We start from the raw sequence: 72089 nt of genomic DNA on the forward strand, positions 1-72089 counted from the left end.
CAAGAGACAACCATGCTTGGACAACTGAGGAATGATCCCATGCTGGACAAAGGGACTGTTTAGATGAGTAGCATCACTGTGGGACTCTGGGTATACCAGATCCCTCACTCCTGGGTGCTGCTTGTCCACAGGTACCAGGAGCCTGGTGACCAGTAGTCGGGTGGCTGTGGCACCAGTAGAAGCTCCTCTGGATGTGGGAGCTGACTGGACTGAGGATGAGGAAGGAGACCCTCAGAGCTCCAGTGAAGATGCTGAGAGCACCAGTGAGGATGTGGAGGGAGCAGAGGACTTTGGAGATGTTGGCCAGTGGACAGGTAGGGTCTGGCAGGAGGAGCTCCTGTAGGGGTGGGTGTCCTGCAGTGTAGCTGGATTGTTCTCCTTCTTCCTCCCCAGGTGCCTGAATGAAGGCTCCAGCCTGGCCCTTGTAACTCTCCTGCCTCCACTTGCCTTGTAATGGCAACATCTCAATAAAGCTGTGAAAGACCCTTCTGCTTGCCCTTGTTTCTTTATGGTTTATAGGCTTGAATGGGGTGGAGGAATTCAAGGGAAGTGAGACCCATTAATCAATGGACGTATTTGTGGAGGTTCCCCTTTCAAGAATGCTTCCCGTATTGCTGCCAATGAGGACTGAAAATGGCTGGAGTAATAAAGCATTGTTCTGGGGGAAGATGGCCGCACTATTCCTTGGGCAGGGCATTGTAACTTTTTTTTTTTTTTTTTTACTGGGGGAGAGACAGTGATGTTCAATATACTGGAAATCCTCCTGTTTCCGAGAGGGGTAGTACTTATGGAGTGTGAGTTGCTACTGTAGTGACCAGTAAGGGTGAGATCTGGTGTCCTATTCTAGGCTGCACAAACTGACTAAAAGAAACACAAGGAAGGAATTGTCAACAGGGGCTTGGTGTAAAGTAGGCCTTCCCTTCCTTAGCAGAGGAACAATACTGGTGCACAATCATCAGTGAATAATGATGCAGTTAGAATCTCGGAGGTCTTGTCTTATGGGCGTTGGTTTCACAGTAGGGGTTTTGGACAGTCATGGGGAAGTATTAGGATTGAGACTGGAGATCCCAGCATGACTGGGAAGACAGGTGTTCACAACCACCTCTACCAGCAGCACAGACTGTGTAGATTGAGACTGAACGCTTACTACACAAAGCCTCTCCCCTGTTTCAGTGTCCCATGTCATGAATTTCAAGTGAATCCTAGTCTTCCTTTGTAACTACCTATAATTTGCACAAATCCTGCTGGCCCACTAACACTGTCAATTTTTAGCCCTACTGCACTGCCCTATTAAAGCTTCAAGGATTTAGGCTAAACTATTTTATATAATGGTTCCAAAGGTGGCTTCTCAAAGCACTTGCCATAATTACAATTAGAATACACAGGATAAAACAGTTCCAATAGACAGAGGAGACCATGGATGGTGGTACTAAGAAAAGTAGAAGCAGAGTGGTAAAGAATGGAACCAGTTCAGTAAAGGCTCTTCTCCAGAACAAGGTGTTGAGTCTGAATTTGAAGGAGTTTAGGGAAGGAGACTCTGCTATCCTTGGGCAGAGAGTTCCAGAGCTTGGGGGCATAACAGGAGAAGGCCCTGTCACCCATACAGTGTAGACGGGCTTCGGGGACAGTTAGGAGACCAGAATTAGAAGAGTGAAGGTTATGAAGTGGGGAGTAGGGTGATAATAGATCAAACTGCTACTGAAATGTGAAGGCACGTTCTACAGTTTATGCAAGAAAGGGTAATGTTAGGCTTTTATGGGACGGGGGTAATGGCAGCACTTTTGAGGACCAATGGTACAACAGCAGTGCTCAAGGATTCATTTCTAATATTGAGGTCAATGGGTTATATACCCATCGTTCTTACCAAAGGCTCAGAGACCTTTTGCTATATAAAAAGACTCCTTTCCACCACTAATTTATTCAGGTTTGGTTCATTTGGGTTTTATCAGTTAAAAATTTAATATTGTATGTCAGTTTGTTGATGCCTGTATATCACAGTGATCTGCACACACACCTTTGACTGAATATGGGCTACCAAACCTCTCCACCAAACTTATGTATCACGGTAGGTACACAAGAAGTTTATTTGTAATAACAGGGTTGTTGGTGCCAGTAGTCAGATTGGGTCAATTGCAAGGTAAGAACAGCATCACATTAACTGGAGATGATCCAGAGATTAGCATGCAGCTCTGTACGCCAGATTAATACCGATTTGCAACGCGCTCATCTGCTGACTTCAGTTCCCTGCTCAGTAATCACAATGTTCCCAATTGCAATGAGCCCAAGGAAACAGCTGCTGCTCTATAGAGGACACTACAGGACAGGACTAAGTACAATTCCTGTAATAGACTAAACAGTTTAGTGCCAAACTAATGGAACACTGAATCCTATGGGACAGTTCCAAATGTAGTAACAGCTTAATACTGAAATAATATCGTAAACACCTCGTGATCTTAAGAATCTGTCGCTGTTAAAACGTATTATAATAATAACCTAAAATTGTACTGCAGCCACAACACAGTTGACTTGCAGCTCCTGTCCTGATCATACAGAAAGATGTCATCACTATAACACCTGTTAACAAACATAGCGCCTGCAGTCTGTGAAAGAGAGCTCTGAGGTAAATATTCCTTGCAGGGAAGTGAACTGAAAAACAGGCAAATACATCACTCAGATGAAGAGCAACGACTGTCGCTAAAGAAAGTGAGCGAGGGTACACCTATAGTAGTTCATCCACAGAAATTCAAACATAAATTTGTGACGCACCAGAGTACCACAAAGCTAGAAGCGTGCCTTCAACTGGAGTATTGTAGCACGACTGTTTATAAGTAATATTAACTTATTCCAGTCGTTCATCTGGTTTAAGAATACGAATCGATGCCTTCGAATAGACCTTTAACAGTCCTTTGATGTAGAATTAAGAAAATGGGGAATTATTTGATCCCATTCTCAATCCAGTAGTTTATGGACAGGCGCTCTCAGCGGACTGTGTGCAGGAGTGATGGGTGATGTGGAATTCTATGGGCTCAGTGGGACTCTGGGAGTCAACTCAGGGCTCTGCTGTAGATTCCTGTAGAACCGGTGTGAAATGATAATGTATCGTTGGCTGGTATTGTTAATGTAAAGTTTACTGGTACGTTTCGGCCAAAACATATTTTCTTTCTTCTTTTTTTCAGCATGGAATAAACCTATTACTTGTTCCTTTGCAGCCTACGCATGCTGACGCAGCTACCCACCTGAACTACAAATTGTATGTTGGCCGTTCCGTTACACTATATTAATGAATCGTACAAGATCATAGGATCTATAAGCCTGAAGACTTGTCTTGTACAGTGCCCTGATAAAAATCAAATTAATTACACTAATTTTTATGGAATCCCATTTCCGGTAGTGAGGCTTCCATAGTACACAGATGGAATAGTGGACGGTGGGCTTTTAATTTTTTTTTTTATTTAAACACCAGAAATACAAAAACGAAGACAGAATATGAAATAAAATACAGAAATAGACACTTCACATCCAGAAGAATTCACAATTATAAAAGCTGAAACTTATACTTTTTAAATATTTCCATTGTATGTCCTTTTTTACTTAAAAAAGAAACTCTTCTTTAGCTCAGCTGGCAAGGCCTGGGTTCGAGCCAATGCAGTGAGGCACAAACTAGGGTGGGAGCGGTGAGGGCACAAGCCCTGGAACCCGAATCCATTACAATAACAAAAGGACAGACAATGAAAAATAAGTCCCAAATGTAAGATATAAAGTCGGAATTCTGAGTTTTTAAGTCGCAATTCTCAGTTACTAAGTCGGAATTCTAAGATACCATAGCGCGTTTTTATTTTTACTCCCTGGCGGAAACGGGCTTCCATAGAAATGATCAGATTCAGAGCCATTGCAGTTCGTGCTAATTAGAACAACGCCAGTACTGAACCCTCAGCACCGTACTGACTACTGAGCACAACTTCAGCTACTCGCCAGCTTTGTTACGCACAGTTTTGCATTGCTATTGAGCTCAGAGCAGGAGCTGATCTTCAGACAGTACCGTTTTAAAAAAGCAACATGAGCCAGGCAGGAGTCAAACATACAATCTTCTGATCCGAAGTCAGATGCGTTATACATTACATCACTGGCCCTAATCTTACGGTGCTCAACTGTACCATAGTGACCTCAGCGCCACTACTAGTAATACATCGCCCCCGGCCAAAATTGCTTAGTAAAAAAAATGTTTTCTATATTTGTCTGTTTAAAAATATTATATCTTTAAAAAAGGCAAAGGGTTTGTGTGTCGCGCTAAAGTTTTGATTCATTTCGAATGCAAAGAAAAAACATTTTCTTCCAAGAAATCATAAATTTGTCTCATCCTCCATACTATTATTCTCTTTTGTAGTAGTAAAGCATTTTGAGTCAAACCGAACAATATATTAAAGGAACAAGTAATAGGTTTATTCCATGCTGAAAAGAGAAGAGAGAAAAAACAACGTTTCAGCTGTGAAACCTTCTTCAGGTTTGTTTTCTCTCTTCTCTTTTCAGCATGGAATAAACCTACAGTATTACTTGTTCTTTGCAGATACGCATGCTGATGTAGCTACCCACCTGAATATATTAAACGTTTCATCTATACGATTAACATAATATTCTCCTGAATAACTACAGTAAATGACAAAGCCTTAGAGCCACAGAGAAAAACAAATTGCATTTAAAGTAATTTTAAAGGCTCGAGATAACATTGCACTATAAACGCAAATGTTTGTCTTCTTTGTGGCGCTTACTTTTTGTTGCTTTAGCAAATTTCATGCAGTTTATTTCTGACACAAGACATAACAAGCTTGTGTATTTATAACAAAAAAGCAGGGCAACAATTTATATCGGCTCACAATTTATAAAGTGAGTTAAATGCACATATAGTAAATATATTTTCTCATATAATGGTGTGTTTTTTTGTCTAAAAATCCTTCATGAATGGTTTAACAGACACTTTGCATAATAAAAAAATATATGTATGAATTTTAACTTTTTATACAGTAAAGTTTTGTTGTGAACATGAGCCCTGTTTATCGATATCACCAACACAGTTTTGGATTTTATTCTGCCTTCCTATGGACATATGAATTTTCTTTCACACAACAGCTCGCATGTGTGGTAGCTTATTAGCGCCAGGGAGAAAAAGAATATTGTTGGCTTTTAAATGAGAATCCATTTGCGTTTATACAAAATCACAATGCGTTGTCCCAGACATTGGAACATCCTCTGTTTAAACACCTGTCGTTCTCTCTAATATTGGCTCCTGTGTTTCGGTCCATTTGAGAGAGAAGACACTGAAAAAGTTGTGTGAAAGTGGATTTATCACCTGCGCCAGTGCTGTAGTGGTATCATACAGACACCCATACAAATCCATCACACGTTGGAAGGCAACATAAAATATTGCTCTGTCCGTTGGTGGATTAGGTATGCTTGCTACATTTCAATGTAAAATGCAATGTAAAAAGACCAAATTTGATTCAAAATCGATTAATGTAAAAACCGATAAAGCTCATGTTTTTTATCTAGTTTTATCTATATCTATATCTAGTTTTTCAAAGGTCTTAAAAGAATGTTTATCGCGATTGTGAAAGTTAGACAAGGTGTACCAGCGCATGCCTTTATATCGCCAGCTTCAGTCTCGCCTGTAGCTGCGAGAAGGTTAAAAGCGCACAAGTGATCTGTCTTTCGTCAAAATAATTGCTGGAGCAGCAGGACGTAGAGTACCATCCAGCAGCTGTAGATGGTGCTCGGGTAAAAGCTAATTCTGTTTTCAGCACAGGGAGCAAGAATGAGCTCTGTCCGGCTCCCAGCAGAATCCATTCTGGTTTGGTTGCTGTCAGACTGTGCATCTGAGGCTTTTTGGATCGCAACGTGAAAAAAAAAGAACAAAAAACAATTGCTCACATCGTGTTACTTCCACCAGAGGAAGGGAAGATATAACTTAAAAAAAATCAGAACTGAATATTTGGATCCGGGGCCTCATACTTATCAAATTATTAAAATAATAATTATTTAACTATCAGATTGTGTTTCTGCAACATTTCGTGCACAGTATGCCATATTCAACAATAAAACAACAGTCACAACGAGGCCTTTACATGCAGTCTGGGGTATTTTCCCCTTTTATATTTTTGCCACTTTATATCGAACCTGTTATACTCCCAGAAGTGCGCAGTAGCTTCTACTTAATAAAAATATACAATTCACCGCTGGTATAAACAGATGTGTGCCATGTCTGCCTTTGTAAGCATTTGTTTCAAAAATTAGTTCACAATATGTTAAAAACACAAAAAGCACAAACTTAATAATACAACGATACAAAATCAAAACAAATCATAAAGCCAATTGAGTACCTATCCTTTGAAAACAGAGAACACCTTTATATCTACAATAAAAATGTGACATTTGTATCTACTTTTGAATTACTGTACAAAGCAGACAGAGTAGTCCCTGAATTCAAAGATCAGATCTTGGCCAAAACAAGACAATCAGACGTGAGCTGAATTCGGAACAAGAGCCTCTGCTTCATCGTTTATTGAGCTTTTGATCAAAGTCTGAGTGAAAAAAAGATCGGCTATTTTAACTGTTTGAATGAAATACACAAAGGGCACCTTCCTTCGAGCCGGAGTCAAGCCAGCAACCTAAGGATTCCCTCTTGTTTCCACTACAATCCTCCACTCTACCAACTGAGCTATCAACAGTTGTGAGGAGCTGCTCCCTGGCACATACTGCCCAATGTAGTGAAATGTTCCGGATGATTTAAATCCCAGATCGACATTGTTTCCAACTCGTTTCCTTAGTCTTGTTTACCTTGAATTTAAGCCACAAACCAGGATTCTACTGTATAAACTTCTGGAGATATTACAAAATGTTTGATGGAGCATCAATCATTCCAGGTGGAAATTGACACCTTATTATTATTGAGGTGCAAACACTGGTTCAAAATCAACACCCTCTGCTATTGCCGTTGTTTCTTTGATAGTTTCTTCAAATTCCTCATCTGACCTTCAATATCGAGGGATATTGAGCATAATACCATACAAATTGTAACTTTCTTTTGATTGCCAGTTTTATTAAAATGCCATCCCCTTTTACAGTTATTTTAGATGTTTGGCAAGGTGTAATATCCCCCCTCTCACCCTCAGCTAAAATATTTTAAAAGTACAACAACATTACATTATATTGAACAGCGTTTATGTTAACATTTATATTCAAATTAAGGTAAATATACGAAAATAGTAAAATAGAACTCTGGCGATCTGTTGTTTTTGCTTGTCAAGTTCTCGAACAATTTTGCATTGTTTTTTAAATTACTTTAGCTGAAGATGCAATGGGAGTAGAAGAGAATTCTCCCGCCACCCATTGGAACATAAATGAACATGGGTGAATAATATCTGCTTGGTAGTTGCCGATGTCGGTAATTATTGGAAATTCCCGGTAATGTTGACTCAATTTCTCAATTGTTTACTACTGCAAATATCACAATAGTTAAGGTTTTGCGGAAAAATAAAATTTTTGCGGTGATGCTGTTTACTACAGGAAGGAGTGCGTCCCTGGGTGGGTTCAAAACACCCACCTTTGGGTTAATAGCCGAACACGCGAACCGATTGCACCACAGAAATGCTTGCACTTTGCTTTTTTTTTTCATTTACATGCTTTTGGTGAATAAAAAATTCGCTCACATTTCATCTTTTGTAAGCTATATGGTTAAAAAAAGCAAGATGGGTTCCAAAAAGGAAATGAATACACGCATTAAACCAAACCAAGACCTCTGTGAGTGTCCCAAATTACATGTTCTGTAAAACAAGACAGGAAGAAAGGTACCACTGGAATTCGGATCCAGTATCTCCTCTTTATTAAACAGGTGTTTTAATCAACTTTGTCATGGCGCCAGCAGAGCGCTCTTCTTTTATAGCAGCTTGGACACACCGCCATGAGACATCTGCATTCGGTGTGCGTTGAGCCTACTCACCGAGCAAGTTGCCTCCTTTAATGCACTAGCAGCCCCCATACTAAGAGACAGGATGAGAAATGGCTTTTATCTGGCACTTTTCATGTCCAAGGAGATCAATGTGCTTTCCGTGTACAATAGGGTGTCCTCTACACCCGCCACCGAAGCATAGCACAGGCTTGGTGGCTTGACATCTCCCAAGGAAAATAGTAAAATTACTGGAAGAGGAAAATGACCCTCAAGAATGCAGAAAGATGGTTATCTTAAGGACGCCAAATCATGTCTGAAGGGAGTGGGTTTCTAGGTGAGGTGGCCAAGTGGTTAAGGTGATTGACTGCTAATATATTGTGCTCTGCACACGTGGGTTTGAATCCCATTCTTATCAGTGACAATATTTTTTTCTTTAACGTAACCTTACATTTGCTCGTAAAGTTCATATATTTTTCTGTAGCCGCAAATCCCCAATATTTCTGCTGTCTCCTGAGAAACACAAGCGTGGAGTCAAATCATATTAAATAACACAACACATCTAATAATTTAACACCCAGATGTGACAGAACACATGTAAGACCTACACACAGCCTTTATTTTATGCGATAGTGAATTTGCAGGTATCCTGGGGACGGAAGAGAACTGATATTAAGGAAATACATATTTAAAGCGGGTGTAAGTCTTACATGTGTTCTGTCACATCTGGGTGTTAGCTGAATAGATTTATAGTATTATTTATTGTGTTTTGACTCTACACTTGTGTTTCTCAGGAGACAGCAGAAATATTGATATTTACTTGAACTTGAACTTTATTGCCATATGTAACCGGTACATGTACTGGTACAATGGAATTCTTACAGAAAGTAAGAATTCCGATTGTAAAACAAGTGTAAAAACACAGTGCAAACAGTGCTTAAAGATAATATACAGACAAACAGTAGATAATTTACAAGTAAACACGTAGACATGTAGACATTTATATCTACATTCCTGGTGATCTTGGCTTAGATACTCAACTATTTACTTGTAGTTTGACTTGTGTCAAAAGTTTAAAATCTCTGCAAACATCAGGATGGCTAAGGATGTGTAAAGAAACTCAATCACATTTAGAGAAGGTCATGTTTAGATCGGTTTAATTCAAAGTGTGTTTCTGGGTGCATTTGATCTACCAACGTTGTCAGGGAACCAATGCGTGGAATAGGAGGATCCTTAAGCGTGACCGGAATCCCACAGGACACAGAGTAGCAAAGGGACAATCCAAAAGACAAAATCCAAAAGCTGGGTCGATAAGGGAGGCAGAGGGTCCGGTAACGAGAGATATACAAAACAATCCAAAGGCAAAATCCAGAAGGCGAGGTCAAGAGGCGGAAGCAGAAGATTCGTAACGGGAGATCAGTCAAAAGGTTAGGAAACACGCACTGGAGAATACTAAGATAGGCTTCTCAATAGTGAGCGTGGGAAGGTGTGCGAAGGGGGTTTAAATACTGAAAGGAAAGGGGTGTGATTGGATGATTGGTTAGGGGGTGAGAATTTGAGGAATCTGATGCATGTGAGAATGTGCTGGGTTCAATCAGGGATGAGATTGGGAAGCAGAGGTTCCGGGAATGTATCGTCGTTTGCGAGGGAGAGTGTGGGGCGTGACAAACGTTGTGTTTAACTGAAGCACACCCTGACTGAGTGTGCCATAGACACTGACAGATGGTGTATTTTTTCTACATTCACAGATTTTTGACTAAAGCAAAAAAAAATCATTGTCATTTTCTTGCCAGCCGGCAGTAATTCTTCTGCACTGATAAGAAAGATTAGCATTTTATCTTTCACAATGTGTGGATTTTTTTAAAAACAAGTTGTGCTAAAAACTAAATGAACACCTCCATTAAACTTAATGCAGAAGCATGTTGTGTATAATGATAAATGGTACAAAAAGACAGGAATAAAGGCACCAGTGGGATTTGATCCCACAATGTCCTGTTTACTAGGTAAGAACTTTTACCAACTAAGCCACAGCAAAGCACTACCCTTTTTTAAGTGGTTGTGTTTTCGTTTCATTTTTCCCTCTTGTACTAGAGTAGTAATGTTTCTAGATGTGCATGAACGTGGTATAGTAGGCTGACAGCAGGAACACGTGGCCCACAAGCAGTGACGGTATTAGAGGTGTGTGCAGTATGTTGGTTTGTGAGAAGCGATAAAGTAACTTGCCGAGGAAGCAGGTGTGCCTGATTTAATAGAGGCCATCGAGCAGAAAAAGTAACAGAAGAACCAGCATAAATTCAACAGCGATCTTCTGCAGCTGAAAACACAGGCGAGACTTCTCCAGGAAACTCACAACCTGGGCATGACTTAACTGCACACTGCTGTTTAGAATGATTGGAGCTGTGCGAGTATTTCTCTCTACACTGACTGACACTGCAGAAACACAGGGTTTTGGCTGTGGATCCATTTCCTCGTGGAAGAAAGAGATAGTAAAATAGCAAGGAAAATACAAGAGAAGAAACTGAAAGAATTGTGCCCATTGCAAAGTAGGAAGGACAGAGGTGGCCGGATACTTAAAACAGCTCAGCGGATAATTTGTAACGACATTCTTTGGTGACAATCAGCAGATGGATTCAGGTTCTGTTGTGCAGTTTGAACGTTTGTTCTCTGAAATCTGGTTCGTTATATGAGATGAACTGATATTAAAAAGGAATAATCATTGATATAATAATTGATGTCTGGCGAAGGCCTTTGTTCATGATTTGGGATGTGACTGGTTACATTTCAACAGTTACAACCCCCTTTATAAAGGGTTTGCACTCTTATGCACTCAAGGGATTGAAAGATTTTTATTATTATTATTGTTGTTCCAAAAATATTCTATTTGTTATTTCTGATGGAGCTGTGTGCAAAGATTTAACAAGCTCAACTCCTGCCAACGATTCGCCGTGAAGAAGCAAAACATTGACGTTTCACAGACAGAAGCAGTACGCCAGCACAACCAACATTAAAACACTACGGTTTGCACTGACTCAAAAGTGATCTCAGCAGATGTTGTTCCCTGCATAACGCTAAAGGTGGCAAAGCGCATTTGGGTTGAGAGGACGCAGTAAAGCTTTTGTTTTCTGCCTTGATGTCAAGCTGACAAAGTATCTCTAAAAACTTAGCTTAGGTTCTCAAGAGACTGTCAAACAATTCCACTGATTGCTTTTCAAGTAATATTTCTTCTGCACTGATAACCGAGAATTGAATTGAAATTTTTTGCAAACTGTGTGAATTTCTTGAAAAACAAGTTTTCCAGAAAGGAACTTAACATATGCATTTAACAAAATCAAGCCCTTTGTGGTTGCCCGAAATGGTATGTTCTGTACCACACGATAGGAAGAAAGACACGGCTGGGATTTGAACCTAGATTTGTTTGTTTAATAGACAGGCGCTTTAACCAACTAAGGCACGGTGACAGGACGGGCATCACCTTCTATAGCCACTTGGACACACTGCTCTGAGACATCTGACATTCAGTTAGCGCTGAACCTGCTCTCAGAGCAAATTGCCTCTTACATACAGGTGCAGCCATTCAAAATGGGTGAGGTATTTCGCGGCATACCCCGGTGGGCGTGTCGCGGTATCACACGGTATCACGCGTTTCACGTGTGTCATGTGACTAACTATCCGGCGTCGCCTTGTAAAACCGCCAGGGGGAGCTTAATCTCTCATGTACAGCATTTGAGCCTTTAATTTTGAACTGTGTATTACAGCATGTTAATCATCAGTCATTAAAATGTTGGTATATTTTATGAAAGCAAGATTGCTAAGTTGGACAAAAGTACACAACCTACCTTTATCAGAAATATTTATGCATCAAAGCCTTTACTGAAGATATTACTAATAGTATTAATAATGGATGACTTTGGACAAGCTGTATACTCAAAGTATAATTTCTTTAGCACATTTGTACAAGCACTTGGAATCTGTCCAAGCCATACTTTGTCAGGCATTTTGTTTTACTTCAACGGGCATAAAAACGTCCTTGCTTTTAACAGGGCGTTTCATAATTTCTAGCTACGAAAATGATTTAAAATGCGACACCTATCATTCAACTAGAGCTTACAATATCACAAGGAAAAATACACACCGGTATTCCATTTCTCCCTAACCATTGTAAGCTTCGAAGTCTTTAACTAACGTGATACCGGAGTCAACAAGCATACTTTTAGAATTTGATTAAAAGGGAATATAATATGGAATCGCGTATCTAAAGAATTTAATAATGGTATGATTATATCCGTGTACTGCAGCAGGGCTGTGTAGGGCTGTTTCGCCTGCCTGATCATGCAAGCTCTCTTGTAGCCTACTGGTCTAGGTGTGTGACTACCAACTGGCAGGTTGTGTGTTTGAATCCAGCTGGTGCTGGACTTTTATTTTAACAAACATTTCTTTGAAAAAATAGGTAAGCGATATTATGGACAATCAATTGACTTTTATATTTCAAAATATCGCAACATGATCGATATTTGCGATATTTTGAACATATCTTCCCTTCTGACAGCGGTTCCTGCTTCTATTGTGTGTGTGTGCAACAGTAAATTTTTATAGAGAAATGGAGGCTGGACAGTATGCGGTTCAATATAAACATTTATATTGATTTAAATCGTGTTCTGATTTAAATCGCAAACGCGTGTTTAATTATGTGTTTTTTAATCATAATCAGGCTAATGCATTTATACATTTTCTGTATGAACCAGCTTAGAGGTTCATACAGAAAGACATCTTGTGTTTAAATTGAGTGTAAGGTAATTTATGCTTCTAAAGTCATGGTCAGTATTATTGTACTGTGCTGTACTGTGTTACATTATTTTATAGCGTTTTTATTGCGTTATTAAATCCGGTGGCGCTGTGTTAGTTTCCTAACTCACACTATTTAAACTGCGACACTGATCATTCATCTCTAAATAAACTTTATTTTATATAGCGTTTTAAGCGAATAGGTAATTAGATTGCTCATAAACCTAATCACTTTTTCTACATAAACACAGTGTGATTGCTCTCTGAAAATGCTTTTCCTTTATTTTTAAAGTAGGCTCAGATTTCAACTATAGATCGTATTATTATAAACTTTCTTGGAAAAATGTATTTTATGTAAACCATGTTTGCTATTAATTCATTTAGGGCTAAAATACGTTCATTGTCTTCCAATCGAGTCGAGTTGACATTGGAAGCCTGCCACACCCGGACTGTTAAACCAACGCATTAGCACGTCAAAGCCCATTGAGCCAGTATTGGCTTTAGTATCCCCCCCTTCTCCCCTCAATTCAATTCAATTCAAGGTGTTTTATTTGCGTGACAGATGGGTACAAGCAGTGTTGGGTATGTATTGTAACGCTTACGGCAGACAGGCACTGTGTAGGAGCCGACGCACCAGAGCAGCGCCTGCATTTATAACTTAGTTTTTAAAATTAGTCAAGCAATACGAAGCATCTCCTTTTACTTAGTGCCTGAGCATACTGCAACGCGTGTGAAGCCCATAAACGATATTAATTTTGGAACTTAAACATACAGTATATGGCTGGTCTCGGTACTTTAAAGAAAACATACATACCAGTATTTCATTTCTCCCTAAACATTTTAAGCATCGAAGTCTTTAACTAACGCGATACTGGAGTCAACAAGCATACTTTTAGAATTTGATTAAAAGGGAATATAATATGGAATCGCGTATCTCCAGAATTTAAAGACCAGACAATCGCAAACTCGTTTTCAATAAAATTATTTTATTCATTCAGCAGTTTGTGAGAGGGACATCCAGCAGGGAGAGACACACACACCGGTTTTCATTGACAAAATTGTTTTTTTTCAATTCCTCTTGTCTAACAGGAATGTTTTGTTTGTGGACAGACTGTTAGACAAGAGGAAAAGACCGCCTCCTCCTACGAAGCATTTCGTTGATCCGATCACGAATTCTTTTCCAGTCGTACGCAGCAAGGGTTGAGAATCTCCAATTCACCATCGTACTAATGGTTTCCCGGAGATTGCAAGGCAAGGCACTTTTGCCTCTGGACCCATCGGAATTTACAGACGTGGTCCACCCCCAGTAAATTTCAAAAGTCACAAGATTTCGAAACACGAGGGCGGCGTAGCGGTCGGCTCTTGCTTTCCCGTCTATGCCGATGCACTGCAAGTACAACCCCCCCTCCATCTCCTGGGTGATGGGTAGCAGTTGGACATCTGGGAGAATTATTTGTCCCACTGGTATCTGTGAATTCCGCTGTGCTTCCTGGGGGGAGATAGCCGGCGGGGACAGCATCAACAGATTCCTGCGCGGTGGTGAACTGAGAGGCCAGGATGGAGTGTCCTGAGGCGGTGTGTGCTCTGCAGGCTACGAAGAATTAATGAAAGAAAGAAAAGAAAGAAAATATAATTATCGAACGTGAGACTGTCTTTCTCTGACTTACATTCCCGAATGTCCCCCGCCCCGGTCAACAATCCTAGGAAGAACACGAAACAGCCTGTTAATAAAATTGTTACAATTTTGTTCGGTCAGTTCTTCCTCCCAGAATTTATAGATCGCATCGATCAGTTCCTGCTTTGTGACGGGCTTAGCGGTTTTCCGAATGTAGTCTTTCAACGAATGCCAAACCATTTCTATCGGATTTAGATCTGGGGATTCGGCTGGAGTTTTCACCCAGTTCACTCCTTCTGCTATAAGCCTCGCCCTTGCTGCTGTGTGTTTCGGATCGTTGTCTTGAAAGAGACGGTGCCTTGATCCAAACTGCTCCCTGATATATGGGGCAGCATGCTGTGTGACCACGACTTCCTTGAAGAATACACGGTCCATAATTCCTTCGAAAATAAGAAGTGGTCCCGGGCCTCTTCTAGATATACCCCCCCAGACGTGAACCTTCAGTTCTTGGCTTGGGCTTTGGCTTGTCCACATGTCTCCTCTTTTTGCAAAATGCCATTGTTGAAAACTGTTCCAGAGCCACTGTTGTTTCGTTGGTAAAAAGTACATCCTGAAATGCCTCCCCCTGTTCAATCCATTGGAGCGTTTGCTTGAGTCTTTCCTCTTTGTTTTTTAGCCTTATCATGGGGCATGTGTTGGTTTTTCTGTATCTCCATCCAAGCCTCCTGCGTACTCTTCTTATCGATGTCGGGCTTATATTCGCGCCGAGGTCAGCCCATAGCCGTCTTTGGACTTGCATCGCTGGTAGCTCATCATTTTCATCGGTCAGTTTGTCGATAGCTCGCACAATAGGACTTGAAAAAAAAAAGAGATCAGCAGTTAGTTTTAAAAATAATGTGCGTAGTTGTATTTACATGCAAGAAAGGAATTTTTAGAAATTTATTTACCTTTGAATCGTCCTCGGTCCTCGGTGCAGCTTGAATTCTGTACCTATATACTGTATGGTATGGTACAGATAAAACTTACACCATACTGATGAGCTAATGCCAGGGAAAGACACTCCTGTTTTATTTAAAACACAATACGCCAGGAAATGTGTCTGATGCATTAGCAAGTTAAAACAATTGGGTCGAAAACCTGGGCGTTACACCATTTCCTTTTTCTGATCACTCGCTTTCTGGATACACATCTCACCTGTCCTGTTCTTTGTTTTCCTGATTTGCTGATTATGCCTGCTGCGGTCCACTCCTACCCTCACACCTAAAGAAAACTATTTTAAATTTCTTGGCGCAGTTCATTAACCCTTGTGTGTGCTGTCCGCGCCCAAAATGCAATTTAAAAAAAGTCAAAAACCGTGCTCAAGTGCAATTTTCAAAGTGCAATGAAATACAATATTGTTGTTGCTGCTGTTCTGGTTGTTTTTATCCCGTAAAGCGTTTTGAGAAGCCACCTTTAAAGACGATATATGTTGTAGAACCGCTGATTCTTATGGAATGTGTTCCGCAGGAGATTCAAATTTTTATTTATTTTTTAATCGCGTATCTAAGGAAATCTCAGTATAACTTTGTTCATGAACAAACAGTGGCATGTTACATTGTCATTGTTTTTTTTAACAAGGCTCGCCAGCTAATGTGAATCGAAACCTGTCTTGCTAGCTTTTAAAGTCGTGCATTTGTAAACGACAATTGAAAAAGAGAAAAAAAGACCTAACTGAGAAGCTGATACATACTCTTAGAGTTTGATTAATAGGGAATATAATACGAAAAAACCGTAAGGGACTTAAAAGCTAAAGGGACTTGAAGCTAAAAACTAAGTTATAAATGCAGACGCTCCCTCGGTGACGCGCCGGGTGTAAATATCAAAGTATACATTCCCAACAAGAATTGTACCCATCTGTCATGCAAATAAAACATGAATGACATGAATGACATGAATGAAGACGGAAAAAAAGAAAAGTTTATTTTGACTTCTGTTCCGCGACTGATGAATACTACTGTGTGACTTTATTTCTTACATGAATTATGTTATTTTGCCACAGGCCGTGGGTCTCTGCTCTCGGCCACTGGCCAGGGTGCCAACCTGTAGAAGCAGCACCTGTATGGAGACATTTCGGCAGCAGCGGGAGCAGTACGATGCATTACTGGGGAGGATTGGGAGGCTAGAGACACTCCTGAAAATGCAGAGGAAGGAGACAGTATGTTCCAGCAGTCAAACAGTTGAGCAGCTGTCTCCCAAAAAGTGCCTCTCCCCGCCGCGCAGGTTGCAATGCCTGGCGGAAGCTCTGCCCCCCGCAGAGCACACACCGCCTCAGGACACTCCATCCCGGCCTCTCAATTCACCACCACGCAGGAATCTGTTGATGCTGTCCCCGCCAGCTATCTCCCCCCAGGAAGCACAGCGGAATTCACAGATGCCAGTGGGACGAATAATTCTCCCAGATGTCCAACTGCTACCCATCACCCAGGAGATGGAGGGGGGGTTGTACTTGCAGTGCATCGGCATAGACGAGAAAGCAAGAGCCCACCGCTACGCCGCCCGCGTGTTTCGAAATCTTGTGACTTTTGAAATTTACTGGGGGTGGACCACGTCTGTAAATTTCGATGGGTCCAGAGGAAAAAAGTGCCTTGCCTTGCAATCTCCGGGAAACCATTAGTACGATGGTGAATCGGAGATTCTCAACCGGGGTAAAGTTAGCTTGAAGTTCGAAAACGATTTTGTAGCGGTTTCACGAAATCTCTTAGAGTTACAAAAACACTTGCTTTGTGTATAAAATACATTGTGGATGATTTCTCAGCCTTTACTTTTTCGTTTTTATGACATTTTTTTGACCAAGCACGAATATTCTTTTGTCCATATCTTCGCGATGGAAGCACAGAACGCCGTCAAACCAAATGCATTTTAAAGACCACGACTTGTGGATATTTCCACACCCTTTACATCAAACTATCAGTGAGCTAATTATCTTTTTTAAAACCTCCGGTTTTTCATCAATGCGTAATTACGCACGAACTGGAACCCGGGGGACCGCTGTGTGCACACGTTCACAACGCGAGAAATACTGTTCAATACGGCTTCATACGAAAAACCTGTATATGACCATAGGAAGCAGAACAGCGCGGTCTCCAATTACCCAGACTGTAAGCACGGGAATAAAGCTTTGTTTGATTTCTGAAACCCTTCCTTTACGTCCTGTTTTCATTCAGGTAAGGGTCAACTATATTCACAATACTACTGACAGCAGGAAGATTAAAATATTCTTTACTCAGCAGCTTATTAAAAACAGCTCCCATGATGTTCATACCCACTTTTTACACAGAACACTGACACAGCTTTGCGTTCTGAATCTCTTTTTCTCTTGCTTTTATTTAATGTGGCACAATGCACTGGGATAGGGGTATTCTGTTCACAAACCAATAGCATTTAAACCACAGCACCCACAATGCTGCAGGTAAGTGTTTTGCACACTAAGCAGGTCATCTGACTATTCCCAGCTTTGTTTTGGGTTATGGAACCTTTCTTTTTTTATGATTTTCTGAAGATAACACTACAGGTAACACACTGGGGTAGGTGGGTCTTCTTCATGGCTCAATAGCATTTCAAATACAGCACCCACACTGCTGAAACCAAGTGTTTTACACACCAGACAGCCCCCCAAACCTCATACAACCTTGCTGTGGCTGTGGCCCCTTTCTTTATTTTGTAATGATTTTCTGAAGATAACACTACAGGTAATATAGTGCCATAGGTGGGTCGACTTCATGGCTCAATAGCATTTCAAATACAGCAGCCACACTGCTGAAACCAAGTGTTTTACACACCAGACAGGCCCCCGAACCTCATACAACCTTGCTGTGGCTGTGGCCCCTTTCTCTATTTTGTAATGATTTTCTGAAGATAACACTACAGGTAATATAGTGCCATAGGTGGGTCGACTTCATGGCTCAATAGCATTTCAAATACAGCACCCACACTGCTGAAACCAAGTGTTTTACACACCAGACAGGCCCCCAAACCTCGTACAACCTTGCTGTGGCTGTGGCCCCTTTCTTTATTTTGTAATGATTTTCTGAAGATAACACTACAGGTAATATAGTGCCATAGGTGGGGCGACTTCATGGCTCAATAGCATTTCAAATACAACAACCACACTGCTGAAACCAAGTGTTTTACACACCACACAGGTACCCTAACCTTATACAACCTTTCTGTGGTTGTGGCCCCTTTATTTATTTTTTTAATAAGAATTTTAGTTTTTCAATATGGCACCATTAGACAGGCGGTACATGGGGATTGGGGGGTGCTATTCATGAGTCAATAGCTCTTCAAGCACAACAGCCACAGTGCTGCAACCAGGTGTTTTACACCAGACATTTCCCCTAACCTTATACAACCTCGCTTTGAGTTGTGGAACATTTATTTATTTTTTAATTGTTTTTTTGACTATAATCAAGTGTTGTGCTCACTAGGCAGGCCTCCTGACCTTACACAGACATGATTTGTTGTGTGCAACTTTAATTATCTTTTTAGGATTTTTTGAACATGGCAACTTCCACCGAGACGGGTGGGGGGTGTGGGGGTGCTCTTCAATAGCTTTTTCATCTATACACACAAACGGATGTAACCAAGACACTCAGAACCTGTCACGCAGGGGCTGACTGCTGAGGATAGGGATCCAATGCGGTGCCCTTGGTAGGGTTGGCGCGAGACGCAGGCGTAGTCGGAGTAAACAGGCAGGGGCCCGAGTCCGGGAAGGCGTAGTACAGGCATAGGCACAGAATCGACAGGCGAAGGCGTAGTCGAGGGACTGGCAGGGGTCGGAGTCCGGGAAGGCGTAGAAGTTGCGTCGGTAGGCAGAGGCATAAACGAAGAGACAGGCTGGGGTCAGGATCCGAGAAAGCGTAAAACAGGCGAAGGTACATAATCGAGTGGCTAAAGCGGTAGTCGGAAAAGCGGGGTCGAGGTCCAGGGGAGAAGTCGTAGTAAGGCAAAGTCGTAGTTAGTAGGTAAGCTCCGGGAGAGAATCTCAATCGTGAGCAATGACCGGGGGACAGATGAGGGTTTAAGTAGAGGACTGATTGACACGTGCACGTTTGGTATGGGGAGAGCTCGAGGGAATGCGGGAGCGCTTGCCTGCGTGAGGGAGATTCATGACAGAACCAACAGAATCAACCTGAACTCATAGAAAAACAAGAATGCCCCCGAGACACTTGCATCCCCCTCCTGGACCACTCTGGTATCAACACCCCCAAACCCATCCATACCAGCTAACAAGACTCAGAATCGGTGCAACCCTCCAACCTGGACCAAGAGCAGGATGGGACAAGAACCTGCACCACACTACGTACACAGGTTTGTATTTTTGGCTGAAGATGAAAATGTCTAACATAGATTGTTTTGGTTCTAGCAAACAATAAAAACAGTTGTTAAAATCCAAACACACATAATGAGATCACTATCTGTCAGTATGTGTAACATTCTGGGTCTGGGCTTCTCTGTATTTGGGCTAAAGAGAGTTCAACAACATTATTAAATGCACTGACATCATAATCTGACAAGATCCATTGTTTAGGGGAGACTTGACCACCCACTGTCCCCCTGGTATCGTGAAGCTAATTGTCCTTTAGCTTTCCAAAACCAGAATCACTTGGGACTCCGGGGGGATCGGTGTATGCAAAATATGACTTCCTTATGCAAGAAATTGTATATGGTCAATATAGCGATCATATCTTATCAGCAGATGGTAATCTCCAAGGAACAAGTAATAGGTTTATTCCACGCTGAAAAATCATCAAATGATTGATGAACCCAAGTGATTTGAAAGAAATGTTAAACAACTCAAAGTGAGGTTGTATAAGGTTAGGGGAGCTGTCTGGTGTGTAAAACACCTGGTTGCAGCACTGTGGCTGTTGTGCTTGAAGAGCTATTGACTCGTGAAGAGCACCCCCTATCCCCATGTACCGCCTGTCTAATGGTGCCATATTGAAAAACTCATAAAAAAATAAAGAAAGGGGCCACAACCACAGCAAGGTTGTATGAGGTTCTGGGGGCTGTCTGGTGTGTAAAACACTTGGTTTCAGCAGTGTGGCTGTTGTATTTGAAATGCTATTGAGCCATGAAGATGACCCACCTGTCCCAGTGTATTACCTGTAGTGTTATCTTCAGAAACTCATTACAAAATAAAGAAAGGGGCCACAGCCACAGTAAGGTTGTATGAGGTTTGGGGGCCTGTCTGGTGTGTAAAGCACTTGGTTTCAGCAGAGTGGGTGCTGTATTTGAAATGCTATTGAGCCATGAAGACGACCCACCCGTCCCAGTGTATTACCTGTAGTGTAATCTTCAGAAACTCATTACAAAATAAAGAAAGGGGCCACAGCCACAGCAAGGTTGTACGAGGTTCGGGGGCCTGTCTGGTGTGTAAAACACTTGGTTTCAGCAGAGTGGGTGCTGTATTTGAAATGCTATTGAGCCATGAAGACGACCCACCCGTCCCAGTGCATTACCTGTAGTGTTATCTTCAGAAACTCATTACAAAATAAAGAAAGGGGCCACAGCCACAGTAAGGTTGTATGAGGTTTGGGGGCCTGTCTGGTGTGTAAAACACTTGGTTTCAGCAGAGTGGGTGCTGTATTTGAAATGCTATTAAGCCATGAAGACGACCCACCTGTCCCAGTGTATTACCTGTAGTGTAATCTTCAGAAAATCATAAAAAATTAAAGAAAGGGGCCACAGCCACAGTAAGGTTGTATGAGGTTTGGGGGCCTGTCTGGTGTGTAAAACACTTGGTTTCAGCAGAGTGGGTGCTGTATTTGAAATGCTATTGAGCCATGAAGACGACCCACCTGTCCCAGTGTATTACCTGTAGTGTAATCTTCAGAAAATCATAAAAAATTAAAGAAAGGGGCCACAGCCACAGCAAGGTTGTATGAGGTCCGGGGGCCTGTCTGGTGTGTAAAACACTTGGTTTCAGCAGAGTGGGTGCTGTATTTGAAATGCTATTGAGCCATGAAGACGACCCACCCGTCCCAGTGTATTACCTGTAGTGTTATCTTCAGAAACTCATTACAAAATAAAGAAAGGGGCCACAGCCACAGTAAGGTTGTATGAGGTTTGGGGGCCTGTCTGGTGTGAAAAACACTTGGTTTCAGCAGTGTGGGTGCTGTATTTGAAATGCTATTGAGCCATGAAGACGACCCACCCGTCCCAGTGTATTACCTGTAGTGTTATCTTCAGAAACTCATTACAAAATAAAGAAAGGGGCCACAGCCACAGTAAAGTTGTATGAGGTTTGGGGGCCTGTCTGGTGTGTAAAACACTTGGTTTCAGCAGTGTGGGTGCTGTATTTGAAATGCTATTGAGCCATGAAGACGACCCACCTGTCCCAGTGTATTACCTGTAGTGTAATCTTCAGAAAATCATAAAAAATTAAAGAAAGGGGCCACAGCCACAGCAAGGTTGTACGAGGTCCGGGGGCCTGTCTGGTGTGTAAAACACTTGGTTTCAGCAGAGTGGGTGCTGTATTTGAAATGCTATTGAGCCATGAAGACAACCCACCCATCCCACCTGTAGTGTTATCTTCAGAAAATCATAAAAAAATAAAGGTTCCATAACCCAAAACAAAGCTGGGAATAGTCAGATGACCTGCTTAGTGTGCAAAACACTTACCTGCAGCATTGTGGGTGCTGTGGTTTAAATGCTATTGGTTTGTGAACAGAATACCTCTATCCCAGTGCATTGTGCCACATTAAATAAAAGCAAGAGAAAAAGAGATTCAGAACACAAAGCTGTGTCAGTGTTCTGTGTAAAAAATCGGTTTGAACATCATGGGAGCTGTTTTTAATAAGCTGCTGAGTAAAGAATATTTTAATCTTCCTGCTGTCAGTAGTATTTTCAATATAGTTGACCCTTACCTGAATGAAAACAGGGCGTAAAGGAAGGGTTTCAGAAATCAAACAAAGCTTTATTCCCGTGCTTACAGTCTGGGTAATGGGAGACTGCGCTGTTCTGCTTCCTATGGTCATATACGGGTTTTTCGCATGAAGCCGTATTGAACAGTATTTCTCGCGTTGTGAACGTGTGCACACAGCGGTCCCCCGGGTTCCAGTTCGTGCGTAATTACGCATTGATGAAAAACCAGAGGTTTTAAAAAAGATAATTAACTCACTGATAGTTTGATGTAAAGGGTATGGAAATATCCACAAGTCGTGGTCTTTAAAATGCATTTGGTTTGACAGCGTTCTGTGCTTCCATCGCGAAGATATGGACGAAAGAATATTCGTGCTTGGTCAAAAAAATGTCATAACAACGACAAAGTAAAGGCTGAGAAAGCATCCACAATGTATTTCATACACAAAACAAGCATTCTCGCAACTCTAAGAGGTTTCGTGAAAGCGCTACAGGCGTGCCAAAATCGTTTTCGAACTTCGAGCTAACTTTACCCCGGTAGATTCTCAACCCTTGCTGCGTACGACTGGAAAAGAATTCGTGATCGGATCAACGAAATGCTTCGTAGGAGGAGGCGGTCTTTTCCTCTTGTCTAACAGTCTGTCCACAAACAAAACATTCCTGTTAGACAAGAGGAATTGAAAAAAAAACAATGTTGTCAATGAAAACCAGTGTGTGTGTCTCTCCCTGCTGGATGTCCCTCTCACAAACTGCTAAATGATTAAAATAATTTTATTGAAAATGAGTTTGTGATTGTCTGGTCTTTAAATTCTGGAGATACGCGATTCCATATTATATTCCCTTTTAATCAAATTCTATAAGTATGCTTGTTGACTCCGGTATCGCGTTAGTTAAAGACTTCGATGCTTAAAATGTTTAGGGAGAAATGGAATACTGGTGTGTATGTTTTCTTTAAAGTACCGAGACCAGCCATATACTGTATGTTTAAGTTCCAAAATTAATATCGTTTATGGGCTTCACACGCGTTGCAGTATGCTCAGGCACTAAGTAAAAGGAGATGCTTCGTATTGCTTCACTAATTTTAAAAACTAAGTTATAAATGCAGGTGCTGCTCTGGTGCGTCGGCTCCTACACAGTGCCTGTCTGCCATAAGCGTTACAATATACATACCCAACACTGCTTGTACCCATCTGTCATGCAAATAAAACATGCAAATAAAACACCTTGAATTGAATTGAATTGAGGGGAGAAGGGGGGGATACTAAAGCCAATACTGGCTCAATAGGCTTTGACGTGCTAATGCAACAAAAGTGAGAAATGCTTTGCTGGAGAAGCACCACGTTGCCTGTTGTTGCCTAAACGGATCGCGGAAATCAAATATGCGGATCGATTCAGAGCGTGCTTTACAGCCTTTTTGTAATATTTTTAATTGTTTTTAAAAAAGTATGTACTGTGTACTACGTTTAGGACTAGTTAGTGCGGTAGAATATGGAGATCATCTCCAGCTCTGAGCTCAACTGCAACAACAAGTCGTGCTGAACAAAGTCAGAGCCCAGCTGAACGTGTGCTCAGTGTGGTGCTCAGGACTCAGGAGTATTGTTGTGGTTCTAATTTGCACAAACTGCAGGGGCTCTGAATCAGAACATTTTAATTTATCTGTTCAGTAAGTTAAAATGCAGGACACATTAAAATAGGATTGTTACTTTGTCTCTGTCCTGTTTGTTTATAACTGAACGTCCCTTACATTTTTAAGGACACATACCTACTAATGCGATACTCATTGCAAATAGTCCAAAAACAAGCACGTCCGGCAGCTGCGGGGTTGAAGGTGAACATGTATGGTATTCTAATGGCTTCTGTTTCCATTGATGAATGAGACAGATTCATAAGGAGATCCTTCACACGATTAAGCGAACACATTGCCTTTTCTGTCTGATGTAGAGGCTACATTTGTGTCAGCAGTACTATACAGGTAAGTCGAATACACTTTCTGGGGCTGCATCTGTAGCGCCTCATCTAAGAGGATTGTTAGAGCACAGTTACATTCACCCACCCAATTTATTCTTTGATCATCTAAGAGGATTTGTTTACTTTCACACACGGTAACATTCGCCCACACAACATAAAATCTCTGAATGTCCAATGGCTCAATAGCCCTGTTTTCCCTTGGGAACCACCAGTGTACAGTCCCATCCCATTCAAAAATATAACAGACATACTCAATTGATATATTCAATTAACAAATATAAAAAGATATTATGAACAAGAGAACTCTTATTCTTCATCTAGATCCAAGATCACACAATTAATTTCATGCATACTCGAAGTGCCTGAAGTCTTGCTCTGTTGTTTTAAATATACCTCCAAAGCATTTAGTTGTGTTAACTACCAAATTATTTGAACTAATTTAACATCGTATTCAGGAAATTCAGAGAAAGTCTTCAGACTTGTCGTGGCTGTTGAAGAAGCCACCTGTTGAATCTCACCCGGGATTTCTTGAGAGATCACTCAGTGAGCGAGTCCTCCCTCTGGACTCTGCACTGAGCTGAAAGCTGCGCGAACTCCTCACTGCGTGTCCTGTACTGTTACAGGTGCTCTCATGTAGAAGTGGACACAGCGACAAGAACACCTTGAACTTTTTCCATAAGTGAAGGAAAATTCAAAAGAGCATGAAAAGTATGGATCATATAAAATATCCATGGTACAACTCGAGAAAAAACTGAAGGACTAAACAACGACTTTTGATGATCACAAGAGATTCAAGAAACACAACCGTCCGCACACGGGCTTGGATCCTGAAAGCTTAAGTTAAAAGACAAAGCGAAGGATGCGAACTGTAAACTCTCTTCACATCTTACAGTTTGTGAAATAAAGCAATTTCTTACTTTCTTTATAATTTCTTACTGCTGATAGACGATTTATTGCATTTTAACAAAATCACAATTTCAAACATTTTGGGTTAAACTGTTATTCACACACTCTAACGGAGAGAAACGTTAGTGTCTTCAGGTGTGTGAGCCCACTTCTAAAAAAAATAAAAAATAAAAGTTATATGAAATTAATTGTTCTACTTTTTAGGCTTGCATAGCCTTATGAATATTTCGGTTAAATCTTTTTTTTTCTGTAGTAATTTCAGTTGATATTAATATTAGTCATGATTTAAAATTTTTGGACATGGTTCATCTTAAATAATTTTGTAATTAGTTTCAGTTTTGGAAAATCGCACCCAGAAGCTACCAAAACTGGTAATGTTCATATACTGTGTAATGCAATAGCAGCATTTTGGGTGGGAAAACAAAAAGTATTTCTTGGTATGAATCCCAACACTTCATAAGCGGCGTTCAAGGACTTCTAGCTTCAGATAAAGCTGTCAATACATCATAGATTTTTACTCAATTAATATCAGCAGTGTTATCGCTACCGAACGCTAAATATAGATCCTGGCAATACTTCGTGAGATCTTCGTAAGAAAATCCAAAATACTACGGAAGGAATCTGTAACGGACACGGACTGGAATCCGTGTCAGATCTTGTAGAAGACCCTATGTGATGCGGTAAGAGCTGGAGAAAACAGGAGGCGTGGTAAAAAGGAACACATAGGGGTTTAATAGTGCACAAAATAATAGTGACAGTCCCTGAGACAGTGTACAGGGAAGACAAAACGGCATCCAAATCCAAACGGCTCCAAGGGCAGGTCAAAGCACGGTCCGAAAGTCCATAAACTGGAAATCCATCCTGGAACGCGACAAAGTTAAAATCCCCGGGAGGCGCTACAGATCCCCGGGCCATGATTGGTAAGGGCCAAAGGGAAATTTGGCCAGGACGCCGGGGTTACACCCCTACTCTTTTCGAGAAGCGCCCTGGGATTTTTAATGACCACAGAGAGTCAGGACCTCGGTTTTATGTCTAATCGGATGGATGTCCGAAGGATCCGAAGGACGGTTAGAGGTTTATTATACATCAGAGATAGGTTTTACAGGTGTAGAAACTAGTAAACCAAGCCAATGATTTGGTTTAGAAATGTATTCTGAAAATACACATTCATACCTGAAAAACATGTATTTCAAATTATACATTGTATACAATCAATCAACAATCAACTTATGGGCAATAATCATAAAAAAACACAACTAGTCTTAAACTTTAGCTACAAATTCTGGTAACATGGCAATATACAGTATAGTAATGACAAACACAAACTAATTACATTAACACAATATCTAACTCAAAACCACATTTTGATTCAAATATAAATTTTAAAATGTACTTCTATATTTCCAAGAAAAAAAAATATTACAATGGAAGTTAAGACAATTTTTGTCCACCATTTGCAAACCTTGTCTAATTGTCTTAACAGGACCAAAAACCTTTTATTTTCAGTGTCCAGATCTCCTGGCCCCCTGCCTTGCATGTGCATTCTTCAAGTAACGCATTGCGTGCTCCTTTATATCTTTTTCTGTCGATGTAGGGTGGGACTTCAAAACCGCAGCTAGGAGAAAATTATATAATATTACTACTCAAATAAATGATGATAAATATCTTCTTGAGTATAATCTAAAAAATGAACCATTAAGGTTTACTAAGCTCAAAGCTGAAATAAACAGATAAAATTTGGCTTGCATCATAGCAGTTGAGCAATAAAGTCTGTCCTAATTAAAGAGTACCCAAAGTTTGAAAGTACAACATAGAATAAGAATAATTAGAGAAACAGCAAAACTATTTTGTATCATCTTCCCCATTCACACTATTTTTATGTGCCATTTTTTGCTTATTCACATACTATTTTAATCAAAATAATATTAAGTAAGATCTGTATGTATTCAGATAGTATTATTATTTATACTTACTCGTCAAAAGAGGATTGCTGAGATATTTGCGGATAAATACTTCAATCTTCTACGATTGAAGAACATGTCCAAAATGGTGACCAATGAATACTAGCAATGCATTGTGGTATATAACTGGAAAATATGCTTGGTTAGATATTTTCTCAACGTATGCGTTTATTAATGTGGTCGATATTATGGTTGAAATTTAACATTGATAATACATCGCGGTTATGTGCCCCCCTGATGTGCAATTTTAACGCAAGGTATTATATATAATGACATTATGGAATAGGATGGGGACAGGCCTGGCGTCACGGGGGGAGGGAGGAGTGTCGCCCTTTCAGTTTTGGGCAAAAAGATTTACTTAACTTGCGCCCTAATAAAATAGTTGTACTTTGTCAATGGTCAGACAACACTAATTGACACTAACAGTCACTCGGACTGTTTGATGTGCAGGAGGACTCTCTGTCCAGGAAGGGCACGTACTGTATCAGTGTCGTTAGTGTGTCAACATTACGATCCTGTTTGCTCAGGTGGACCGATTCCTTGCAGTAGTTTATCATTATACTTAAAATCGTTATATAACTAGGACTAGTTATAGCAGTCTGTGCTTTCTGTTGGTTTTTACAACTATTTGTTCCTAACGATTCAGAACCTCTGTTGATGTAGCTGCAAAAATGAACGCTTGTGGTACTTTTCGGTCCAGGCAATCCAAACCGCGAGAGTGACGAAAAATGTGAAACTGAACTTCATCGCAAATACCAGATCGCTAGTCGTTATCTTCTATCATGAAGCACTAATCAATGGCATAGCTGCAAGATTTCATTTGGGTAGCTGCACCGTACAGCTCCGTTTCAACCGAAATATCACCCCCCCTCAGAATTTCAGACGCCCCCATACAGATTTTTCCCTGGGCACTGGCTCTGATGGGGGAAGGGGTGTCCAGGATATGGTATCAACTTTTCTTAAGAAAATAAAAACAGAAAATCTATAGGCACTCAAACATTTTACTGTTTTTTTTTTTTCAGGCAGGGGGGAAGACCCCTCCGCAAAACCCTTGTATGCAAAGCTGTGTAAATAAATTAATTACTGCGAAAATAATTTACTTCGTACACTATGTAGATTGTTGTATACTCCTAGATACGGCACAAACGTATAAAAAGCCTTTGGCACTGTGTTAGATGTGTTTTCGACGTTATATATGCATTGATTAATGTTGTCAACTTTACGGTTGCAATTCAACATTGATTATACGTCGCGGCAATGTATATATACGTATAGCTATATTATCGCTGTGATATATACGTATATTTGACGAATCACTGCCCACTGGGAAGCCAGGGTATCAGCTTGTTACCCCCTCCCACCCCTCTCTGTGTACAGTAGAGCCACCTGTCCTGACTGGAGGAGCTCACCCAGCTGGGTCTGGAGAGAAGCCAGGGTATCCGCTTGTTCCCCTCTCCCACCCCTCTCTGTGTACAGTAGAGCCTTCTGTCCTGACTGGAGGAGCTGATCCAGCTGTGCCTGGAGAGATAGCCAGGTTATCGGCTTGTTCCACACCCCCACCCCTCTCTGTGTACAGTAGATCCTCCTGTCCTAACTGGAGGAGCTCATCCAGGTGTGTCTAGAGAGAAGCCAGGGTATCCCCTTGTTCCCCCCTCCCGCCCCTCTCTGTGTACAGTAGAGCCACCTATCCCAACTGGAGGAGTTCATCCAGCTGTGTCTGGAGAGAAGCCAGGGTATCAACTTGTTCCCCCGTCCCACCCCTCTCCGTGTACAGTAGAACCTCCTGTCCTGACTGGAGGAGCTTATAGGCATCCTCCCACGAGGCTCCAGTAAATGTAGGGCTTTGTGCATTTACAGGGACAATTATTAATTGTAGCATTAAGTCAGAAAATGATTCTTTGATGGCTATTAGAAAACCGACCTTGCGGGATAACTCAGCAACACACACACTCGGATACTAACACATTTATTAATGCATAAAATGTGCATTTAAACATAACAGATCTTATAGTGAGGGTAAGCACAATACAAAAGGTCTACATTCAATCACGAAGAGTTACAAACCAAGAGAGACATACATTCCGTATATCATTCATTTAGACCGTTTTGTAAATGAACTTTGTCACAACTTGTACATTAGATACTCAAAAGCAAGTACATGACTCATAGGAATTAAATTGATATCAACTCAGGTTGAGGTAACAATTGAATTCTCGAGCTGTAATGCAGAATGTTGAATACTCGCCCGCTCTGTGGGGATTCAGATCTCCTGCGGACGCAAAGAAGCAGTGGAAGGCTGTTGCCTTGTCCAATCGGCGCTCTCTGGCCCGGTGCCAGGCAGTGCTGGTTCGACGTGAGAGAAGGAGAAGGAGGGAGAGATTTCTGCTGCGGTGCACTGCTGATGCTCTCTGAAGACCGGCTAGTTATTGTTGGCTGAAACTAGCAGAGTTTGCACACAGAAAAGTCACAATCTTTAGACAGGAAGAAGACCGGTTCATTCCCGATGTAGCGCGAGTCCTGAATACTGATATTCAGCTGTCCACAGTTCCAACCATAGTTTACTCGTTGATGTGAGCGTTCGCGGTGGGTTCACGAGGCATGCTGCTGGGCTAACCTCGGGTGGATCCTTTGGTTACACGCTGGCAACCTCCGTTCTCAACTCTTAGAACAAGGAAAAGTCCTGGCACTGGGACACACTGGCCGTTATGTGACTGTCTGAGCCGAGTCTGAGGATGTCCAGGAGGAGCTGGAGTTGTACCTGGAGGAACTACGGTCGCTCATTGGTTGAAAGTTCCATGGGCATTCGAGAATCATTTTGTGACTTACTGCAACAATTAACAATTGGCCCAGTAAATGCACAAACCCCTACAGTTATTGGTGCCTCGTGAGAGGATGAGTAACCATGAACTCTGACCTTGGGGTTGTAAACCACTTGGGATGACCATTAATTAGGGTGGCTGATGTGTCTCAGCTTTGGGAGTTGTTCCTTATCAGGACACTCTATCAGCTAGAAAAACACCTTAAATGTGAACCAAATGGAAAGGCCTCTCTGTATCAAGCACCACTTGAAATGAGGGAGAGAGAGACTGGCACGGGAGCAGCAAACTTAATTCCTGTATTTTAATAAACCTTGCTACTACAATGGTCTCTCTCCTGTGTGAATGTGCTAGTGGAAAATTAAGCTACTTGACTGACTAAAACTCTTCCCACAATGACTGCAGCTGAATGGTCTCTCTCCTGTGTGAATGCGCTGGTGTGATTGTAAATGGCTCTTCACACTAAAACTCTTCCCACACTGTATGCAGCTGAGCGGTCTCTCTCCTGTGTGAATGTGCTGGTGGATAATTAAGCTACTTGACTGACTAAAACTCTTCCCACACTGACTGCAGCTGAATGGTCTCTCTCCTGTGTGAATGCGCTGGTGCCTTTTTAAGTGACTTGACTTACTAAAACTCTTCCCACACTGACTGCAGCTGAACGGTATCTCTCCTGTGTGAATGCGCTGGTGCCTTTTTAAGTGACTTGACTTACTAAAACTCTTCCCACACTGACTGCAGCTGAAAGGTCTCTCTCCTGTGTGAATGTGCTGGTGGGTTTTTAAGCCACCTGACCGACTAAAATTCTTCCCACACTGACTGCAGCTGAATGGTCTCTCTCCTGTGTGAATGCGCAGGTGGGCTATTAAGCTACTTGACTGACTAAAACTCTTCCCACACTGACTGCAGCTGAATGGTCTCTCTCCTGTGTGAATGCGCTGGTGTGATTGTAAATGGCTTTTCACACTAAAACTCTTCCCACACTGACTGCAGCTGAACGGTCTCTCTCCTGTGTGAATGCGCTGGTGCCTTTTAAAGTGACTTGACTGACTAAAATTCTTCCCACACTGACTGCAGCTGAACGGTCTCTCTCCTGTGTGAATGCGCTGGTGTGATTGTAAATGGCTTTTCACACTAAAACTCTTCCCACACTGACTGCAGCTGAACGGTCTCTCTCCTGTGTGAATGCTCTGGTGCCTTTTTAAGTTACTTGATTGACTAAAACTCTTCCCACAATGACTACAGCTGAATGGTCTCTCTCCTGTGTGAATGCGCTGGTGTTGTTTTAATAGGTGCAAGTGACTAAAGCTCTTCCCACAATGACTACAGCTGAAAGGTCCCTCTCCTGTGTGAAGGTGCTGATAGGGTTGTGAAATGCTAGACTGACAGAAACGCTGCTCCTCCCTGTGCCATAATGGCAGTTTGTCCACTCCATCTGAGCAAGGCCTTGAGTGATTCTTCCTCATCTTCTGATTGTGCTGGGTTCTCTTATTCTGCAAATGCTCCATGGAATGGCCTTGCTCTGTGTGATGAAACTGAGATTTGTTTTCTCCATCGTGTCCTTTAGTGTGCTGCTCAGCAGTATGGATCATCTGGGACTCCATCTCCAGCTCTCTGAGACTTAAACCATCCAGTTCATTCAGCTGTTCCTCTCTTTGCCCAAGAACAGACATACTCTCCGGTTCATTAAAACTTTCAACAATTTTCTCAGTAACCAGATTATTAAAACTGTTTGTAAAGTCGTCAGATACTAAGGGATCATATGATTGTTTTAGACTCTGCAGTGACAGTCTCTCCACTTGAACAGAACAAGGCCTAATTATCAAGCCCTGTGGGAGCTTCTGTTGCTCCTCCCTATACTGACTCTCCTCTCGGTGCTGTAAGTCAGTACTGTTCTCTTCACCAGGTACATCAGTCTGCTGCTCTGCACAGTCAATCAAATTGAGATCCATATCCTGCTCTGTAAGATTTAAAACATCCAGTTCTTCACTGTGCTCTTGTACAGAGACACAGCCTAGTTCATTACAAACTTGCGTAATTTTGTTTGAGTACAGATTAATCTTCTCTGTAAAATCATAACATACTAAGAGCCCAGGTGTCTCACTCTCAGGTCCTGTCTTCATCATGGGCACAGCAGAGTCCAGATCCTCGACACTCTGTCTACTCTCTGTGTACTGCTCACTGAGAGTCTTTTTCCCTTGTAAAGCGGTGAGCTCTGTCTCCTGCATCAGACTGGGGCCCCACTCCTCTTCACTGTGTTGGTCTTCAAGAGGAGTCCTTTCCCCAGCATCAGAGAGAGCACTGGCCTGTGAGCCTGTAAACACAGTACAAGAAAACAAGACCTTTATAATAATAATAAACTTTATTTTAGTAGCGCCTTTAAAGGTGGTTTCTTAAAGAAGTTTACAGAAGAGCAACAACAAAAAATATACAATATAAAAACAATGAGAATAAATTGTGCTTGAGGTGCCAAGCTATGGAGAGTCTTATAGGTGAGCAGGAGGAATTTTGAGTCAACATGAAACTTGGCAGGAATCCAGTGCAAGGACTCCAGGATAGGAGTAATGTGAACACTTGCATTAGACCTGGTCAGGATTCTGGCTGTCGAATTTTGGACATACTGGAGTTCATTCAAGGTGGATTTAGAAACCCCAGAGAGTAGGGCATTACATTAGTCAATTCAAGATTAGACAACACTTTTCAGCCACAGTTAGTGATAACACAGGGCGTAGTCGAGCAAAATTTCTGAGGGGAATGAAAGATGTTTTGACAACACGCTGCACATGTGGGTCGAACTTCAAATATCATCCCCAAGTTTTTCCAATTTAGAGTGAAGCTCAAGTACAAAACCATCTACAGATAGGGTTTCACACTGATTTTACAAAGTTGATGGGTGGTGCCAATAAGCATGGCTTCAGTCTTGTCACAGTTAACATGAAGGACATTTTGAGTCATCCAAGTTCTTATGTCAGAGATGCAATTAGAAAAGAGACAGCCACATCTGCGTTGGGTCTGGTATGGATGTATATACGAGTAACAATAGCATAGTAATGATAGCTGAGGCGATGTGATCTTAAAAGCTTCAAGCTAAAGCTGTAAGCTTTACGCTACACAAACACACGTCTAGTATACTCGCAATCACTTTGGGTTGTTTAAGCATAGAGGAATAAGAGGGTTTAAGGGGGTTTCTGATAATACGTAATTTTAGATATACAAGCTTTGTCAGAAACCTAACTACCATGTAAAAAGTAAGACTACAGAAATAATAATACATTACATTTACATAATACAGACACACTAACTGCACACTACAGTACATTTACACTACACTGAGAGTGAGGGATTCATACAGACACACTGACTGGACACTACAGTACATTAACACTGCACTGAGAGAGAGGGGGTTCATACAGACACACTGACTGGACACTCCAGTACATGAACAATGCACTGAGAGAGGGGGGGGTTAATTGGCTCCATGAAGTTGGCCCCTCTACAGACAGCACAAATGATTAAACTCACCTCATTCGTTAGTGTTACGTTTGTGCCGTTAAAAGTAGCATTTGTGCTGCTTTTAATTCCGAGATATAGAGCCTTGTTTTTTTGGGGTCGTGACATCACTCAGCCCCCCTACAAGATCGTAGCGGAACCAGACCGGTCTCATTCGTTAGTGCTGCATTTGTGCTGGTTTGTGCCATTGAAAATAACTTCCCAGCTACTTTTGTTCCTTAGATATAACACCTTCTTTTTCAGGGGGTGAAGTCAACGTTGTAGGGGAACCGGACCGATCTCAATCGTTAGTGCTGTGTTTGTGCCATTGAAAGTAGCGTTTGTGTATAGTGCCTTGTTTTTCCGGTGATCACATGACCATGCACGACGACTTGGACCTCCAGTTACACCGTCTGCCGAGTTCAAGCGCTCTGTTACCAGCACGAGAGTGACAATTCTGCAATTCCTCTTTTTGCCCAGGTGAGGGTACGGTGGTGGATTTTGCATTTAATATCATTATCTTCTATCCGTTTTTGTGAACAGGAAAATTACATTTGTCTCCAATATCATACCCGATTCAGAGGAGTTGCGGGTGTAGCCTTAAAAAGCGAACATTAGCAAAACTGTATATTCTTACAAAGAGGCTTTAACGAACAAGTCTTAATACCTCGTAGCGGTGACCTTTTTTAAAAATCATAAGAAGTAATCAGTTTCGCATTGTCTCCTTCTTAAATAAACAGGCATCAAGGGACGTGTGAACATTCGACCTGTCTGTCGAGCCACATATTTAAAAAGACTTGAATTTGCAACTTTCTGAACCACTGTTGCTCTTTTTTATGCAAAGCACATTAGCCAACGTGAAAAGGAACCAGGACTTCAGGACTTTTATTTTTAAGGGGCACTATGTACAAAGTTTACACAAGTTCATAACACATCCGAGAAACAAGAGTCTATCATCTCACACATGAACACAGTGGCAATATTGGAAAATATTTATTTTCATAGAACAGAAGTGAACATATATCTAGGTTCTTTGAAAAACTGGCATTATCCACATGTTTGTATTAACAAGGGTCTTATGCGCAAACATGAAACAATTAGCTCACAGTTCTTTTATCTGTGTTTCTAGTCAGTTCTTGGTGTAGAAAACAGCATGAGGGCAGACCCGGACCTCTGAATACACAAATATGACTACAAGGACGTACCAACACACTCAGTACTTAAATTACTGGATGTGATGAAAACAATGAATGCTATTTGTTTTCCGACTCTGTCTGGTCGGGTGGGGGTGGATGTTTTAAATTTTAATATAGCGCCTTCTTTTTCTGGCCGTGACGTCACTCTGTGCCATCAGCTCCATACAAAAACCACAAGTTCACGACCACCAGATCTTTCAATTGTGATCTCTTGATCAGCTGACCCCAGCCTTTGCAGTTGATGTTTGATTTATTATCTGCATCTCTGGCGAAGACCTCTTCTTCCAAATCGTAAGTTTCTTTACAAACTAGAAATGCTATACTGTAATTATGATGCTACGTTGATTTATTTTAAAGTAAAGATATTTGAGAAACTTATTTTGTTTTATATCATGGGGAATACCACAAAATTAGTAAGCTTTATTTGTTGTTATCATGATATTTCTACACATGCAAGTGAAACTTGAAATGACTTGTCACACTTCTGAATTTAAATTATAATGTTTTCTTTCTGTACGTGTTACAAGGAGAATTGAACCCAAAAAAATCTCTGACATGTTACAAATTGCGGATGTGAAAGCTGAAATGATTAAGTGGTGAATGCAATGCTTTAAAAACATATTATAAACAAAAGAAGTGGTGATGGGCCTTGGTATTGCAGTTAAAGTGAGTAGGTGGGTCTAAAAAATATTAATTTATCAATTTCTGTCTACATATACAGAAACTTTTTGATGTGCACTTAAACTGTAATCCATAACAATGTAAAAAACTTGGTTATATTTTCATTTACACAGTGGAGGGAAGTCCCCATTACCTGTAGGGCACTTTCACTGGGGTTTCCAGAGAAGATTTGGAAGAAGAACAGTTGAAGCCAGGTTTGGTGAAATTCATTTTTTGTTACATTTTTGAGTGTTAATCAGACTTCTCTATACTTTGCATTAAACATTTCCCATAATACCCAGGCCATGGGTCTAGCTAGGGATTTGGCCATCACATGAACACTAAGATTAAAGGGGTGACATCATGGAGCTAACAAAAGAGAAGTGTAAAGCTCGCCACAATTTGTTGTTTGAGATTTCAGTTCTAAGCAATATGCAGTGTTTTGCATTCATCCTTATTTCTTTCTGGGGATTTAAACTACTCATCAATTGCTTGATTTTTTTTTTAAAACCTTGAGCGGTCCGATTCCATGTACTGCACTACATATTTGTGATTTTTGATTGTTAATTCTTAATTGTGTATGAAAGTAGATATCAGACCTACTGCATGCAATAGCTTATTAAGGATTTGTTGCCTTTCTATTGTTCCATTACCTGTAGAGGGGGAGAGGGGTTTATAATGTACATTGAAGTACCTGCCTCTTTGAAGTTCTGAGCATCTTTGGGAATGTTTGCACAGTTTACGTTGTTTGTATCATGTCCCAGAAGCAGCAGGCACGAAACTGGTGATTCCACTATTGTAGTAAATGTAGTAGAGTTAACCATTTGACAATAGATTAAGGTCTGCCTTCACAGAGCATAGAACAGGATAAAATTAGTTTTGTGAGCTTTATTAAGTTATACCCTCACACAACAGAGTATATTAAGGAAGTACAGAGTTGGTATAAAATTGCATCATCTGGTGTGTAACACTGTTACCACACTTAAGAGACCAAGGAAATGTACTGGATTAAAGCTCCGTATTGTTCATTGTTAAACATTTTACACATTGTTTGGTTACGAAAGTCGATGTGAGGACAGGATTTGTTTTTTGTATTTTAAACAATGTACAGATGCAGCCATTCAAAATGCGCGGTAAAAACCCACGGTACAGTAACCTACCCACAAGCCACCGCAGGGCACCGCGGTAAGTGATTTGCTGGCCAAAATGACCGACAGGGGCACTCATGGTGCATTGGTTGGTAGTGAAAAGATTTAATCATTTAATGTCTTTACTGTGCACATTTTAATACACTTAGTTTTGAATATTTATATGGCATTTTACCACTAAAGGGAAATTTTAGTAGCTGAGCATAAAAAGAAGAGGAGCATAACGCATCTGAAGGTCATAAACGATATTAATTTAGGAACATAAACATTACTGTATGTACATAAACTGTACTGTGTATGGCTGGTCTTGATAGTTTAAAGAAAAAATACACACCAGTCTTCCATTTCTCCCTAAACATTTTAAGCATGAAAGTTTTATGAAAAGGTACCCAAATATGCGATTGCTGTATAGAATGAATTTTAATTTTAAAAAATTATTTAACACGAAAATTAAGCTGTTTACATCTTCCGCCTGAGAACAGTCACCCGTTGCTACCCAAAGCAGAAACACAGCCACTAACTAGCAAAGAGAGGACATTAGGTAGCCAATATGATAAAGAAATAAATGATTATTTTGTTTATTTCTTTTGCACATTTATTTGAACATTTCCATCGATTGTACAAGCACTTGGAAACTGTCCAATCCCTAGTTCATCAGGCATTTTACCGGTCTTGCGCCGGTCTGCGTCTTCTAGGATAAAATGCCAGCGAACTCTTGTTTTTATGTCCACTATAACAGACAATCTCCTTTGCTTTTAACCAAGCGTTTAATAATTTCCTAAAATTAAAATGATTTACTTTATTTCCCTCATGGGATCAATAAAAGTATCTATCATCTGTCTGAACTATTGGACAGAATTCTGGGGTCTCCCCATACCAGAGATTATGGTAGGGCTTCAGAATGGTGATTGGCTGACACCATCTGACACCCCTCTGATTGGAGAAAAAAGACGTGCTGGTTTGCTATACAGTACTGTACCAGGAAGAGGATTTATTTCTATCGAAACTTGTATTTTAAAAGTTTAAGAAGTAAAAACCTTACAGCGTACACAGATTTCTGAACTGATCAGGATCGTTATCTTTGTCTTATGCATAATAATGTTCACCGCTCTGTCCAGCAAATTAATAATAAACTTTATTTTATATAGCGTTTTAAACGAATAAGTAATTAGATTGCTCATAAACCTAATCACTTGCTTTTTCTTTTTATTTAGGCTCAGATTTCAACTATAGATCGTATTATTAATAACCATAATAACAACCAACCAACAAAAACAACCATATAAACATAATACCAACCAAAAACATAGATAACAACCACAGTACAAAATCAAATATATCAAATCATTATACTCTCGCAACTTCCTTCAATTATCATAGTCCCGCCCCTTATGCAAACCAAACCCTCCTCCCATCCCAGTTTATCCTCTTTATCATAAACAAAACCCACCTCAATTTTCAACATAAAGCATTACACAAAATCAATACCTCAACACTCCATACTCAACAACGATAATTCACAAACGGCCAGATCATGTAACTCCACATTCCCAAACCTCATTTCCATAGCCCCGCCCCTTATACAAAACCAACATCCCTCCCCTGTTCTCTCTCTCCCCTGGCGTTTGCAATCGTTTTTATTTCAAATAAATGTTTGCAAAGTAATGTATTTTAAAAATCTTAAGATTTTTATATTTATGTCTTTATTTTGTGGTTTCATTAGTGACAAAGGCTAAACTTTCTTGGAAAAATGTATTTTATGTAAACCATGTTTGCTATTAATTCATTCAGGGCTAAAATATGTTCATTGTCGTCTAATGAAAGAAGGGTTCCTTTCGCCGTAGTTGGGTTGAAATTAGAAGCTTGCCAGGCCTGGATTGTTACACCAACGCATTAGCATGTTAAAGCGATTTCATTGAGGAGCCTAGCCTTTAACTAGTAAGTACTGTACTTACTGGGTTTTTGAGGGGGGGTGGTGTCTTTCTTTGGAAATCTCGCCTGCTTCTACTTTGCAAATACTTGTGAAACCGGTTTAATTAGTCACAGCCAGCACTCCCGCAGAGAGGGAGAGAGGGTTGTACTTGCAGTGTATACAGTAGATGGGAAAGCCAGAGCCGACCTCTACGCCGCCCACGTGTTATGCTCTTCGTTAATGTCTAAGCCGGAACACATCATTATATCTCATTTTGTATTTCTTAAAAAAAAAATTGTTTGCCCAGCCTAACAATAGTATTATTGTTATTGCTTTTAACCTGTAAAGCACTTTGAGGAGCCACCTTTAAAGGCGCCATATACAATAAAGTTCATTATTATTACTATTGTTAATTTGCTGGACAGAGAGGCGAACATTATTACACAGAAGACAAAGATAGCGATTTACATTGCATTGTGCATTGTGCTGCTGTAATACAGTTTTAAATAATTAATAGTCTAAACAGTATCAGCTTTATTTATGGGTTTTAAATAAAGGCGATTTAAATCAATATAAATGTTAATATTGTAACGCCTAGGTGACTATTCATTGTTATTAAAAAAACTTAAATTTGATCATGTTGTGATATTTAGAAATATAAATTTTTTTGGTGCGAGTGAGGTTTTAATTAATCTCTGACTAACGAAACGTTTAATTTTTTCAAAGAAATGTTTGTTAAAAAAAACCAGTAGGATTTGATCACAGACCATGTGACATGGGAGTCAGGAACCTAACCCACAGCGCCACCGGCAAAGTCACGTGCAGAGTACTGAAAAAGCACTACAGAAACATTATCAACAGACAATGTACAGCGTGTACTATTCTTGTGTTGCGGTACATGAATATAATTATATCATTATTAATTTCTTTAGATACACGATTCCATATTATATTCCCTTTTAATCAAATTCTAAAAGTATGCTTGTTGACTTCGGTATCACGTTAGTTAAAGACTTCGATGCTTAATGTTTAGGGAGAAATGAAATACTGGTGTGTATTTTTTCTTTAAAGTACCGAGACCAGCCATATACTGTATGTTTAAGTTCTAAAATTAATATCGTTTATGGCCTTCACACGCGTTGCAGTATGCTCCTATTCTTTTTATGCTCAGCTACTAAGATTTCCCTTCAGTGGTAAAATTCCATATAAATGTTCAATACTTAAACGGGCACAGTTAAGACATTAAATATACATATACATACTGTATACAGTACAGTTTGCATACAGTAATATGTTTATGTTCCTTAATCAATCTCTTTTATGAGCATGTGAAAGGCATGGTGAATCAGTTCTCAAAAATTACTGTACTTTGCATGATTGGAAACAAATGCGTGATTGCGGAATGCTGTGGTGTTTCTTTTACAAAGACGGTCAATGAAAAAAAGAACGTGGACAAAGGCAATACTTTGTTTACAGCTTGTCCAAGGTCATTCATTATTAATACTATTAGTAATATCTTCGTTAAAGACTTTGATGGCAACAGCTCAAACATGAGAGGTTGAGCTTTACTAGCTCCACCTTGCGGAAATTCCGGATACTATTATTTTACTTGCGGTATTATAGGAGAATTTACGGTAACTCGCGGTAGACCGCGTAAAGCGCACCGCAAAATAATGTGGTATCGCCCGCGCATTTTGAATGGCTGCATCTGTATGTTGTTGCACCATAGTACTCATTCTACATATTTGCCCTTCATTCCAGGATTTATCACCTACAGGCACTGTTAGGAGGGTAGGAACTTAACAGTACTAACATTCAGGCTGTGCTGCCAGACATAACCTGACAAAAGAATATACCCAAGTGCTGCAGGACTGCAAAGGTAACAAAGAATCAATGTATACATGCAGAGTTACAACAGAGTAACTGCAAACTATAAAATCACACTTAGAACAAAAAAATAGCAGAAGGATACGATGCTTTTCCTTCTGATGAAGTTCTAGAAGAAATAGGTGTAGCCGGGGACCAAGAGCCAAGCTGTACCCTTGATGCATGCCCGACAGCATTGGAAGACTGGGTAACAGAAATCTGTGAAGAATGCAGGTTGCTAGCTGTGGAAAGTGGTGATAGACATAACCTGCATTTCCTACCGGAGATTGTTCCTCATCTCACGAGGCTTGCTTGCTGTCTCCCACTCTGGATTGGCTTAATGGTTCCACTTTTCAAAAGTGTGAACATCACTGGAAGCTCAGCCAATGAGGAGGCGGATTTCAAAAACCTAAAACAATCAGTGCTGAAGCATGACACTCTGCCAATGCAAGTTGACAGGTTCCTTATGAAACACCTAGCACACACAGGAGGTATGAGAATATCAATGGGTGCTCATAGTGTTTCCCAGCAGTGTGAGAGGGCCGTTGACAGTGCTACCACTACCTAAAAAACGGAAACCATCTTTTTATCTTGTGCCTTGTTCTGAGTGGTTACAACATAGATTGTTCGGTTCCTGTGAAAAAGGCTGTAGTGGCTCTGATGAGGAATGGAAGCAGCCGAGACCTGCCCCCAGTAAAGGTGAGTGGAGACACTGTGAGTGTACTGAACACTTGTGCATTTGATGTCAGTGCCTATGCAGTGACTATTGTGGTAGCAGGACTTCTAGCAGCTATGTTAATCAGGCTGTAGATAGCATAGAAATATTTCAACTGGTGAAACATTTGGCACAGAAAGGTGTGCACAAAGATGTTTATGTTCTAAGAGCTAAAATTTTGAGGGACATTTTTGGTGCAATGAAAACAGAGTCAGAGCTACAATAAGTGAGAGCTGAATGTAATATTTCAGAAATCATAAAGCCTCTTTGTAAGAACATACAATTTTGCTAATGTTCGCTTTTTAAGGCTATACCTGGAACTCTTCTGATTCGGGTATGATATTGGAGACAAATGTAATTTTCCTGTTCACACAAACACATAGAAGAGTGCTTTAACTCGGTTGACGGGGTTCCTCGAGGTCAAAGTCACTGTGCATGGTCATGTGATTAATGGAAAAACAAGGCGCTATATCTCGGGAACGAAAGCAGCACAACGCTACTTTCAACGGCACAAACCGGCACAATCCCAGCACTAACGAATGAGACCGGTCCGGTTCCCCTACGACGTTGAAGGGGGCTGAGTGACGTCACGACCCCGAAAAAACAAGGCGCTATATCTTGGGAACAAAGCAGCACAGAAGCTACGTTCAACGGCACAAACATAGCACTAACGAATCACATGGGTTTAATTGTTTGTGCTGTCTGTAGGAGGGGCAACTTCACGGAACTTACTACTTGAATGCAGAATCACTTTCTGCTTGTTTAAGTGTTTAGAGAAAATTCCCACAACACTACTCAAAAACTTTGCCCCTCTACTGAGCATATACTATATTTTCCGGATATAGGAAACAGAGCAAATAAAATAATCACCATTTAATTACATGCAATACCAGATGCAATCTCTTACCATCTTAAGAGCAAGAGTTCACATGAAAGAACATCAAAACCTGATAGTTTCCACAAAAAAGTGTCTCTTGTGGGACAAATATTCAGGAAGCCGCTACAAATAATCATCTGGTACCTATTTTTCTATGTATATCACCATTCTCTCTTGTGCGTTAAGACTTTCAGCGATCCAGAACCCTGAATTACAATGGAAAATGGTTTTATGTATATATTATGTACCAAGATCTCTCAGTAACAAAAACAAAACCACAATAATATTATAAGAAGGATCATGTTCTCCTGGTTCTGTGGCTGAACCATATATATACACAACAAAGAATATGCAAAAACTTTGTTTTAATCTGAAATTTTATATACAAAGATTTTAAAGTCACTACGTACAATAGATATTTATCATTAACATCTTAAAATCATTCACTGATGATAACTTCTCAGTAATATGTATATTATATTGACATTTATATTGGTTATATATACATATCACAGCCTGTTAAATATTCACTTTAAATTCATGAGCTCTTAAGCCCATAGCAGTAATCAGATGTTAAATCGAGGAAGTGAGACAGTAGATTAAGCCCCACCCCACAGACAGACTGAGAAAGGGTTCATTGTCACACAGATGAATACATTTGCAAGACAATGCGAGGCTCCGAACCGCAGCAGCCACAAATCCTGCTCCTGTGTCAATGTTAAAGGGTTTATAAGACATTCAACACACATTTATTGATTCATGGCGTAACTTGTCCTCCCTATTCACTAACATTATAAGACCACGTCCCAATTTCCAAACTTTACCCTAAGCCCTTCCTCCAGGTCCACACCTCCATGACGCAGCGTAAGAAGTGTGGACTTCAGTGCATGTGGACAGAATTTCTTAAATATGTTTTTGTTTTCCTTTCTCCATTCGCAGGCTGATGAAATTGAATCTCATCGCGTCTGTCCCCGAACCAAAAGGGAGTGACACGTTGTGTTCATTCGTCTTTAGCAGAGTGAACTCCAAATGGGAGAAGTAAACAAAGGAAAACGTGGTGATACCACCGTTTTTGCGTAACTAAATAGATTACAACTCGACTATCCCGGTACACAAATCACAGTCTGGGGAAAATAACTCATTCATTCGCTTTCTTTCAACACAAACTAGGCAGGACCTCAAAGCTTTGTACTACTGAATACATCTACTATTAAATATTCAATCTACAAAATATACTGAAGGTAAACCAATATTATATTTATCAAAATGGGGTGACGAAATCAAATCTGTACATCAAAACCTAGAACACAAACAGGATGAATCTGAAAGTAACACATAATCTACAGATGTAAATAATATATACAGCATGAATACTTAAAGTAGTTCAGGTGGGGAAAAGCAAGCACTGTCTTGACATTAGTGGTTCTATTATAATTAAGCCTGCTTTACTACACCAGCTACATTAGTTCATCATTGGGTATTCCTCAGACTATATTCAGAAGACGGCAAAACAGAGCACAAAGCAATAACTCACTGCAGCAATTAACAGGGTCTAGGAGGAGAAGCTGATCGAACAAAGTTGTAATCATTTTCTTAAGACTCTTTTGTGCTCAGCAGAAGATTGAAAAGGGCAGCAGAGGACAGTCCGGGATGTAATTTCACGAAAACATTTGTTCTGTCTAAATTGCCAGTATTTAATACACTGACTGGACACTCCAGTACATTAACACTACAGAGAGAGAGAGAGAGAGAGAGAGTTTAATACAGACACACTGACTGGACACTCCAGTACATTAACACTACATTGAGAAAGAGGGGGGTTAATACAGACACACTGACCGGTCACTCCAGTACATGAACACTGCACTGAGAGAGAGAGGGGTTAATACAGACACCCTGGCTGACTGGACACTGCTGTACAATGCAGTACATTAACACTGCACAGGAGAGATAGTTACCGCCACGTCGATAAATAATCTGCCCACAGACATATTTCCAAGACTCCAAAGTCTCCTAAATTGGCTTTCACATGGAGAAAGTGTATCAATTGACGACATATTTCTGTCCACATTCAAAGAACAGCAATAACATTAATGAGAATATAACCAGACCACAACTAGTTTAGTTCGCAGAAAAGAATCCCTCGGCAACATCACAAACCTTTCCTACTTCGCTCTGCATCTCTCCACTACAGTTTCAACAGTGAGGAAGTTAAAAACACCGTTTTTAAACACAAACGTTACTAATTAAAAGTCACTGCACTTACCCGACGGCTCCGTTTCTTCATTTGTTTCTGCAGTGATTTCACAGGGAGGCATGAGTCCAACATGATCTGTCCCTCCCTGATCTCCTGCTCCCGACTCCTTCTCCCACAGCTGCAGTCGCACTTTAAAGGTCTCGTTTTCCTTCATTCGCGTTATTTCTGTCCCGAAACTGTCCTCCACACACTGTGTGATATTAATCACGGCCCGACTCACCAGGATCTGGGAGACGCTGTGGAGTTTGTCTCGAAACGAGTCCTGGGAGTCAGACATCGTGTTTCGGAAAACGTCTGAAACTTCATACACGAACGATTTGAGCAAAACCTCCATGAAACAGTGAAGCTCGTTTTCCTGCTTCATTTGCGCGATTTCGACCCCGAAACCGTTGTCGACAGACGTGATTTTAATCACGACCAGTCTCGCCAGAACCTGAGAGATCCGGCGAAGTTTTTGTTCAATCGACTTCTCGGAATCATCTGTCCGGTTTCGGAAAACTTCCGAAACTTCATGCACGATCGATTTAAGCACAGTCTCCACGAAAGATTGCGCCTCAGTTTTCAGATTAAGCAACAGATTCTCCATTTTTTTCAGAGTCGATCTGAAAAACACAGGCAAGTCCGCTGCAGCGGCTGTAGACACGTGGGTTTGAACATAGAAAGCGAAACGTGGTCAAACAGAGGACTTCCGGGTTATCAGATGAACCGTTGCTATAAACCACAAAAATATTATTAGAATAATAAAAATCTGAAAAAAATAGTCCAGAATAGATGTTTGCGTTATATTATAGTGTAACGTATACGGTCGACATTTTTTTATTTATATTAAATGTATAAATAATTTACAAATACAACTAGAGGAGCAGAAACAGATACAAGAGTAAAAAAACACGAACAGAAAAAAAAATTAACTGGCAGAGGTAACGAAGTAAATTATATTTTTTACATATATCAAATGTTTTCCTTGCTTGCATTTTTTTTTTCATTTTTATAGAATTTAAATAATATTTCAACTCCATCTGAAAAGTACTAAAACGGGGAGTATTATTGGACCATTTTGATTTATGAATGTGAAATTTACTCAGAATGACTAATAAATTTGCTATAAATAAATTCTTTTTTAAAAAAGTTATCTTACGCAGTACAATATCAAAGTCCTTAAACCTAAAAAAACACCTTTAAATGCCTACAAACAAAACTCTGCAAGTCCGTCCAAAACAACTTCACAAACACACACCTTACAAGTAAATGTAATAATAATAATAATAATTATAATTGCTTACACTTATATAGCGCTTTTCTGGACACTCCACTCAAAGTGCTTTACAGGTAATGGGGATCCCCTCCACCACCACCAATGTGCAGCCCCACCTGGATGATGTGACGGCAGCCATAGTGCGCCAGAACGCTCACCACACATCAGCTATCAGTGGGGAGGAGAGCAGAGTAATGTAGCCAATTCATAGAGGGGGATTATTAGGAGGCCATGATTGGTAAGGGCCAATGGGAAATTTGGCCAGGACTCCGGGGTTACACCCCTACTCTTTTCGAGAAGCGACCTGGAATTTTTAAAGACCACAGAGAGTCAGGACCTCGGTTTTACGTCTCATCCGAAGGATGGCGCCTGTTTTACAGTATAGTGTCCCCGTCACTATACTGGGGCATTAGGACCCACATAGACCGCAGGGTGAGCGCCCCCTGCTGGCCCCACTAACACCTCTTCCAGCAGCAACCTTAGTTGCTTAGTAACCTAAGATTCCCTTTCAACCCGACAAAAAACGCACAAATCATCTTTCTCATGCTTAAATTTAGACAGTACTTATTTAACTGGATAAAACCTATTAACAATTTTAAATTATATCTTTTTAGCTTTATTTGTAATACAATATCCATCAGGAGTTATCCAAACTAACTTCCAATTTATATTTTCAAATGGTGCATTCCGAAAAGATTAACTTGACACACAAGCCTTTCCTGTATAAAATAAAAATCATCTCTCATTTTTTTACAAAACAAATCGCTTTTCTTTTTACAACATTTCGAATACCGTTAATTTAATAGAAACATCTACCTTAATTTCTTATTTATTCCGTACGTATGCAGTCACTGTTTACATGTCTGCATTGTTTACTTGTACGTTGTCTACTGTTTGTACAGTATATTGTCTTGATGCACTGTCTGTACTTTGTGTAAAGTATCTATATCTATGTTCTCTCAGTCTCCTTCCTCACCGCTCCTGCTCGATCGACACTCAGTCTCTATGCCTGGGCTCGTTGAATCTCTGTCCAAGTCTTTTATTGTTGTTGTCATTCTGTAAAGAGTTTTGAGAAGCCAACTTTTAAGGCGCTATCCCCATGTACCCATGTATTAAGAAGACCCCCCTATTCCAGTATATTACCTGTAGTGTTATATTAAAAAAAATAAAAAAAAAATAAAGAACACTTTCACAACCCAAAGCAAGGTTGTATAAGGTGAGGGGGCTGTCTGGTGTGTAAAACACTTGGTTGTTGCATTGTGAATGTTGTGCTTCAAATACTATTGAGTCACGAAGAGGACCTCCCTATCCCAGTGTATTGCATGTCTAATAGGTGCCATATTGAAAAAATCATAAAAAAACTGAAAGAGGTTTCACAACCCAAAGCAAGGCTGGGAAAGGTCAGAGGACCTGCTTAATGTGTAAAACACTTACTTGTAGCATTGTGGGTGCCGTGGTTTAAATGCTATTGGCTTGTGAACAGCATCCCCCTATCCTAGTGCACAGTGCCACATTCAATAAAACCATGAGAAAAAGAGATTCACAACCCAAAGCTCTGCCTGTCTTCTGTGTAAACAATCATGGACATCATGATTTGAACATCATGGGTGCTGTTTTTAAAAAGCTGTTGAGTAAAGAATAGGAATTTTCCTGCAGAATGAAAACAGGAAATAAAGAAAGGGTTTCAGAAATAAAACAAAGCTTTATTCCCGTGCTGACAGTCTGGGTAATTGGAAACTGCTGTTCTGCTTCCTATGGTCATATATGGGTTTTTCGCATGAAACTCTATTGAGCAGTATTTCTGCGTTGTGAACGTATGTATGTATACAGTGGTCCCCCAGTGTTCCAGATGGTGCGTAATTGCGCATCAATCAAAACCCCAAGTGTCAGAAAAGAATAATTAGCTCAATTATATGTTTATGGAGGGGTTGTGAGTGGTGGTCTTTAAAATGCATTTGGTTTGAAGGCGTTCTGTGTTATATGATATGTGATATGGACACAAGAATATTCGTGCGTGGAATAAAAAAGACAAACTGAAGGCTGTGAGAACATTCAGAATGTACTTTATCCACAGAGCAATTGTATATACAAAGCAATTGTTTCATAAAAACGCTACAGGCGTGCCAAAATCGTTTTCGAACTTCAAGCTAACTTTACCCCGGTCAAAGTGATGAAGACACAGACATTCAATGAAAACGAATTTGATTCACTCAAGGCTCTGCTCTTTTGTTGTGATGTCATTTTAATTAATGTTAGCTGTGATTAGGTGTCGTTTTTGTCTCTTTTAACTTAAGAGTTAAAGAGTTTAAGAGTCTGCTCCTTTCTTCCTGGTATAGAAATAACATGTTCCATGTTTACAACCACCACTATACATTATTTGTTCAGCTCTAACGCCTGTCTGCGTTGACAAGGCATCTCAAAATGACATTAAATAAGAACACGATCCTTCCGGTTACCATTCCTGTGGTTGGAGCATTGTTTCGCCCTTTTTCGTTCTTCTACAATATTTACAGACAGGGCTTTATCACTGGAGTTGTACAGAAGAAGTGTGCATCGGTCCATGAAAATCATCAGTACTGCTGTTGTTCTATGCGAAGTTTAACCGAGAGCACTTAAAAGATGCAAAAAGCTTTCAAAGAAAACAGAATTGAAAGACAGTAGAGTAAGGAGGTAAAAAAGCACTCCCCCGTCAAGGAATTAACCACCGTCACCCGTGTGACTGGATATAAAAATAACTGATTCGTTTTTGCCCAGTCTCTGGAAGCTTCAATGTGATTATTTTTCCTTCCTTATTTCTTCATTCCCATGAATTTACTCTGTAGTAGAGGAAACACGAAAGTGGGAAATTGCAGGCATTCTCCATGCGCACACACCACTGGGGATGTAGCTCAGTGGTAGAGCGCATGCTTTGCATGTATGAGGTCCCGGGTTCAATCCCTGGCATCTCCACGTGCTTTGTATTATTGTGCTCACATCACAATCTTCTGTTGAGTGAGAACTCTTTGTCGGTGTTCATAGAGAGCCAGGTTTACACAATTAAGTTCAGTCACACACGAAGTGCTACAGTGTTGCTCTGCTGTTTTAGATGTACCTCCAAAGCATTTAGTTCTGTTAACTACAACAAATGATTTGAACTAATTTAACGTCATATTCAGGAAATCCAGAGAATGTCTCCACACTTGTCGTGGCTGTTGAAGAAATCACCTGTTAAATCTCACCCGGGATTTCCTGAGAAATCATTCAGCGAGTGAGTCCTTCCTCTGACTCCGCACTAAACTGAAAGCTGCGCGAATTCCTCACTGCATGTCCTGTACTGTTACAGGTGCTCTCGTGTAGGTGTGGAGCACAGCCATAAATACAATTTGAACTATTTCCGTATGTGAAGGAAAATTCAAAAGAGCATGAATAGTATTAATCGTATAAAATATCCATGGTACTACTCGAGAAAGTACTGAAGGACTAAACAACAACTTTTGATGATTACAAGATATTACAAGAGAAACACAACCATCCGCACAGAAGCTTGGATCCTGAATGTTTAAGTTAAAAGACAAAGCGAAGGATATGACCTGTAAACTCTCTTCATGTTTTATAGTTAATGAAATAAAATAATGTTTACTTTCTTAATAATTTCTTATTGTTGATAGGTGATTTATTGAATTTTAACAAAATCAGTTAAATATTTTCTTCTGTAGTAATACTAGTCTCAATTTACAATTTTTGGACATGGTGCATCTTAATTAACTTTGTTATTAGTTTCAGTTTTGGAAAATCGCGCCCAGAAGCTACCAAAACTGGTAATGTTCACAAGATGTGTAATGCAATAGCAGCCTTCTGGGTGGAAAACAAAAAGTATTTCTTGGTATGAATCCTAGCTCATTTATAGGCGGCATTCTAGGACTTCTCGCTTCAGAAATCCTGTCAACGCATCGTACGTTTCTACTCCATCAATACCAGCAGTGTTATCACTACCAAACGATAAGAATAGATCCTGGCAATACTTCATGAGATCTTCTTTGGAAAATTGTTTATTTTATTTTTAAAAAATATTTTCAATACCATCCAAAAAGTCAAAAGTTTCAATTGCATGCAACTGATGAGATCTCTCTTTGATGGAAGTTATAAGTACATCCAAAACACGTTTCTTGTGGATCCAGAAGAGGATCATTATGAGGCTCAAAACATGCCTGTCTCTTCTTTTTTTGAGGACGAATTGATTATTGAGGTGTAATCATTGGTTCAAAACCCAAACATCTGCTATTGCTGTTGTTTCTTTGATAGTTTCTTCAAATCCTTCAATTGATCTGCGATATCGAGGGATAATATCATAAAAGTTGTGGTTTTCTTTTAATCACCAATTTTATTAAAATTTCACCTTCTTTTACAGATGTCTTGCATGTATCACAAGATATAACAGTCCCCTTGCGTCCTCAGGTAAAATGTTTTAAAAAGTACAACAAAAGTACAATATACTAAACAGCATTTATGGTTACATGTATATTAAAATGAAGGTACATATACCGAGATATTAAAATACAATTGTACAGTCCAAACCTAATAATGCTTGTGAAGTTCTCCACCAAATCTGCACTGTAATTTTGAAGTATGATAGCTGAGAATGCAAGGTGAGTATGAAATTCAAATTAATTTCTTGGAAGCTGCTGATGTTGGTCGTTATTGAGCATTCCAGATCATATTCACTTAAGTACTAAATTGATTACTTCTTGTAGCTTGAAACGTGCACAATATTTGCATTTCTTGCAAATATCAAGATGTTTTAGGTGTCACTGAGAACAATAATCGAGTTTGAGCAGATATTATGCTTACATGGGAATCACAAGACGTGCTCCTCTAGGTGGGCTTGAACTACCAATCTTCCGCTTAAGAGAAAGAGTAACAAGAACCAATGTTTTGCCAAGTAATTTGAAGACCTAGATAAAGAAACGTGGTGCAGAATGAAGAAGCACGGACAGGGTTTGAACCCTCATAGCCAAGATGTCCACCTACTATACGATGTTAATGGAGGCATACATGTTTCCATGGGATAGTTACTCCTACTCCTTACCAATATGCTGCAGTGATATATGATAATGATACTGTCACTGGTTGTGAGCCATGTGTTTCAGCTGTCAGCCTACTATACCATGTTCAACCAACGCTAGTAATATTACTGTGTAATAGAGGAGCAAGAGAGGTGCAGTCGGTAGAGCTGGTGACCCTTAAGTTCAGAATTGTGGATTCAAGGTTTGTTTGTGTCCTTTCTGATCCCTCTAATCTTTTAGTAGGACAGTGCAAGCAAAACATGATAGCGTACAGTGACAACCCAATGTCTTATGTGCTTTGTGTAATTCAGCTTTCTTACCACTTTGGGGCTCGATTCAGATATCGTTGTTAAAGCAAGGGGCGAGCAAAGGCTTTTCTAAATCAAGGTTGGTCTGCTCACAAGTAAATATAAACACTTGAGCGTTTGCTGTTTGAAGACCGCACTTTGTCAAAAATACTGCGGTTTCTTAATTTCACATTATGGTATTTAGACGGGGCAAAGTAGTGTAGCCCTTGTGCAACTTTGATTAGCGTTTGTTATTCGGTTTTGAGGTTTGAGGAGCGTAATGCAAATCGAACTGGTGAATAGAAAATGAAACAGGAATCACTTCTTGGGCTAAGAAATCCAAGAAGCATGGAAACCTGTGGATTTTAACACTACAGAACACTCACAAATCGCAGTGTTGCTGCTTTAATATTTCGGTCTTTGACTTTTGAATGCACACCTTACCGGAAATCTTTCTTTACTTACAGACAGCTCAAAAAGTTCTTAAGGCAGAAATTGGAGCCCATCTAAAAGTTCCTTTCTGCTTATCACATTTAAGTGTTGACGAAGCATTTTCCTGCCCATCATGTTCTTGATAAGCGGTTTCTCTGTTTTCCTCCTATTGTCATTATCAGCACAATAAGACAGGAACAATACACAAAAAATAAAAAAGTAGCTGTTAGAAGTGGGATTTAATCCCATGTTTCCATTTGGAGACCAGAACACCCAACCAAGATGAAAGACATCAGTTCTCAAGTCTGACACCTTAGACAACTCAGCCATCCTAACAAGTGATGACAAAACTTGTGCTGAATTCACCAGTAGTTCACTAAACTGAGTTTCTTCCTTGAACAGATTTGCTTGTCTACAGGGTAAATTGCAAAGTCCAGGTGTGCAAAGCTCATGGAGACTTATTCACAAACACTTACTGCTGTAATAAATGCAAAAGGATCTTCCACAAAGTATTAGTTGGGGGAGTTCACACTTATGCAACCAGGGTGTTGTAGGTTTATTAGTTTCAATTTTTCCAAAATTTTTCTCTTGAATTTTGTTGGTGGCAAGGTCACATTAAGGATGGAAAGACATTTGACATGATTTATCTTGATTTCTGGGTTAACATCACAAAAACCTGCAATTTCAATAAGAGTGTGTAGACTTTTTATATCCACTGTGCAGTCACTTCCTTTGTTAAGCGCCATGGGGCAACCTAGTTATTGTGAAAGGCGCTATATAAAAATAAATTTAATTTAATTTAATTAATCCAGAGCATCAAGGCACTTTACAAAACATGCATAGAAAAGTAGAGTATAAATTTGTAAAACCTTAGTTTCTGAAGTAACTGCTTGGATAATCCAACTGCCACTGTTGTTACTGCTTCTGGTGCTAATACTACTACTGTTACTACTACTACCACCATGACTTCAGATTCTAATACTAATTCTGATACTAATACTCCTGCTACTACTACTGCTCTCATTACTAGTAATAGTGATAAAAACAGAGCACTCACAGATCTGTGGATGTGGGTCTGGACTCTAGAAAGTGGTTCCATTCGCAAACAGCTCTGGACCTCAACACCTGTTGATGGATCACTTCTGTCAGACACACCAGTGGAGCACAAGTCCACCTACACACACACTCACACACAGTGACAGACACACATCCAAACACTCACACACAGACACTACACAAACTCACAGACACACACATAGACACTACGAATACTTATAGACACACATCCACACACTCACAAACACAAATTCACACACTGACAGACACCACACACTCCTCACAAACACCACACACTCACAAACACATACACTCATAACTACAAATACACTATAAATAACACTAATACAAATACCAATTAAATCGCAACAGTAACACTATCACTAAGACTTACACTATCATCATCACTAACACTGACACAAAATACTACTACACTTATAATACTAATAATAACAGTAATGCTATCACTAAAACTAACATGACTACTAGTGTAAATAATCTAACCTTATCTATATAATTATCATTAATATTAACAGGAAAACTAGTATTAAAACAATCAGTAGCACTATCATCATTAATACTCACATGAACACTAGCATTAATGTTAAAACTACCGATTGTACTCACACTAATATTAACATGAAGACAATATTAGTATTAGTTGCTATCCGTGACGTCACACCGCTCTTTGTGACGAAGGCGAGACACCTAGCAGTGCACAGTGACTTGGCGCCTGTCGCCGTGGTTACCATACTTATGATTTGTAAACAGTGGAAAAATGCATTTCAGCTTTTACTTACACACATTTATCAACTTGGAATACAGTTTTTAAGAATTTATCAACTTGGAATATAATTTTTAAGCTCTACCATACAATTCCTAAACAATCATTTGAATAATAATTCTTTAATTTCTGATTGAACATTATTAACACTAAAGGCGCTATTGTAGTTGATCAATAGAGGCTGTATTGACTGTTTTCTAGATATTTAAAACAGGGTCAGTACTCACCAATCAGTGAAGTTAATCAATTATTCTACGGTTCTTCAGTTGAATTAATTGGTTTTCGATAGATAAGTGAGCAATAAGTCTCCTCCGTGCGCTCTGCGCGCCTCCCGCGGTCTCGCTCTCTGATCCCGGCGCTCTGGCTGCTGTCTGTGACGTCACAGCGCTCTTTCTGACAGAGCAAAGCGCGTCACATATAACATCTCCAAAAATAAAGGCGATTCATAACAGCTGGAAATGGAGAGCGACAAACCGAGGAATACAATTTATGAAACAAAAAAAATAGTTTACTTCGCAGACTAATGCGTTGTATAGCATACTCCCGTAGAGCAGAAGAGAAAGGCCACAAGTCCCTGTAATGAGCGCTTTTAAGCGTTTTACACGAATCTCCACAGAACAGAATCCAGGAGGATCAGACTCCTGATCCTGGAGGTTGAAGAGCATCTCCTGGTTTTATTTCCACTCGAGCTCTCAGTTCCTCAGCCAGTTTGATGATTTAATTAACTGTATAACTGTTATCAGACTCTGTTTAACTGTATATTTATAAGACTCCCCATGAGAGACGTGTGGGAGACGCTGTATCCCAGGGCTGGTGTGGAATAACACACAGACAGGTCTTCTGTGTGATCTGAGTCCCACTGCTCAGAGCTACAGACTGGTCAACTGGTCACTATTGTAGACAAGATAATCGGTATGCTTCTGCTGATAATCATATTACACTTATAAGAGTAGCAATACTGCTGTTCATTAAATCAGTAAAAAAAAATAATAAGAGATAATCACATATTGCTCAATTTTCAGTCAAACTTCTGTCTCTAAAAGGCTGTGAGGAAGGAGAAAAGGGGGAGATGTGACCTGAGTCTAGTCTGTTCTGTCTGATATTATTCATGTAGCAGCACTGATTGTCTCAATGTTCTCTGGTTCTGAATTGTCGGGATAAAGAGAAGGATGGAGATGAGCTTCTGTCTGTTCAGGAGGGAGGAGTTTGGGTAAAGTACTGAGGGACCCAGAGCTCTGTGTTTGAGTCTGAGCTGTGAATCTGACTGAGAGGAGATACTTTTTTTATTCTGCCTCTGAGAAGTCTTTTCCTTTGCCAAGCAATGTTACATCCCCTTCAGATACTCTGCACAGACTGTCAGAGTGAAAGAAGAGGAGAGAGAGATGGACAGATAAGAGCACACGCAGCAAGAGAGACAGGAAAGGGGAGAGGGAAGAGAAGGAGCAGGAAGACAGTGCAGGTGTTCAACCACACTGTGACCACAAGAGACAGGAGGCTTTTCTCAGCTGCTGAGGAGCTCAGTGCTCATGGACACTCAGGCTCAGAGGCTCTGGCAGCAGTCAGGTCTGAGAGCTTCTCCTCATACTGACACTGGAGCTCTGAGAGTCACCTTCCTTTTTGACAGGAACAGCCCCTCCTGTTCAGATCTGAGAGACACACTGAGAGAGCTGTGTGGGTAGAGGACCTGTCACCCTGTAGAGCTCTGAACATTGGACTCTTCTGTGTCTCCCTGTGCAGCACTAGAGCTCTGAACATTGGACTCTTCTGTGTCTCCCTGTGCAGCACTAGAGCTCTGAACACTGGGCTCTCCTGTGTCTCCCTGTGAAGCACTGGAGCTCTGAACACTGGACTCCCTGTGTGTCTCTCTGTACAGCTCAGCTCTCAGCTGCCTCATCACACTGACACCCACAGCCTCACAGTACAGCCTGGCTTCCTGTGCTGGAAGAGCTCGGAGGAGCACAAACCACAGACTCACTGCAGAGCCTGACCTGTAGCTCCAGTGAAGCTCTGCCTTAAATCACCGCTGTATTAACAAGGACTGAACTTTTTTTTAATAATTTTGTTGCTTTTTCTAATTTGAAACTGACTCCTGCTCTGCGGCTCCTGCTGCTGCAGCTATTATGGTGAAGCTGTAACACAAGACCTCTGCTATATTGAACAGGAGAGTTTAAATACAGCATAACTGCTAATACTACTACTGCTACCACAACTGCTGCCACTGATACTACTGCTACTACTAATATTTTACTGCTGCTCCTACTGCTGCTCCTACTACCTATAATAATAAGGAAGAGGATGTGAGCTGTGCCCTCACACTGTTCAGACTGGGGGTGTATCAGTCTATCAGTATCAGTTCAGCTCCACTGTGCTGTTAGAAAGTCTCAGTCATGCAGTCGGCTCCACGCAGAGAGACACTGGGGTCACAACTGGAGGGGCTGGAACATCTTTTTGGACTGTAGCTGCACAGAGACAGGCTCAGGGTTTAAGGGAGTCAACTAGAAGAGCTGCTGTCCAACAGGCTCAGTACAGAGGGAACAGTCACTGCTTGGCTATTCTTGTTCGATTACATTATTGATCACAGTCACAGGACAGCCATTTCTTATTCAGTCCACCTTGTCTCTGTATTCCTATGCTGACCTGAATGACCTCACTGCCACCTTGAGCACAGGCTCTCCTCACACTGCCCTTGAAGAGGACCAGAAGACATTACTGTCTGGAGACACAACAACTCTGTGACTCACTGCAGGACACCAGTCATTGGACACTGCCTGACACAGACAGCAAGACACACAGGACCATATTCAGGACACCAGTCACTGGACACTGCCTGACACAGACAACAGGACAGGACCACATTCTGGACACCAGTCACTGGACACTTCCTGATACAGACAGCAAGAATTACAGGACCATATATACATAATTGATTATCTTGATTCTGATTTAAAAATATAATACTTGTCTACAATTTTTTTTAGTTTAATATCTGATCTCTTCCTGCCCCTGCAGCACCTGCAGCCCTGCTGTCTGTATCTGTATCTGTGTTTCCTCCAGTGAGACACAGAGCTGCTCCTGTCTCTCCTCTCCTCTGCGCTGCTGGGAGTGTCTTCAGGGAGAGGAAACAGTGATGTGTCTCTGATATATATGGAGAAGACTGAAAGGGCCCTGTGTGATTGGCCGTCCCGCCTGTGTGAGAGGTTCCTGCTGTCAGTCTGAAAAGGCAGTGCTGTGTGTGATTGGCGGGGCGGGGGGCTGTGTTGTTACTGGGGGTCCGGGGTGTGGAGCAGCAGCTCAGTTGCCCTGTGGGCTCAGGGGTGAAGACAGGGGTCTCAGCTGCACTCTGTCCTGATGACAATGGAGAGCTGCCTGTCCATCTTCTCTCTCGCTGTCCTGGTGCTGCACAGCTCAGCCAGTAAGTGACCAGTCTTCTGCTTTCCAGACAGACAGAAAACAAGAATTAAAGTTAAGATGGAAAAGCTACACAACATAATTTGTAAATGAGCTCGGGATAAGAGGTTTTAATGTTTTATTTTAAATCCAGGACTATGGGTATTCATAAGAAAACATTAAAACTATTTTGATTGGTCTGTAAGTCAGGTAAAATAATTAGTTGCTTAGAACAACTTTATATTTTTAATAGCATCACCTCTGCCAATCTACTGCTACTTATTATTATCTTCAGTTTATGTCTCCAGTATAATTATCTATATGCAATATTCTTATTCTTAAAACAGATAAGAGCGTTATTAAAGACAGGAGTATATTTTATTATTACAGGTTGTGGCTTTATTACAGATGGAACTTTTATATAAATCATTTCTTGAGAAGGTGATATTTTAGCTTGAAGAATTATTAAGGCCAGGTATAATAATAGATTTAAATGCATGTTTAAACACTAGAAAATGTCTGAGGAAGTAATGCTTTCCCACTAAATAATTATAAGAAACTGAGGTAGCATTGTAGGTAAATGAATTATTAAAGATGTGTATTTTTATCATTATGTGATACTTTCAGTGTTAAAGCTCATTAGATAGTTCAATGTTATTTGAGGTAAATCTGTGTTTAAAGTTTGGAACAGTTTTAAGCCAGTAATAATTTTAGAGAAATTAATTAAAAGAGACTGAGGTATTATTGGAGGTCAATATATTAAAAAAATGAATATTGGAGGTAAATATGATGTGAAACTATTTTGGACCCATAGCTGTTTCCAGATAGGAGTATATATATTTTTTTGAGACTGTGGTAGTTTTATTACAGAAACGTATTTTTCTGTATGGTTCATGCAGGTTTGCTGTGTTTAGACATTGAAAAGAACAGGCTGTACTGTAGAAAAAATATTTACTGCTCAGATAATAGTAAAATATGATTTTTTTTATTATTAGAAACCAGGGTTACAGTTGCTTTATTGAATGAAGAGTCCCGGGGAAGCTGGAGTCAATCCCAGCAAGCAATGGACACAATGCAGGTGACACACTAGAAAGCACACCAGTCCATCACAGGGCACACACACAGACACAGACATGCACACACTTTTGATAGTATCTGGGAGGAAACCAGAGAACCCAGAGAAAAAGAAAAAGATGTGAGCTCAGGTAGAACATACAAACTCCACACAGATAGCAAAGAGGGTCTGGAACTGAACTGGAAGGCAGCAATTATATTGACTTTGCACATTTGAGTAAAATTTGACAGATAAATGAGTTGGTCTTCTACAGTTAAGATTCAGATAATAAGGACTATTTTTCTTTTTGATAATGTGGAGATTTAATAAGAATGGTTTACTGCAATCTGGTTGGTGTTCATTTGAATGCTAGTTTTTAAGCATGGATAATGAAAATCAAATAATTACTTAAATAATATTGTACAAGTTACATAAATACTTCTCCTGCCTCCATCAGTTGGAGATTCATGATTAGAGCACTCAGGCTTGAGGCATCGTTTAGGACAACTTTACAATAACACAGAGGGTTAATGAATTTACTAGTTAGCTGAAAGAAAGGGGTACCCCTCTTTTTTGTTCATTTAAATTTATTATTTTTTATTTTTCTTCATGATTATACACAACATGAAAACTCCTAAGAGGATGAGAACAAGCTTCAATGCTGTTTAATAGTTTATCCTGTAAATAGCGTTTTGCCACTGGCAGTGATAAGGAAACCGCGGTTCTGGCAAGAGTGAAAAGGCAAAGTAATTAAAGGCACCGCCAGAACATTCTGCACACTAATTCGTGTCTGGTCTTCTCATCACTTTGCAGATTGGTAAAACTCTTTAAAACCTCATAAATATAAAATAAAGTGAGCACAACGTGAATGATTGGATGTTGTGGCTAATGTATAGAGTTTTTGTATCAATCGCTGGTCAGAATGATTACGTTGTCTTGACTATTTTTCAGGTAAGCTACCAGCCATGGTCCTTATTGTCACTCCCGCCGCGGAGGAGTAAAAGCACCTATTTCCATTTTAGGTGATTTTGTGTGATTTGTGTTATTTAACTGCATTCTTTGTAATGGTGCTTGTGTTGTTGAGTGGGCAGTGGTTGAGTCTGTAGTGCTGGGAATAATGTAGGAATGCGCTGTGTGTCTGTTGAGAAGACCGTCTGTGGTGGTGTTAAAAGCAGTTTTAAGGGGCTGAAATTCGAAAGTGGCTTCTGTATATGTGTATGTAGGGCCAAGGAGGCTTTTTGCAACTGTAAGACTAAATTACTCTTTAGTTTTGATTCTAACTTATCTTAAGCTCTGTTTTTTACAACGTTTTGAACAAGATTTGAACTTTAAATGTAGTGTATGGCAAAGTTGTGTAGTGCACAGTTGTGTTTGTTGATTGGGAGTGATGTGAGTGATGTGAGTTGGAGTGATGTGGAGCCCCCTGAAAGTCTATAGCCCTGAGGCCTATGATAGTCTTAATGTTGCCCTGGGTATACAGGATGTGATTATCACACACAGAAATGTGGTGTTATGTTTGAGTTGTGGAAATAACTAGACATTGGTTTAGCATTTATGTAGAAGCCACACGAGGTAAAGATGTGTTGTTAAGAGTAAACATTGATTGGAGCAAGATGGTGAACTCCATTGTAAGAAACATGGTAAAGCAAATGGTGACATGAAAGGAGTTGATGATAATAGTGGAAGTGTGAATCTGTAGTGCTTCAATCTGAATGAGAACTTGATAAGGTGGGTGCTAAACTTCCTAACTAACAGGTCTCAACAGGTCAAGTTGGGGGAAGTGCTTGTCTGACATTCGCTACACTTCAATTGGATCACCACAGGGCTGTGTCTTGTCCCCTCTGCTGTACATTTTGTACACTAACGATTGCATAAGCAAATACACAGATAGACATATCTTAAGTTTGCAAAGGAACAAGTAATAGGTTTATTCTATGCTGAAAAAAAAGAAGAAAGTATACACAATGTTTCGGCCTTGGAGCCTTCTTCAGGTGGCTGAACCTGAACCTGAGCAGTAATGCTCGGTGTGTTAAATGAAACTGTGTAGTTCAACAGTTATTGAATTGTTTAAACAGTGGAAATCTGGAAAAATTGTGTATTGAAACAGTGAAAATGTCATGACCGCTAGCCAGTGGAGATCAACCCATAAGAGAACTAATCAGCACCAGCAGCAGGTTACTAATAACAAGTGCCGCCGCACGTGTTAATCTACCGTGCAGCACACAGTGCTATTTAAACCATCCAGACCCGCTTCCCGCTGCTCGGTATTGAGTCTTTTCTCAGAGAGCTCTACCCTGCCTTTGTTTGTACCTTGCTTTCTATACTTAAATCAGTTCTTAAATCTCATACCGTGTACAGACCAGTATTCAGTTTCCATTCTTATTTTGCAGTTATTACATGAGGCCTCATACATAGATACAAACAAGCATCAGTGATTCAGACTTCTGACACTGGCACTGAAAACTCTACTGACCACAGCTCTGAGAAAAAGAGAAATACAAGTCCCAGCCCTCTCAATTCATAGAATTACTACATGTATGCTGGTAGTCTCTCCAGTATCTCACACATAGAGTCACTGTGCTGCTAAACTCTCCAGTATCTCATACTGCAGAGTATGAAGTATCTCTCAGTAACTATGCTGTTAGACCCTCCAGTATCTCACGCAAAGTCAGGATCAGGATCTGAAAAGGCAGATAGTGGGCGTCAATGTTTTACAGAAGTTGAGTTAGTATACTTAGTATGCTTTCTGTGTTGGTTTCTGCATGTAATCTGTTTCACCAGGGAATGGAGTAGCAGTCCAGTAACACAGAAAACTAAACTATCAGAAATATTTTCAATATGTATATGTACATATATAGAATTTTTCCTCCAAACATGGTAATATTATTTTCTCTGTCTCCAGGTAGTGCTGATGTGAGGCTGGTGAATGGAGCCAGTCCCTGTGAGGGGACAGTGGAGGTGTATCATGGTGGAGAGTGGGGGACAGTAGCTGACTTTGGCTGGGATCTGGATGATGCTGCAGTGGTGTGCAGACAGCTGGGCTGTGGATCTGCGGCTTCACCACCAGGAGGAGCTCACTTTGGACCAGGGTCTGGATCAGTTCTGCTGAGCTGGGTCCTTTGCAAGGGGTCAGAGTCTGCACTGAGAGACTGTGGAAAACAAGAAATGAAACAGTATAGCATTTCTCATGGCTTTGATGCTGGAGTGAGGTGTTCAGGTAGGAGACACTGATCTAGAGTTTATCATCATGATCCATCAGTCCATCCTCTCATTTCCACAGTTGAGAGCTGTGACAACACTCTTCAGTGTAATTACTGTATGTGTCTCTCTACCTGTGGGGAGATCAGAGGAACAAACACAGGCAGGAGACCCTGTCTGAGTGTCACGTCCTGTACACCTAGAGGGTGCTGCTCTTCTGTCTTGTTCCTAGATCCCTATGATTATTCATGTCTTTCCGGTGTGTCTTGTTGTATAGCCTATTTACTTCCTTTGTCTGCTCTGCTCCTTGCTCAGCATTAAGGGTTCGGATGTCTTGAGACCGCCTAGCACCCAGTCCTCTCCTCTGCGGCCTGTGGGCATAGGTTTCTACACGACATCGTCTGACCTCCTGAGTTAATCCCTGTTTTTCCGCTACGGATAGGGTCTATTTGCTCTCCTGCCATTTCATGGCATTTCACTTTTGCTTGCCACTGCTGGCAAACAGAGCAGCAATGTTTTCCTGTTGCTGTTTCAGTTTTAACAGGACAAAGTTGTTAGACCTGCGCCCTTGGCACCCCACATGGGACACAAACCCACTGCCCTGAAATTACGAGTTTCATGCTTTCAAAAGAGCTAGCCAGGGCCAAGGTGATTATTATAGTTGAGGAAAATATCACATGATATTAATTACAGTATTATAAGTGTAAGTAATAATTATATGTTGTGAATAATATTTATTATTATTATTAAATATCTATTGTAATTAACTGTGGAAGAAGTGTAAATTTGGGTATTAAATTTAGGAAAAGTCTTCTCCTGTATTTGTGTGTTTTTGCAGCTGGACAACAGGAAGTGTCTCTGTCTCTCTGAACATGTAGTTTATCCTGTCTGTCCAGGAACTTTAGTGTTAGTTTAAACAGCCAGACTGTGGTCTGTGAGTATCAGTGCCCAGGTTATATAGTACTGCTCCAGCAGTGCCAGGCTGTGATAGTCCTGGTGTTGTCTAGTGTTTTTCTGTGCCCAGGTCAGACAGTCCTGCTCCACCAGTGCCAGCCTGTGACAGTCCTGGTGCTGTCCAAAGTGTCAGTCAGTGCTCAGGTCAGACAGTCCTGCTCCAGCAGTGCCAGCCTGTGACAGTCCTGGTGCTGTCCAAAGTGTCAGTCAGTGCCCAGGTCAGACAGTCCTGCTCCAGCAGTGCCAGGCTGTGACAGTCCTGGTGTTATTTAGAATTTCTCAGTGCCCAGATCAGACAGTCCTGCTCCAGCAGTACCAGGCTGTGACAGTACTGTTCTCTGGGCTCTATGAGTGATGTAGTTTAAATGATTCATAAATGTTCATGAGTTTTCAGTTTCTCTGACTGTTGTTGAGACAACAGGAGCTGCTCCGGCTGACTGTCTAGATGTCATTCCTCCTTTATTCTCTTTTAAGGCCTCGGTGCAGTATGATTTTTTCACTGTCCTTCTGCACCTCTACCCTGCAGTATTATTGCCCTCTTTATATTAAATTCAAAACTGAGTTTCTAATTCTTCCTTTTTTTTCCTAACATGACCGAGCATATTAATACTTCAGAAACGTTTAGATTAAATGCAAGTGATGATTTTAAGATCTTTTAAATTGAGGATTACAATGATTTAATACAGGTAATCTAAAGAATATAATTTATCTGATTTTATTTTACTTTGACGTACTGTATTATACACACTGTTAATGTGCTCTAATATTGTTAAAATGTGTACAAATGTTTTGTTACATGTCAGGAGTGCGGTTAATAGGAGGCAGGAATCTCTGCTCTGGCAGAGTCGAGGTTTTGCGAGGGACGTCCTGGAGTACAATCTGTGAGGCCGACTTTGACATGAAGGATGCGGAGGTCGTCTGTCGTGAACTAGACTGTGGATTTCCAGCACAGCTGCTGAGAGGGGCTCATTTCAGAGAGGGACAGGGGCTGATCAGGACAGAGGAGATCCAGTGTCGGGGAAATGAGACCAGAATCCAAGACTGTCCCACCTCAACCAGGGAGAACAAGAGCTGCACTCACAGCAATGACATGGGCCTGGTCTGTACAGGTGAGAGCACTGCTGTCTGCACTGATCCCCAGCAGTATAAACACCTCAATATCTCACTCTGAGCCGCACTCACAGCAATTACATCATCCTGGTCTGTACAGGTGAGAGCACTACTGTCTGTACTGATCCTCAGCAGTACAAGCACTTCAATATCTTGAAGAAAAATCAAAAGAAAAGATGTGCACAGTTGTTGTCAGTCAATATTTATATATTCTTACATGTACAGTAATAATTATGGTATTAGAAGAGAGTATAGTATTAGAAGATGGAGTAAGTGTGATGTTAGAATTTCACACCCTAGCAAACTTCTTAAGCAAGATTATTTAAAAAAATATTATTACTATTTTTAAAACATTATGTTCAGACACAATAAACTGTGGTGTATCAAGTTAATTTTACAAAAAATATTTATGATAACCCGTCTACGGGTTTGTTTTATTTTACTGATGTGCGACTGAAAATAAACATGACTATTGATTTTTATAGGTTCATCCTTGTCAGCTCTAGATGGTGGAGTCTGGCTTTCAGGTGGAGAGAGTCACTGTGATGGCAGGGTCGAGATTTACTACAACAGCACCTGGGGAAGACTCCTCCAGCACTCCTGGGGCTACAGAGAGGCCTCTGTGGTCTGCAGACAGCTGGGCTGTGGCTCAGTGGTGCAAATATACAACTCCTCTGTGTATGAGACAGGCGACGGTGCTGTGTGTGTGACAGGTATTCAGTGTACTGTAGTACAAGTCTATAACTCCTCTCTGTATGGGAAATGGTAACACTGCTGTGTGTTACAAATGATGTGTCCACGAGTTAGAGGAAGAACACTGTGCGTTATTCTGAGAGTTTCGGAGGGTCGGAGAGAGGGGTAAAAAGGGAAGGAGACCGATGGCTACTTACCCTAGATGCTTGGTTGTAGTTGAAGTCAAGGGACGAAGGTTGAGTATCGAAGGGCAGAGGTTCAGTCAGGAAGAGTATTTCTCAGTAAAGAATGGTGAGGTAGGAGCTCCTAGAAAAGAGTCTAGTACCAAGCACAGACTTGAAGGTTAGAATATCCCAGCAGTTGAGGGTGCGGACATTAGTGTGGTGTCATTGCTTGTAATTTGATCAGCTAGCGCTTGCTGGAATTACCTGTAGATGTGGCCTCATTAGAGAGAGGTCGCTTGCTGGATAGAATGCTTGCTGGTGGACGTGACACTGTGTGTCTGACAGGAATTCAGTGCTCTGTAGTACAAGTCTAAATCTCCTCTCTGTATGGGACAGTGACAGTGCACTGTGTCTCACAGGTATTCAGTGCTCCGGGGACGAGACTCATCTGGTGAACTGCAGTTCTCCACAGACAGTCAACTGTAGTGATGGACAGAAAGTGTCCCTGATTTGCTCAGGTAGGAGCCACTTGGTCTATTTGATCTTTTTTTATTAGTTTAACTATATATATTTTGATACCTGCTGCACTGATCTGGTAGAAGAAGATTGAAGCCAAGATGTCTGACTAAAGCAGGCTGAGCAGACAGACAAAAGTGAAAATAAACGTGGACAGAATTAAACAATTCACTTTCTCTACCGAAACACACAGGTCCTTCTGTAAAAACTTTCCTGGAGAGTTTGTCTCGGGTTGACTTCTTTGGCATCCTTTCCTCTCTTCAGTGAGAATCGTGGTTGTCACGACCGCCAGCCAGCGGAGATCAACCCATAAGTGAACTAATCAGCACCAGCAGCGGGTTAATAATAGCAAGCGCCGCCGCACGAGTTAACACACCTGCACATGCTTTACCGTGCGGCACCCTGTGCTATTTATACCATCATAACCCACCTCCCGCTGCTCAGTATTGAGTTATCTCCCTTAGAGCTCTACCTGGCGTACCCTAACCTTATGACACATGGATTTTGGACTTCCCCTTTTGCCATTTAACTTCGTACCTCGCCTCTCGACTTGGATTGTTTGCCTCCAGTGTCTGTCCTGGATTTCGACCCTCCTTACTTCCTTACTTCCATTGACCACGAACTCGCCTCTCGATTCGGATAGTTTGTTGCCTTGTCTACCGGCTACTCCTGAGGCTGCACAGGATCCATATCTCTACATTTGGGCTTCCTCACAACAGTTCTCCCTCCAATTTCAGCTGATATCTTGCCCTCTTTTTAAAAAGAATTTCAAAGGGTAAAAAATCACCTCAGCCCCTAAACATCTCCTATAAAGACCCCCCTTCTTTCCAAAACCCAGTCAACAAACCTGTTCTACATAATAATAAATTTAGACTTTAAGGAGACTTTTTTTCACACAACATACTAAATGATAACTAATTTAGATTAAAATCATAATATCAAAAAACATCTGACTTGTTGTGTAATTTGGAAGGTAAATAGTTACATCAGCACAACTTTACAATTGCTTTTACTAAAGGGTATATGATGTTATCCTACCAATTTTTCCAGGGCTTTAATATATAATTACTTCAAGGGGAGAAGCAGGGGTTGGTAAAGTAGAGAAAAGTAGCACCCGGACCGCAGGGGGGAACCCAGGTGGATTGGCTGACTTGGCAGCCTCCGAAGCATGAAAACAAACACCCATGACTCCCGGAGTGTCGGCAGAGAGGCGCTGCCTCACGACTTGGAGCTAGGCCCTCAAGCAAGGAAGACTCCCCTGACTCTTTGAGAGTCACTTTGAGAGGTGCTGCCTTGCAACCAGGCTCCTGCCTTGCTATCAGGGGATAGAAAAAAGGGGATAGCCCCTTGAGTTGCATGAGAGGTGCTGCTTTGTGACTGGGAACGAATCCCTTAAGAGGGGAAGAGAAAGAGTGTCCCGACTTGAGGAAATATATTGAAAGGTGCCGGCTGAGGGGTTGAGAATGAAGGGAAAGCTGCTTGAGAAGGAAACAAAAGAAGTCCCCTGAGTTGCTGAGAGTCGGATTTGAGGCGGCGCCCTGCAATTGGGATAAGCCCTCAGGGGACCGAGAATAATGTGGCTGGGGTCCCCTCTGGCTCACTTTTTGAGAACCTCCCCAGAAAGGGTCAAGATGGTGCTGCCATCCAGAGGTTGGGGAAGCGAGCTTCACTTACCCCCCAGAGATGGAGCCCCAGCCCAACATTTTCTCTCCCAACACCTTTGAGGACAAACAAAGTGTGTGCCAAAGCATAAGAAAATAAAGAAGCAAGAGAAAAGAACAGGAAAGAAATGCGTAGAGGCTACGTGTGAGCCTGACCGCACAGTGGAGAGGAAAAAACCCTTGGAAAAAACCCTTGGAGAGGAAAAAACCCAGTGGAGAGGGAAAGCCTCTGGTGGTCCGGAGGAACAGACGCCCCCACTCCGGGCATTCTATCGCATCCACTCCGGGATAATGAGTAGCTGAAATGCCTGAGAGAATGTAAAGGTCAACTGCAGAGGAGGGAGGACAGCTGAGTGTCTTAATTGAATATCCGAGTGAGCTCGGGCAGTGTAGGTGGCAGCTTCAATTCAGATTACTGAAGGATCCACAGTGAACTGGATTGGGTTGGAAGAGCATAGAAATGAAAGTTAAAGTTTGGGATATGAGACAGGTCACAGAATTAAACACGTGATTCTTGAAAACAGAATATGGAGAAACTGGTGAATTCTGCGACTCTTTGAATCTACAGCAGTTAGACGCATCCTAGAAGGGGGTAAGATGCAGAGGTTGTTGGAGGAGATACAGTATGTTTCCTAGAAGATGCTTTTGGTGGTCCTGTCTCTGGATTCCACGAACTGCGAGATGGAGTGCTGCAATATAAAGCCGTTAGGACATTGAAAAGACTGAAGCCTGAGGTGGAATTGAATCCTGGAGGTAAGATCTTGTAGCACTTGGAAAAAAAACATTCAGAATAGCGAGGTTAAAATGGAGATGAAGGTGGCTGGTGGAATGTGCAGAAGGTAGTGCATGTAGTTCAGGCAGAAGAGTAGGCTGTGTGGGTAGATCATGAAGATGGTGGAACTCAGGAACTTGAAGAGGAAGAGAGCTTTAATGGACATCAGCAAGAAGAGTTTAGGTTACTGTGAACTAGAAAGAGCATTGGCTACAGCTTTGGAAAGACCAGGGAGGTGTTCCTTGCCAGATACAAAGTATGGGTAACAGAAAACTGTATGAGATGTTGAAGGAGGCTTGTAATTAGAACAGGAAGAATGGTTAAATTAAAAATCCATAGACTGAATTTAATTGGGCATAAACAAAAAACTTAAACAAATATCAGCAGTAGTTGTCCACTTCTGGCACCTGGAAGAGTGGAAGAACAGATGACATCCCTGAAAATAGAAAGCCAGAATAAATTCGCCCAGAGTTAAACCTGTGAAGACATGAATCCCAGGATTTAGAGCAACAACAAGTTCTCCAGAACCCGCTACTCGGTAACCAAATTCAGAGCTGTCTAATAGGAAAAAAACACAATTGATATATTTACCTTCAAGAATCTGACAGCGCAAATGAGGATCAAAAAGCTTGAAATTGGGGGGAAGAAGATCATCCTTTATCGGTAATGAAAATGGTGGATTTGTTATCAGCATGAAATAAGAATGTTCTATTTCTATTTCTTCCCCCCATCCTCTGATTTCCCCTGACATGGATGGCAACAACAAGGTAGAGTTCCAGAAGGGCTGATGATCATGCATGTAGAGAGAGCTCCTGGATTTGAGAGGTTGGAAATTAGAAAAACCATAGAGCATTGAATATTACTATTAGACTGAGAGGAGAAGCATCAATCAAGGACAGGTAGTGCAGAGTGGGACACCAGTTCTTGCAAAACAAAGTGGCAGTTCCAGTGGGGGAGAAATATCCACATTCTAATATCTTTCTGAGCATCAGTTGATAACGTGGGCATTGAGAGAGGCTGACAGTAGCTGACAGAAGTTGAGAAAAAGATTTGCCTTGAGGTATAATGTGGATAACATAATTGCAAAGCCCCAACTAGGATATCGAGTTGTGTTTATTGATAAATTTCAAAATCTGAAAACAAAAGTGGAGGGAGCGATTTAAACTCTAAATATTTAAGATCTAAAGTGATAAGACTTTTCTACCAGGAAGCTTACGCGTAGCGATACCAAAAGGGTTGATCCAGTATGATGAAAAAGGATGCTCTAGGAGGGACCAACGAGAAAGCCTTTCACAGCTCAGCTTGAATCAAGGCAGCGATCATCTCAGGCTCAGCAATAGAGGGACAGGGTCAAGACAGGACAAAATGATGGAATTGATGGCGCAAAAAAAAATAATTCAGAGGCCATCTAGAAAGTCGTTAACGAGAGGGGAGAGAAGATCATGAAGAGAGTGTTCCAGGGTGGAAATACTGATGGGTGTATGAACTTGGAAGAAAGTAGAGAATCATTTTGTAGCATAAAATAAAGAACCACCTTAACACACAAGGATCAACAGTAGTAGTCCACTCCTTGCACTTGAGGGTGTTCGTCAACCTGCTCAGTTCCTCATCGTCATCTCCCCGTGTCTCACTCCCTTCCGGATTCTTCCATCTGCAAAGGGTCCTGATCTATGCTTCGTTACACCTTGACTATAAAGCAGCATAATGCAGCAGGTTGGAAAGGAGAGGAAGAAATGTCGGCATGGTAGATTAATTTGAATCCAAGGAGGTCAACGAAAGAGCGTTGGAGAATCATCAAGGTGCTGGAGGAAAGACAGACAATTTGTGGATAGCTATTAAGTCATTATGCTGCTTGTATCTCCAGTATCTCACACATAGAGTCACTGTGCTGCTAGACTCTCCAGTATCTCACACACAATCACTGTGTGCTAGACTCTCCAGTATCTCACACGCAGTCACTGTGCTGGTTGACTCTTCAGTATCTCACACACAGTTACTGTGCTGCTACACTCTCCAGTATCTCACACACAGTCACTGTGCTGGTAGACTCTCCAGTATCTCACACACAATCACTGTGTGCTAGACTCTCCAGTATCTCACACGCAGTCACTGTGCTGGTTGACTCTTCAGTATCTCACACACAGTTACTGTGCTGCTACACTCTCCAGTATCCCACACACAGTCACTGTGCTGGTAGACTCTCCGGTAACTCACACGCAGTCACTGTGCTGGTTGACTCTTCAGTATCTCACACACAGTTACTGTGCTGCTACACTCTCCAGTATCTCACACACAGTCACTGTGCTGGTAGACTCTCCAGTATCTCACACACAGTCATTATGCTGCTTGTATCTCCAATATCTCACAAAGTTGCTGTGCTGCTACACTCTCCAGAATCTCATACACAGTCACTGTGCTGCTAGACTCTCCAGTATCTCACACACAGTCACTGTGCTGCAAGACTCTCCAGTATCTTACACAAAGTAAGGATCTGAAATGGCAGATAGTGGACTTTCTGTGTTTAATAGAAGTTGACTTTGTGGAATTAGTAGGTGGTTAACTTTCTGCATGTCCCCTGTTTCCAGTTCACAGGGATATGGAGTATCAATCCAGTCAAGAACTTTAAGTAAAATTTAACTAACTGAAATATTTTCAGTATGTATATATACATATATGGAATATTTCCTCCAGACATGGAAATAATATGTTCTCTGTCTCCAGGCAGTTCTGATGTGAGACTAGTGAATGGTGCCAGTCCCTGTCAGGGGACAGTGGAAGTGTATCATGATGGAGAGTGGGGGACAGTTGACGACTTAAACTGGGATCTGAATGACGCTACGGTGGTGTGCAGACAGATGGGCTGTGGATCTGCTTTTTCAGCACCAAATGGAGCTCACTTTGGACCAGGGTCTGGATCAGTCCTGCTGAGTTTGATGTCCTGTAGTGGGTCAGAATCTTCTTTGAGAGGCTGTGGAAAACAAGATGCGAAACACCATAATATACCTCACACTAGAGATGCTGGAGTGAGATGTTCAGGTAGGTAAGACTGATGTGTCAGTAATGTTGATGGTGCTGGAGTGAGGTGTCAGACAGGAGTCTAACTCTCTCCAGTCTCCAGCACTGAGGACAATTACAACTCCTCCACTGATCTAGAGTTGATCATCAGGGTCAATCAGTCCATCTTCCCATTCCCACTGTTCTTGTCCTGCTGAGAGCTGTGACGACACTCCCCACTGTCACTTTGTGTCTTTCTACCTGTGTGGAGATAAGAGGCATAAACACAGACAGGACACTCTAAAAGCAGTAACAGTTGGCCCAGGGACTGATTCTCTCTCTCTGTCTCTGTCAGCCTGGATCAGAAGAGCTCAGATTTAATTGAGAGATGAGATCTCAGCACAACATTGGATACAAATAAATATGAATTAGAATAGTTCTGGGCTCATTAGGGTAATTCAATCATTTCAGGTTTGTTGTTTAATCAGTGCCCAGGTCAGACAGTCCTGGTTTGTCAAGAGTGTCTGTCAGTGCCCAGGTCAGACAGTCCTGCTCCAGCAGTGCCAAGCTGTGACAGTCCTGGTTTTGTCAAGAGTGTCTGTCAGTGCCCAGGTCAGACAGTCCTGCTCCAGCAGTGCCAAGCTGTGACAGTCCTGGTTTTGTCAAGAGTGTCTGTCAGTGCCCAGGTCAGACAGTCCTGCTTCAGCAGTGCCAGGCTGTGACAGTCCTGGTTTTGTCAAGAGTGTCTGTCAGTGCCCAGGTCAGACAGTCCTGCTCCAGCAGTGCCAAGCTGTGACAGTCCTGGTTTTGTCAAGAGTGTCTGTCAGTGCCCAGGTCAGACAGTCCTGCTTCAGCAGTGCCAGGCTGTGACAGTCCTGGTTTTGTCAAGAGTGTCTGTCAGTGCCCAGGTCAGACAGTCCTGCTCCAGCAGTGCCAGGCTGTGACAGTCCTGGTCTTGTCCAGAGTGTGTGTCAGTGCCCAGGTCAGACAGTCCTGCTCCAGCAGTACCAGGCTGTGACAGTCCTGGCCTTGTCCAGTACAGAGTGTCTGTCAGTGCCAGGTCAGACAGTCCTGCTCCAGCAGTGCCAGGCTGTGACAGTACTGTTCTCTGGGCTCTATGAGTGATGTAGTTTAAATGATTCATAAATGTTCATGAGTTTTCAGTTTCTCTGACTGTTGTTGAGACTACAGGAGCTGCTCCTGCTGACTTTCTAGATGTCAGTCCTCCTTTATTCTCTTTTAAGGCCTCGGTGCAGTATGATTTTTTCACCATCCTTCTGCACCTCTACCCTGCAGTATTATTGCCCTCTTTATATTAAATTCAAAACTGAGTTTCTAATTTTTCCTTATTTTTCCTAATGTGACCGAGCATATTAATACATCAGAAACGTTTAGATTAAATGCAAGTGATGATTTTAAGATCTTTTAAATTGAGGATTACAATGATTTAATACAGGTAATCTAAAGAATATAATTTATCTGATTTTATTTTACTTTGACGTACTGTATTTTACACACTGTTAATGTGCTCTAATACTGTTAAAATGTGTACAAATGTTTTGTTACATGTCAGGGGTGCAGTTAATAGGAGGCAGGAGTCTCTGCTCTGGCAGAGTTGAGGTTCTGCGAGGGACATCCTGGAGTACAATCTGTGAGGCTGACTTTGACATGAAGGATGCGGAGGTCGTCTGTCGTGAACTAGACTGCGGATTTCCAGCAGACTTGCTGAGAGGGGCTCATTTCGGAGAGGGACAGGGGCTGATCAGGACAGAGGAGATCCAGTGTCGGGGAAATGAGACCAGAATCCAAGACTGTCCCACCTCAACCAGGGAGAACCAGAGCTGCACTCACAGCAGTGACATCGGCCTGGTCTGTACAGGTGAGAGCACTACTGTCTGTACTGATTCCCAGCTGTATAAACTCTTCAATATCACATTCTGAGCAGTGTGGGATAATTACTTTTCTTCCTCATAGCTTTCCCACTGATCTTTGAGAGCATTGTGTTTCTACTGTGTCATTATCTAGTTTAATTAAATATCTAAAGAAAAAATGGTGTAAAGTCCTGATTTTTTTTGTCCTTGCTTTTTAGAAAGTGTTTCATCACTTTAAAAAAATTATTTGCCTAAGTTTAATATGCTTGTATTTTGCATTTCAGAGCACTGCATATTGAACCAAAAAACTAATTTCTTTGGATCAGTCAGTGAGCTGCAGCAAGCAGTGGTCTTGTGGTCATGTGATTTCAACTTTTCATGATTCATTTTTATTTCTCACAGTGCGATAGATAATTGGTGTTGTGTTTTGAAGTTAAATATTCAATAATTATGCGTATGTATGAGACGTTTGTTGTACAATCTACCTTCTGTAAAATCAACCTTAATAACATTTCATACTGTATAGCTCCTGACTCTCCTGTCCTTTGTATAAAGTCTAGTGATGTTAATGCTTACGGATCCTGACTTGTCCTCTCTGCAGAATACAGTGACTACAGGCTGATGGGCGGCCCTGACTCCTGTTCTGGCCGGGTGGAGCTGCAGTACCGCGGTGAATACAGGACAGTGTGTGACCAGTACTGGGACCTGAGAGATGCCACTGTTCTCTGCCAGCAGCTGGGCTGTGGGGAAGCTGTAGCAGTTCCAGGACAGGCCTGGTTTGGACAAGGCAGTGGATCAGGAGGGGTTGATGTGTTTGAGTGCTGGGGCAATGAGACTCATCTCACCTGGTGCG

The 72089-nt window shown here is 41.1% G+C and overlaps 1 non-coding gene and 1 pseudogene across 1 annotated transcript; one reads left to right on the plus strand and one right to left on the minus strand.

Annotated features, from left to right (window-relative positions):
• Positions 1-30348: 30348 nt before the first annotated feature.
• LOC138242772 (zinc finger protein 135-like) lies at positions 30349-52149 on the minus strand (annotated as a pseudogene).
• trnaa-ugc (transfer RNA alanine (anticodon UGC)) lies at positions 48139-48210 on the plus strand. The gene has a single exon. It is a non-coding gene; the product is annotated as a tRNA-Ala (tRNA).
• Positions 52150-72089: the final 19940 nt, after the last annotated feature.

This window comes from Lepisosteus oculatus, chromosome 14 (genome assembly GCF_040954835.1).
Source record: "Lepisosteus oculatus isolate fLepOcu1 chromosome 14, fLepOcu1.hap2, whole genome shotgun sequence".
Lineage (NCBI taxonomy): Eukaryota > Metazoa > Chordata > Actinopteri > Semionotiformes > Lepisosteidae > Lepisosteus > Lepisosteus oculatus.